The sequence below is a fragment of the Ammodytes marinus genome (assembly GCF_949987685.1).
Source record: "Ammodytes marinus genome assembly, chromosome: 14".
Classification (NCBI taxonomy): domain Eukaryota; kingdom Metazoa; phylum Chordata; class Actinopteri; order Uranoscopiformes; family Ammodytidae; genus Ammodytes; species Ammodytes marinus.
In genome coordinates this window covers 17,100,845-17,163,274 of record NC_137218.1, presented here as the reverse complement: position 1 = coordinate 17,163,274, position 62,430 = coordinate 17,100,845, and the positions used below count along the sequence as shown (strand labels likewise).

The window sequence follows — 62,430 nt, the reverse complement described above, 5'->3', positions numbered from 1 at the left end:
TGGCGGCACTAGGCCTTGGTCCAAAATATGCAGAAATATGGACATATATGAGACCCTTTCTAAGGGAAAAAATAATAATTAAAAAAAAATGTTTCAGCTATTATGCACTAAATTAAATGTACTTATGGATATTATAATTACTTTCTATAAAATCTGCTAAGAAATAAAACCCAAAATTCTACACACTGCAGGTTTAATACTATTTCAAGGTCAAATGATGGAAACATTCTCAAATGTAAATGCATTTCCAAATAAAATACTTAAAACCAAAATATTGGACCAAATTTAACTCTTTCATCAGTCAACATTTTTCCTAAACAGCAGCTTTTGTCTTATTATAGTCAGTTGTTTCGTTAAAAATGCATTGCAGAAATCATGAGTTCAAGTGCTGAATGTTATATGCTGAAACTGTAAAACTGCCAAGTACTAACCTAATGAAGATACTCTAAATACTGTATCACACATTTTACACCACAATGATTATTGATAGAAATATGTATAATATAGTATATGCATCATCATATAGGGTGATTCTCTAAAGAACTGTGTTAACTGTAAAGTAGGTTGTGGCTTTGTGACTGACTTATACTATTACTGTTTACATGATTTATCACTGATGAATCACTGAAAAAATAAAGAATTTTGTAACGTTGAATGTTTTAAACTAAAATTAAACTGACATCTTATCCATAGATTATATAGTCATAATTGTAAGAGAGACTTACCCTTTCAGCTGGAGGTTGCAGTGTGTGTGACTGTGTTTTGATGTGTCCCAGACCACACTATTTGTGAGGATAAATCCATTCACTGTGAACTCTTCACGGCTCAGCATTTTTGACACATTATGTTACATTTCAGACTGAAGTGCCATTTCTGAAAAAAGTGAGGCGCAGGATGATTTGTGTGAGGACACTTCAGACATGTCAAACAATAACGTACATTTCACAAGGTGGTTTCGTCATGTGTGTGTGTGGGTGATGGGACGGAAGACCTTCACCCCAACTTCATTCCTCATCAGAAACTGTGCTCTTGAAATCACATCTGATAGATGACTCTTGCATGAGTTTTCCAAATCAACGAATCAACAAAACATCATGCATGAGAGATGCATTTAAATATGAACCACCATGTGTGAGTGTGAAAACCTGCACCTTGTAACCTTTGCTACCTGAATGATAACCAAAAAAGTGACATGAAATACGAGATGATATTTGTGTGATTTACACTGTTCAACTTACTGAATGTAAAAAAATAAATGAATGAACTAAATTATAGTTAACTCAAAGATCAAGTTATTTTGTACATTTAAAGGTAAGTTTTAATTGTATTCTTTTCAATACTGGACATGTTGGATGTGAACCACACAGCCCATCAAACTTTTCTCAAATGAAGTGAAATCTCTAACACAAGATCCTGAAACCCGTCCAGTCTGTATGTCTTCAGTTCTTTAGTTATGCTTTCTTTGAACTCATGCCTAATGATAGACTTTTCTTATAATCTTAAAAGTGTTATGTATTTTTATTTAACTTATTTTTTGGCATTGTCTATATTTTGGGATTGCACCTTAGCCATGCAGTTTATATTCACCACACTTATCGTTTGTGTTGCAGGAACTTTTATTGTAAATTTTGTTTAATTTTAACTTGTGTTTGATCCTTGGCCTCGTCCTCCACATGAGGGCGTTGTTTTTATATTTGGACATCTTAGGATTCTGAATCTCCTGCTGCTGATCAAACAGCTCTCGCATATACAGTTTGTATCTTACATATATCTGCATGTTGCTTTTATTTACTTAAATAACTTATTTTACAACATTTAAGGATGCACATAGAGTGCATGCTTTCTATTTTAACCCGTTTGACTGACGTCACTTGAACACAGCGTTGGGCCTCAGATAAGTCAACATGTTGTAAAGTGAAATAGTTTTAACTGGAGACGTCTGCTCAGCAACAAATTGGGGACTGGTTCATCGGAGCATGAGGAGACATCATAAGTGTTTGGGGAACATGGCGGTGCAATCCTTTGCTTCTAGGGGTTCATGTGGCAGCTCTTCTGGAAAGGTGCACTGAAACACCATTCACATGCAGACACAAGAAACTGAATTTATGGTTGCCAAGAGTTTCGAGATGTTTACATTTGATTGCTTCATTGATAAAATGAAAATTTTAAAGCTCACTGTGTCGTTTTTTGACTGAAAGCTAGTGGATAACTTCTGTTGTCCCCATGAGGAATTCTGAATTATTACAACACCGTCGGCACAACTACATGAGGTGAGCCTTCGGTGATCACGCAACCTTCTGCTGAACGTCCAATGTTCTTCTTAGCACTAGAATCAACAACTGAAACATTTTGTTGCCACTTCTTGGGATTTTTCTGAGCTTCTGCATCAGTGTGCAACACCAGTTTGTAAGCACTGTCATACATAGAACCCCAGAGAGAGTTTTGTGGAGCTGATAGGCTTAATGAACTTTGTGTCAACTTGTTTGGCGATGGCTTGAATGTAACCGTCATTCATTAATATGAAAAAGTTACGCACTACAGCTTTAAAGGTGGAGTTAGCAATTGTGGAGAACACTTGTTGTCAAAATCAATGTGTGTCTTTATGTATTCCTGTAATGCTTTATTATTGGTAGATAACTACTAAATAAAGTAACGTTCCAGACTCTTTCTGTGACACTTCTAGGTTGCGATGACTTTAGTTCAGGGGGAGTGAGCTGTGAGTAGACTTCATTAGCTGAAGGAAATGGACTACCCCTCTCTCTGTTAATGATTCACCTGCAGAAAGAGGTTCAGAAGCTAACACCATTGTCCAGTGAATTCATTCAGCACCCTGGATATTTTGGGAAAAGGCCTTCAAATCTGTGTATACCTCCAAATGCAGACTTTCAAGTGTTTTTGAATCACACCCATGAGTGCAGGCGGTAAGTTCGATCCTCTGTTGTTGTTTTTTTCATGTTTGATATTTTAACAATTTATTTTTACACATGGAGTTAAAAAGTACTGGAGAACAATTTTTCTCAAATTCAGCCATCTACATGCAGCATTCTTTTTGATTAAGGCTCTGAGTAATGAAAATATTACAGTCAATTGCTTTGCTATATTTTTTTGTTATAAAACATGTTTTAATCTTTTTTTAAATCAATTTGGAATAGGAATTATGTGATTTGTAATATGGATATTTCTTCATTGTTATTTAGAAATGAATACTTGAAGGACATTGGACTAAAAAAAAACTTTGGAAACTGGATAATGCTTTTGTTGGAAACTAATATTTTAATGCAAAATACACTTTCCATCCAAAACAATGGCAATGAACATTTTAAAAATATTTGATATGTTTATATGTGTAGGACATCTCTTAACAATGGCTGACATGGCTTTTACAGCTACAGCTGTTAGTTACTTTATTGTCACAGCTCTGCCCCAGCATTTTTCCAGCTGTATTAGCCAGATGCAGTTGGCTTCTCTCCACCGTGAATGGGTTCACTGGCCACAGCATGAGACCGGGCGTTTGCAGGAAGGAGGGTCATTAGAGTGTGACTTCACTCTCAGCTCATGTAAATTCTGCATCTATTTCGGTTCAAGATGGATATTTTAGGCAGTATGACGGCAATGTTACTATAGGTGTAAAATTACCAAACATTACCAAATAAGTCAACTCATTTAAAAACAAAACAGACGTAAAAAATCCAAACTCTTCAAAAACTCGTCCTGCAAGAGTAGGTAATAGTAGCCTTAGGTCATGTTGGCCTCTAACACTGTTCTCGCCCTAGGTCCCTGCTTATATGGGAAAGTGAGCTCATTAATGGGAGGCAATGGACGGTATCTCACAGTGCTCCAGCACAATAATTATGTTGTTAACTTGTAGTTATCCTTTTTTATGTATGTTTATCTCATAATAAACAGAATCATGTTTAACATCTGATGGGATTATGGCTCATTTGACTATTCATAATATTGTCTTTCCTTTTTCTTACAGTCATATATTCTCATCAGTGCCAACATGAAATATCCAAAACAGCATGGTAGGCAGATTGATGGGATAAGATAAAATTGAGAATTCCCTTCACCCTGGAAGTAGAAAAATAATCCTACCCATTAGAAAGAAGAGAAAGATGAGACTGATTCTGTATTATCTGATTCTGCTGGGGTCCAGTTGTGTGATTTCAACATATGGGCCCCGTCAGAGAGCACAAATGACTGGGGACATTTTGCTAGGAGGTCTTTTCCCCATCCACTTTGGCGTCGCATCCAAAGATCAAGACCTCGCAGCACGTCCTGAATCCACACAGTGTGTGAGGTAAATTTTGAGATTGGTTGATATGTAGGCGAAAAAATCAATCAATGGAAGATTTGACTGGGTGTGTTTAAACAGCTCGCCTGAATGCATGCCTCGTTTGCTTTTACAGGTTCAACTTCCGTGGTTTCCGTTGGCTCCAGGCTATGATTTTTGCGATCGATGAGATAAACAACAGCAGCACTCTCCTGCCCAACATTACTCTGGGCTACAGGATCTTTGACACGTGCAACACAGTGTCAAAAGCCCTGGAAGCGACGCTTAGTTTTGTGGCCCAGAACAAGATCGACTCCCTGAATTTAGATGAATTTTGTAACTGCACCGATCACATCCCGGCAACCATTGCAGTTGTGGGAGCAGCTGGATCTGCAGTCTCCACGGCAGTTGCAAACCTACTGGGTCTTTTTTATATTCCTCAGGTGAGTAACCCAACCGTTCATACTCCACATTAGTTGTGGCCTTAAAGCTATAGTTCGTAACTTTTTCATATAAATGATGGACACAAAGTTGATTAAGCCTATCAGCTCTCCAAAACTCTCTCCGACTATGGCGGCATTTCCCAACTGGTGTCGCAACCCGACACTGGCGCAGGAGCTCAGAAAAATAAAAGGGCCCAAGACATATTTCATTTGTTGATTCTACCTCTAAAAAAACGTGGACGAACAGCAGAAGGTATAAAATCCATGTGAGATCGCTTAACTCATGTAGACTTAAGACAGTGTTTTTGTAATTATTCAGAATTCCTCATGGGGGCAACAGGAGTTTCGCACTATAGCTTTAAACATTGAGGAAATGTCACATGGCAACCCTGTATTCAGAAAATCCACACATAATTAATCTGTGGTGGATAATATATTTGACAGTCAACATAATGCCTCATGGAGGATTTTTCTATCACAAAAAATACATTACCTTAAAATCTTTCCTGTTTCAGATCAGCTATGCCTCTTCTAGTCGCTTACTGAGCAATAAGAATCAGTACAAGTCCTTTATGAGAACCATCCCTACAGACGAGTACCAGGCCACAGCCATGGCGGACATCATTGAGCACTTCCAGTGGAACTGGGTCATCGCTGTGGCCTCAGATGACGACTATGGACGCCCGGGGATCGAAAAGTTTGAGAAGGAGATGGAAGAGCGAGACATCTGCATTCACCTAAATGAACTCATTTCCCAATACTTTGAGGATCACGAAATCCAAGCTCTGGCTGACAGGATTGAGAACTCCACAGCTAAAGTAATTGTTGTGTTTGCCAGCGGCCCAGACATTGAGCCTTTAATCAAAGAGATGGTCAGGAGAAACATCACAGATCGTACCTGGTTAGCCAGTGAAGCGTGGGCAAGCTCCTCCCTTATTGCCAAACCAGAGTATCTTAATGTTGTGGGAGGGACCATTGGCTTTGCTCTGAAGGCAGGGCATATACCTGGCTTTAGAGGGTTCTTAAAACAGGTCCAACCAAAGAAAGACAGTCACAATGAATTTGTCAGGGAGTTTTGGGAAGAGACCTTCAACTGTTATATGGAGGACAGCCCGAGACTGCAAGACAGCGAGAACGGGAGCACAACTTTCAGGCCTCTTTGTACTGGGGAGGAAGACGTCACAAGTGTTGAGACACCATACCTGGACCACACACACCTTCGTATCTCCTATAATGTGTATGTTGCAGTTTATTCCATTGCACACGCCCTCCAGGACATACTATCCTGCACACCTGGACATGGACTATTTGCCAACAATTCCTGTGCAGATATAAAGAAAATGGAAGCATGGCAGGTAAATATAAGGCACAAATCAGCATTCCAGAGCATTTAAATATCTAATATTTTACTTAACCAATGAATTGTTCCAATCCTCAGGTCCTGAAACAGCTCAGACATTTGAACTACACCAACAGTATGGGGGTAAAGATGCACTTTGATGAGAACGCGGACCTGGCAGCAAACTACACCATTATGAACTGGCACAGGTCTGCTGAAGATGGCTCCGTGGTGTTTGAGGAGGTTGGATACTACAATATGCATGCCAAGAGAGGAGCCAAACTGCTGATTGACAAGACAAGGATTCTGTGGAATGGATATAGTTCTGAGGTCAGTCAGACTGTTTTGTCAAATACATTTCTATTCATTTATTCAGTCAGTGTTCCTCCAGAACATATAGTGACAATGTCTTAGGGTAATACATACCTTCTAACTTTCCAAAACTGTGATTCAGGAAAATACCACAAAACATTTCTGCATTGAGTACAATCATGTGTGGTTTGGTTGTTTTTTCTACCGTTGAATCAGTAATAAAGGCATTAAATGCTCTTTACACACCATTATAGAATGAATTGCCAAATTATGTTTAAAACCTCAGTTTTGCGATGGTCTAGTAATGGTCTAGTCCACAAAAGTTTGCTCAGGAACCTTGATTTATGCAACGTCCTGTTTCTCTACCATTTCTCATGAATATTTTTTTATTTTATTTTTTATTTTATTTATTTAGCACACATTGCCCAATGAGCTTGTACAGAGTTCCACCCCTATCAATAATCACAATGAAATCATAGTCAGGCTAACAAATAAACTTTAGAAATTAAGGAGACAAAGTACATAAATACTCAAAATAATCAAAATGAGATAACATAAAACACAAGAAGTGACTTGTGCTTCACAAGAGGTTTATAACACATCAAAACAATGTCCAGCTTGCGGCTATCTAAATTTCTGAATTTAAACACATATTCACATCCATTATAAATGTATTTTCTGCTCTTTCTCCTTGACCTTTTCTTTCTGTTTACATCCCATAGGTGCCATTCTCTAATTGCAGCGAGGACTGTGAACCCGGTACCAGAAAGGGAATAATTGACAGCATGCCCACATGCTGCTTTGAATGCACTGAATGCTCAGATGGAGAGTACAGCAATCACAAAGGTATTAAGATACCCATCATTCACAATCTTGTGTCTATTAATGTTGCACCTGGCTAATGTTGCACTTCTAACGCAGATTATGTTTTATTCATACAGATTCCAGTGTTTGCACCAAGTGTCCAAATAACTCTTGGTCCAATGAAAACCACACATTCTGCTTCCTGAAGGACATTGAGTTTCTCTCTTGGACAGAACCGTTCGGGATAGCCTTGGCCATATGTGCGGTGCTGGGTGTTGTCTTGACAGCCTTTGTGATGGGAGTCTTTGTCAGATTTCGCAACACCCCAATAGTGAAGGCCACAAACCGAGAGCTGTCCTATGTCCTCCTGTTCTCACTCATATGTTGCTTCTCCAGCTCTCTCATCTTCATTGGAGAGCCACAAGACTGGACCTGCCGTCTACGCCAACCAGCGTTTGGGATCAGCTTTGTTCTCTGTATCTCCTGCATCCTCGTGAAAACTAACAGAGTTCTCTTGGTATTTGAAGCCAAGATCCCCACAAGTCTCCATCGCAAATGGTGGGGATTAAACCTGCAGTTTCTTTTGGTGTTCCTGTGCACGTTTGTTCAAGTTATGATTTGTGTTGTCTGGCTTTACAACGCCCCTCCTTCCAGCTACAGGAATCATGACATTGATGAGATCATATTCATCACCTGCAATGAAGGCTCTGTGATGGCTCTTGGGTTTCTCATTGGCTACACATGCCTCCTGGCTGCCATATGTTTCTTCTTTGCATTTAAATCACGGAAACTTCCAGAAAACTTCACAGAGGCTAAGTTCATCACTTTCAGCATGCTTATATTCTTCATTGTTTGGATCTCTTTTATTCCTGCGTACTTTAGTACTTATGGCAAATTTGTTTCAGCTGTGGAGGTCATTGCCATACTGGCGTCCAGCTTTGGTATGTTGGCTTGCATCTTCTTCAACAAGCTCTACATCATCCTGTTCAAACCGTCCAGGAACACCATCGAGGAGGTCCGATGCAGCACCGCGGCCCATGCTTTCAAAGTGGCCGCCAAAGCTACGCTTAAACACAACACGGCTGCAAGAAAAAAGTCCGGCAGCCTCGGGGGATCTTTTGCCTCAAATAGCAGCCTAAAGACAAACGGCGAAGACTGCGACCCCACTTCAGCAAAGCAAATGCCGAGGGTGAGCTTCGGCAGTGGAACGGTTACTCTGTCTTTGAGCTTTGAGGAGTCCAGGAGGAGTTCTCTGATGTGATAGCATATATTGTGGATGTGTCAGTTTCATCAATCCAATTAATAGTGTGTATTTTTGGACTATTTTATGCAATGCATTTACACGTAGACCTGCTTAACATTTTTGTCAGAAAAATTTCACAGCAGGAAAACAATATCAGTCCAGCTAATATACAACTGTGCCTGAATCCTGGGACTGTCATTGTTTTCAGTCTAACCTTGATGTACACTAAGCATGCAAATAATAAAAATAATAAAATATTTTGTACAATTAAAAACTTTGTGTTTATAATTTTTTTTCTATCTATTTATCTATCTATCTATCTATCTATCTATCTATCTATCTATCTATCTATCTATCTATCTATCTATCTATCTATCTATCTATCTATCTATCTATCTATCTATCTATCTATCTATCTATCTATCTATAATAAAAGCATAAACAAAGCGTGATGTTCAGCACAAAGACCTAATTTGGAACAACATTTAACCAGTTTTTAACCCAGCAGGCTCTTTAACTGCGCAAGACCATGAGGATGTATGAGTCACACTGTAAATTAACAATTACAGGATGTCGACAAAACGTTCCGTACTTAGTGATTACGTTCTATTATGGTCAATCACAACAAAAGAAATGGAAGTATATTCCCTCAACATGGCATTGTCAAATCAGTGCAACTTTAACGTATCACACCAATGTTTAAAAATGTCAAATGTTTCAATAAAACCATAGAAAGTAATATGATGGAGCTTTTAAAAAACTAATGACTTGAATTACTTTGATGCATCATTACATTGTATTGACTATGATGGATGTGAACTGTCATTCTAGTAACATACTGTAATTCAAATTATCTCCGATATATAGATCTGAGTAAAAGAGAAACTCTGAAAAAATACTGTTTGAGTTGTAGATCTTTCAGAGAACTTTCTCTGCTTGCAGCTTGCTTATCACAAGTATCTGACAACTGCAAACAGTGCAGGTCTATCTCACATGATAATGTCATTCTCGCAATAGGCCAACACCACACAGTCATGTCCTAACAGTATGGACAGGGTATATAGAGGGGCAGCATGGGGAAGGCCCTGGACTGTATAAAAGTGGGAAGGCACCATGCAACTATTTCCTGTTTATAAAAGAGTCCTGGCCTATGAAGTCCTAATAGAACATTAAGTACTATACATAATATAATAACAACATTAAAGAGGCATTCTGCATACATTAAGTTAATATGTCTGATAATGTTTACTGAAAATTTAATTAACATTTTGAATGCAAGATTTTTTAAATTGTTATATCTCTACTTTTACTTTGTGTAAGAAAAATATTTGAGGACTTCTGCTTTTACATAGTTAGAAGGGGACACATGTTAAATGAAGGCAAATAACTAAAGGCTATAGCCAAGGCTGGAACATGTTCAGCTTGACGACGGCACCCTAAGAATTACCCCCATGAAATACTCCTCAGGAAAAATCTGAAGCAAAATCCACCACATGCGTGACGTGGGGGTAGTGAAGTTTTCAGCCTCATCCCTACAGTGAAACCACAAACTACGATAGAAACGCAATAAACCAAAAGGGAACTAATGTATAATTAAATGAAAAGCTCATTTTTTGTAATTGTAATTCAAGATTCTATAAACAAATGAATGGAACAAAGAGTGACATTATTGAGTTCATTACGATAGTAATTCAAGAAACCATTAAACACCTTACTCAAGAGATCATTGAAGGGTGACCCTCATTTACTATGATGTCGAGTCAAAATTAAATGATTTGAACAAAGAGTGACATGATGTCGACTGAGCAAAACAACACAAAATAACAGCAAGTCCTATTTATCCCACTGTTTCTGTTTTTAGACAAGGGCGGAAGACAAAAAAAATAAGAAAGAAGAAAAAGTAGGTAAAAAGGCGTTTGACTTCCCACATCGCTAAGCAGGGCGATGACATGCTGAGACGTTCAGTATCGTGGCTGACCTGAGGAGCAGCTGAACAACCACTTCCTCTGTGAGCAAGAGGAAGACACATTTATCCTCAGAGCCAGTGAAGCCCAGCAGAGAGAGAGAGAGACCAGTTTGTTGTTTATGTCTGTCTGATCTTCAAGAGTGGGATGAATGAGTCAGATAATAATGAATTAAATTGCAATTGGAAGCATTGCATGGTGTGGGAATGTTTGTCACAGTTCATGGCTAAGAAAGGACAAGTCTTTTTTCCAACAACCGGTCTAACAACGCCCTGCAATTATTCAAATAGCCTAACCTGAGCAAACAGACCCATGTAAACACACGAGTCACTGCTTTGAAGAAAGAAAAGACGGAGAACAACTTGACAAAATATAGGTTGCATTGTAGGCCTGTTTGTAGTTGTTTTTCAAGGACAGATCAAATTATGTGGATTTGCACCAAGACCTGTAGATCCTATGAGTCTTTTACACTGTAAATCATGCATTGGCTGATCGATCTATATAAATGACTTATTACCAAAGTTACATTTACAAGGCCTCATTAGTTCTACAAATTACTCTTTTGAAACCGTATTGCTATGCATTATATAGGATACAGTAGGCCTATATATAGCTGCTGGCACAAGAACACAAAAACCATGAGATTTGCACCGTTCTTATAATGGAAAAAAAATAGGATGTAATTAATCTCCCCAACTGCCACGTAGGCTATACGTTGTGTAAATAGTATGTAAAACAGAGTAAAGTCAACTATTATCAGGAGTGGTGAGCTTTATTTTGAAAACCACCTGCTGGAAGTATTTAAATATACCATGCACCCTGTTTGTCGGCCTCTTTTATATGGTGGGCCTTCATCAAACCCACCCAAAAAATAATGTTTTTTTTCCTCTGTTGATCTTGCCTTCAAAATAAAAGCAATTTTGAGGTTGCTGTGTGTGTGTGCATCTTATGGGTTCACTAGAATAATAGGAAAAATAGGTAGGCTACTATACTATTATGTACCGTACATAAGTCCTCAGGGAACAGTTGAAACCCCAACACATTTTTAAGAAATATTTTACATAGCCTACTATATTTATGAATAAACATATCATCAACCATCATAGCTGTCAGCTAAATAAGAATCACCTGGAAAAATGCAAAGTGGGCAATATCTGTTTTTGTCACGGATATTAAAAGCAGACAGTTGCGAGATAGGCTACCCGAGGGAAAGACATTGTTGTGACTCATTTCTTCCGCTTTTCTTTGCGAATACCTTTAATCTGAAATGCATCCGGTAGAAGTGTTGTGTATCCACGTGGACTTGACATTTTCTCCTGGATCAATAACCCAAGCACCGTTAGCTTATGTTAAGGTAAGATGCTCTTTAAAAAACAGTTAATGTTTCATTTTATTGTAAAGGACAGTATTTCGTTTCACTTACATGAGGTCGTACTTCGTTTGTGCGCCTGTTCATGCTAATATTGACCTTTTACAGCACTTTTTAAAGGAACCTAACTCAGAGAAATCCGTATTCGTCGGCTAGCTTAACATCTGGACACAGAAACAGCAAGTTTGCGGAACAGAATTGAGTTTTAAACTTTCATAAAACACGCACGTTAATCTTGGGAAGAAGTAGATGTCGGGTATGTAAAAGGTAACATCCTGCCCAGAGGAATCACACCAATACCGGGTGATATGTTGGTGTTTCTCCGAGCTAGCCAACGAGCTAACCAACCTAAAATAAATAGAAAAAGAAAACAAAAAACAGTGAAAAAATCCTTAATACATGTCACAGCTTTACTCTATAATACGTTGTCCTTAGGGAGACACCAGCAAATATTGGATAATGAACATTAAATTGATGAAGGCTAAAGTTCTACTTATGTTAATATTATTTTGAGATATCACGAAATGGGCATATTTCTGTACTGGGGGGCGTTGCTTTGTTATACGGTATTAATATATTTTGTCAAGTTGTGTTGTGAATTAAGAATACCAAAACGACTAAACTACCATTCAATTATCTCATGCCTTGCCAGTAACTTAATCCTATGCCAGTTTTTCGGGCTGATCAAATCTATCGGCAAACAATTAATATCCAATAATTAGGGCCCGAGCACCGACCGGTGCGAAGCCCTATTGAAATGCAAAGGATTCTTATTATTCCCTATTATTATTATTTTTAGTAATGTTTGGCACTTTTCACCCCCTTCCCGTCATGCATAACTTGAAAATGTGTTGCTTACCCATCAGACCTGCAACAAATTGCAACTTATCGTTGGTTTCCAAAAAAACCGGCGCCCCCAGTGGCCAAAACAGTTTTTCAGGAAATGCATGCTCAAAAATTGGGAACATTTTAGGACAACATGTAATGGCCCAAGGCGCACTTAAATGCAATTTTATGTCCAGGGCCAAAATCATGGACATATAAAGAAATGGACACCATTTGCAGCCTAGCTTAGCGCAGCCTAGCTTAGCCTAGCCTAGCTGTCCAACTTCATTGTACAACTTCCCCCGGGCAGAAATACCCACATAAACTCTGGAAAATGAAGCGTGGTGGTTTGGATTGAGCACCGGACCAGCTACACTCAACAAAAATATAAACGCAACACTTTTGTTTTTGCTCCCATTTTTCATGAGATAGACTTAAAGATCTAAAATTCATTCCAGATACACAATTGTACCATTTCTCTCAAACATTGTTCACAAATCTGTCTAAATGTGTGATAGTGAGCACTTCTGCTTTGCTGAGATAATCCATCCCACCTCACAGGTGTGCCACATCAAGATGCTGATCTGACATCATGATTAGTGCACAGGTTTGCGTTAGACTGTCCACAATAAAAGGCCACCCTGAAATGTGCAGTTTTGTCTCACAGAAAAATGCCACAGATGCCACAAGCATTGAGGGAGCGTGCAATTGGCATGCTGACAGCAGGAATGTCAACCAGATCTGTTGCTCGTGCATTGAATGTTCATTTCTCCACCATAAGCCGTCTCCAGCAACTTCGCACAGCCATTGAAGAGGAGTGGACCAACATTCCACAGGCCACAATTGACAATCTGATAAACTCTATGCAAAGAAGATGTGTTGCACTGCATGAGGCAAATGGTGGTCACACCAAATACTGACTGGTTCTGAGTCCCCAGACCCCCAATAAAGCAAAAAAATGCACATTTCAGAGTGGCCTTTTATTGTGGACAGTCTAAGGCACACCTGTGCACTAATCATGATGTCAGATCAGCATCTTGATGTGGCACACCTGTGAGGTGGGATGGATTATCTCAGCAAAGCAGAAGTGCTCACTATCACACATTTAGACAGATTTGTGAACAATGTTTGAGAGAAATGGTACAATTGTGTATCTGGAATGAATTTTAGATCTTTAAGTCCATCTCATGAAAAATGGGAGCAAAAACAAAAGTGTTGCGTTTATAATTTTGTTTAGTGTAGATTAAGATCCACCGTTCCCTTTCTTTGGTGATTTACAGGACAACGGGCCGCCGATGATAATGTTACCAGAGATAACACTGCGTGACTACGTGGCTAGTTAATTCCGGTTAAGTTATCCCGTGAGCTCCTCGGGGGCTAAAGTGTATGGTGTCACTGTCTTGACATGCTGGTTAGAAAGCAACACACTATTCCTTTTGTCTTTAATAGTTTTTTTGTGGCGTTTGCGGGTTAGATTTAGCCATTTCTCTGACAGCCTCTGGACGTGAAGATGTTCCATCAGAATAAGTTCCCCCCCGGCACTATTTTGCATCGACACCGCTGCTGTTTCCCGGGGTTAGCCCCCCCCCGAATAGACGGCTCTAAACGGTGTGCTTCCAGACCATACTACTTGCTGTAGTTTGGTCTGGCTTCGCGAGACTAATGAAAGCTGCTCATTGGCGCAGGGAAGCCACAAGGAAGTATTAATGCGGAAATACCATGCGGTCCAGAAGCATGACGTAGCGGCATTATGGACCTATCAAGAAAGAGGGCGGCAAGCGTAGCCATGACGTAGCGGACTGGTAGCGGATGTAGAATCATTCTCGTTCTTTAGCATCCGTAGCATTGTAAGCTAAAGGTTTAAGCAAGCACAGTTGTATTGCTTACCGACCATGGTCGTATAAGTCACTAACCCCCCGATGATTCGCTATATGTGATCTTTGAATTACACTCCGTTTTTGTAAAGTAATACAGTGGTGAACAAGTTCTAAACGGAGATTCCTCCAGCCATCTATACCAAACTAGTGGACTAGCGCTGTTTTGATAGCGTTTGTTACATCTTTATAGGTCCTACAAATCCCTCGGCGACAAGTGTTAAAAAGTCACCAAAATGCCTAAAAACTATCAACGTCCTTCATGTTAAGTAAAGGGAAAACCTCAGACACAAGAAGTTAATGGAGCCGTGCACTGAGCATGGACCTATAAAGAAAGAACTGAGCCCTCTCGGAGACCGGGCAGAAAACCGAAACATTGTTTCACTACGACTCTGTTCAGCTCTGCCCACGGCTGCCCACCCTCGAAAACCAACTGAAAGCCGTTAAAAGCCGTTGGGCTAATAAAACGCTTGAGGTGGCGTTTTGAAATGAAAAAACTTCAGTTTTAATAATATGGTCTAAAGAGAAGTATGAGCCTATGATTGATATTCAGAAAAATTTTGCAGAGACACAATCTTGTTCGCCGCTTGTATTGTGTGGACGGGGAAATCTGCCTACGGACCGCATGAAAATAAGCTCCACCCCACAGCCCCATTCATAGCATGCAGTACCAATGGATTGGCCACATGTCCATGCTGGCTGCTCGGTGAAGGCACAGTCCTGGGGGCCTGGCCAAAATCAACAGGAAGTCAGCCATTTTGGATTTAGTGCCTAAAATCGCCATATTACAAATTTTCACTTCTCAAATACTGAAGACGCTTGCCTGATGTTAAATTGCGGATAGATTTCCAAAATTCCATAGTACCAGGGAGCTATTGGGGGTCAAAGTTGACGTAAACATCATAAAAAAACAACCTAATGAAACTTTAATTCATCATAACTCAGGCTGTGTTATACCTAGCTGCACTAAATTTAAAACCCAAATGTATCTTTGCAGGCCCCACAAAAAAGCCTCTTGAAGCCCCGACCCAAAATCAACAGGAAGTCTTTTAATTTGAAATATGTGAATTTCTAGCTCGAAAATCATCACAATGTTAAAAAATTCACAACTCCTAGCAGGAACATATTTAGCAAAACGAATACTCTAGGGACACTCATAAGACATGGAAGATAATACCAAAAAAATATTTGCCAAAATTTACTCAAAAGTCATAACTCCACATTACTCTGCAGGATTGCAGAGTGAAGTGGACTCATAAAAACTTTTCGTGCAAAAAAAAATACGATAGGCTAAGTCCTCAGACATGGAAGATGATATACCCGAAAGCTCATCGGAACCACCGTCTTGCAGCACCGACGCGTCATTCGCCAAAAAACATCAAAAACAGACCTCATGAACCCTTTAATTGATCATAACTCAGGCTGTGTTACACCTAGATGCACAATATTTCATATAGCAATGTAAAATCCCAGGACAAACAAAAAAGCCTCTTGAAACCCCGCCCCAAAATCAACAGGAAGACTTTTAATTTGAAATATTCGCCAAAAAAGACAGGAAGATGGCCTAACTCCACCATACTCTGTCTCATCTTCTCCAAATTTGTTATGGTTAATGAAACCCAAGGCCTGAGAAAGCACAAACACTAATATTCATAGAAAGTAAAGCGCCACCTGTCAAAACACCTTCGCTGTAGCTTGGCGTCTTCGCCAGTAAACAGGAAGTTGCTGTAACTCCACTATACTCAGTCTGATCTTCTCAACATTTGATATGCTTAATGAGACCCAAGGCCTGAGTAAGTCCACACAATAATATTAAAAAAGAGTGAGAGCGCCAACTGCTGGGTCAAGTAAATATTGCATGCTAGTTAATTACCTTCAAATCCTACACACTTGATCAAATCAACCTCAAAGCAGCTCAGGGAGGTCCAGAGACAACGATAACACGGGAAGCCGGTTCTATCGGCTCCATGGCCTTCATAGTTTCTCGGCGTCATCGCCACGAAACAGGAAGTCGCTGTAATTTCGCTCTGAACTGTCCCATGTGCTCCAAACTTCACCTGCCTGGTAAGAGCCTAGGCCTGAGGACTTCCTCGCATCCGTATCAAGCGCGTCGCGGCAACTTCCACACTTCCGGTGACAGGTATCACTGTGCCGCGCGCTCCGAAGAGGAGGAGACTGCGGCGCGTTCTCTCACGCGGTCGCCCGGAGCGCCGAGGCCGGCCAGGACGGCGTCCAGCACGGAGGTGCGAGGGCCCGGTCATCACTGCTCGCAGTTTTAATTAAATTTTTTGTTTCATCATGCGAAACTCAAAATCTTGTTTGTGATCTGCTGGTCAGACAACACCACTAAATTAAAGAGGTCAGTCACAATTGTGCTGGACATGTTTCACTATTATTGTTTAAACCAATAATGAATCGATAAATCAATTAAATAATCAACACACATATTAACATAAATAATATTTAAAAATTGATAAATCGCAATAGATAAATTAAAAGGAGAAGGGTGTTAACATCTCTGTTAGTGATCCTTAGTGTGCTGGGGTAAAGAGAAAAAGACAGGTGTATAGTTACTGGGTTTGAGGTTGCCATTCATTCAGTAAGCTCTTTCACCGTACAAAGGTATCTTGATTTGTGTTCTAAGATAACATCAGGAGGTTTTTGTTTTCGTGTGAAAATCAATGGAGATATATCTGTAAAACTAGAACATGTGCCTATTCATGGTGGAGCTTTGCATGAAGAGGCGTGATAGAAGACTGACTCCGATGCAAATGTGCCCATTTTGTGGCGGTAACACTTTTTCTCTGGAAACTATTGACAGGTGCACGGAGAACTGGACTGGTGAAACTGGATTTTGAGGCTTCAGCAATGGATTTTCACCAATAACTTTTCCGTACCTTCCAGTTCAGCAGCATGTTTCATCGCCATGGGATGACTGGTTAGTGAAACTGTGGCAGTCGGAACCTTTTGCTGAGATGTCCTGCACAGAAGAAATATCTTAGATTCTAACTAGCAGCATCCACTACAGTCGCCAGTTTCACACCAGCCCAGTCACGCAGCCATGGGCTTCTGTTCACCTGTGTTCAAGTTCTTGCGTAGAGGGAAGTACTTTGTACTGCTCCTCCTCTCACTGTCAGTCCTGGCGTGGATTGCAACTTTTAAAGGCGAAATGGTGAAATCCTTTCAGGTTTCCTCCGCCCCAACACAAACTCTCGTCAAAGGGGACAGCCTGAGGGAAAAGTTCAGCTCTTTTACAGCAGCAACCATTCGCTTAAGTACTCCACCACCGAAAGCCGATTGCCCTCTGGAGTCACCGTTACTACGTAAGTATACAACAGAAAAGCAGGTTAAAGAGTTACTCAACTTACTGTTCTTTGTTAAGTGAAGTAGTAGAGTAAACTAAGCCAATCTGCTTTTGGGCTCAGCGTGCTGTTTTATATTTCTTTTTCCAGCTTTACACATGAAAGCGTAGATGAAAGGAACAGTAGAGTAGATACGTTAACGGCTATGTTATACAGGGGTTGTGCCCATCAGTAATCTGTGAACACTGTTGACCTGGGCAGATGGTTACTTCATTTAAAACCATATTGTAATGGTTTATTATACTGTGCAAGATTATAAATGGTCAGAAACAACATTTCAATGGTTAAACAGTAATATGATTTATAAATGGTAAACCAAAACTATTGTATTGTATGTTTAGGATTTTCCAATTTTTTTTTCTCCAAAAATCTTCTATGTTAGCATTGAATTGAGAAAACAATTACTTATCAGCATTGTAACCTTAACATATTTGTAACTTGCAACGTTAGGTGTGACAGTATATGTTGTCTGTCCTCTAACAGAAATAGTTTGAAATGTAGGAGAACAGTAGGTAAACATTTTTAAATAGTTTATTCAGTGAACCCTAATTAAAATGACATAATCTGGCTATGGTGTCATGTCACATGTAACGGAATGATCAAGACTCGGGTTATTTGGGTGACTGTGTCCGTTTCCACAGAGGGAGCTTTGCAGCTGACCTTTGAGTCCTCTCTGAAACTGAAGGACGTGGAAAGTGAAAACAAAGGAGTGAGTGAAGGCGAGTACGAGCCGTCTGACTGCACAGCCAGGCAGAACGTAGCCATCCTGATCCCTCACCGCAGCCGGGAGAGACACCTCCTCTACCTCCTTCACCACCTGCATCCCTTTCTGCAGAGGCAGCAGATACACTACGCCATTTATGTCATCCAGCAGGTATGCTCTTTTTTAAATCCCTTACATTTATTAATATTAAGAAATGATTGTAATAGAAGCAGTTGCCATTTAGGGTGGTTTCACACCTGATAGTCTGCTTATAATTTGCTTCCTTGGTTAGCACCAGAATGGACCAATTGGAACAATACAGGTAGTACTACACACCTGTGACCATTTTTTAAATTCCGACCAGGTTTACAACCAAAAAGTAAAAATTCTAAAATCAGCAAATTCTTTACTCAAAACTTTGATAAACTGCCCCTACATTAGAAATGTGTTGACACAGACATTTAAGTTTTGGACTGTACAACTTAACATATTAATTATGTTTTGTTTCTTTTAAAGGCTGGTGATGCAACTTTTAACCGTGCTAAGTTACTGAATGTCGGGTATATGGAGGCACTGAAGGACTACAGCTGGGACTGCTTCATCTTCCATGATGTGGACCTGGTTCCTGAAAATGATCACAACTTATACATCTGTGACAAGCAGCCCAAACACTTGGTGGTTGGCCGGAATGCCACAGGATACAAGTAAGTATGTGACTAGGAGTAATGAGTAAGCAGTTTAACTGTATGGGATTAAAGCATGCATATTTGCATATTTTCAGGCTCCATTACAAAGGCTACTTTGGAGGAGTCTCCGCAATGACCAGAGAGCAATTCCTTCAGGTAAACGGATTCTCAAACACTTACTGGGGCTGGGGCGGAGAAGATGACGACCTTCGCAAACGGTGAGACCAAAACAAGTGAAAACAGTATTTAAGGTTATCAGTGTGAGCATGTTCTGGTATATATTATTTTATTTGGTCACTGATATATGCCTGTCTTCTGTCTCGCGCAGGATTGAGCTGCAGAAAATGAAAATTATGCGGCCGCCAGCGGATATAGCTCGCTACACCATGGTGTTTCACAAAAGGGACAGTGGCAATGAGATCAACAAAGACAGGTGAGTGAATGTACAGGTGGGGATAATGTGCTTTTCTTTGTTTATTTTTGGTCCATTAAATGTATGCATCCTGATTTGTGCTTTGAGCTTCATCACTTTTTATTAACCTTTTTCTATTTATTTTTTTACCCCCTAGGATGAAGTTGTTAGGGCGAACGCAGCAGGTTTGGAGAAAGGATGGACTCAACAGCTGCTCATATAAGACTTTGTCGCTAGAGAGGATGCCTCTTTATGTGAATGTGACTGTGGACATTGGTAAGCCACAGAGTTGAGATTTCAAAAAGGAAGCTTTGCTGTGACCCAAAAATGATTTCTGCTATATTTTATACAGTGTGTTTAGGCCACTGGGCCCAGTGAAGCTACTGCATGTGGAATCAAGCACACAAAATGCACATTGTTTTGATTTGTTTACTAAAACAAATTTCAGCTGGCAACTACTTATTTGCGCGTCAGTATATTATACTGCCTTCGTTTCCTTATGTTGTTACCAGCCAGCATAAAAAACAAAAACAAAAACTTTTACTTTCTTTATACTGATTGGCTTTGGTCAAAAATAAGTTAATATTGCTGATATTTAAAATGTTTTTGCTAAAACATCCAAGTGTCAGACTTTAATTTATTAATGCATGTGCCTTATTCATTTCCTGGATAATTTAAGATATTGCTGTATACCTGGCAACACATGGACAATGTGTATTTTGTGTGCTTAATTTTATGGACAGAAGTGTTGTCACTTAATTTACCAATTTAGACCATGTCAATATTGACGTTGTCATATTAATCACAATCTGAGGACCTTGTGTGATCCTTGATACATGACTGACTGAACATATTGATGAAATCCTAGTTATCTTAATGATGTTAAATATCTGAGCTCTTCCGTTTCTGAAACTGACAGGTAATGTTACTGCTCTGTATTTTGAAGTAAGGGATTACAAATATACATAAGCTAGAGTATAGTGTGGCGATGTAGTTTTGCGTCAACTCTACAGCAGATAAACTATGTGTGCAGAAGAAGAAAGACCACTGCAAAGCAATAATAATATATGGAGGACCAATCGTATCAAGTAATATTCAATTGAAATATGTGATTTTGAAAAGTGTGTGTAATTATGTTGTTGATTTTATGGCTTCTTTCACTGCAGAAAATGGAACTGTTTGGTAATGATGATGCTGCATCCTTGACCAACATTTGATGAAGAATGTGTTTTGTCTTGAAAATAAGTTTTGTGAGCCATTGTGACGATTATTTGATTTCTTATACTTCTTTTTAAAACTAAGGCCTTACAGACTTGATTTTTAAGCAGGAATTAATGGGTGGTGGAATTTTATTTATTACTTTAATATTTTATAAATTATATTTATAGTGTTTCGAGACCAATCTATACTATTTCTTAAATAGTGAAGTGAAAAAATTCAGTCTTTATGCATTCTTGTGCTTTGATCATCGCATGCTCAGCAATGTGTCTGTTACTCATATCAGATTAGATCAATTATGTTGATTTATGTTAAGAAGGCGCTGTAGCTGCTGCTAAGTCACATCTACAATAAGTCTTGCCTTTTTTTATCTGACAAAGATAAAATCCTACTTCTTTCAAGACTGACCAATTTTACTGTATAACAGTCCATTTACACATTCAGAAGCTCTCAGAAATTACTTCATAGTTACTGTTCTGGATTAAATTAAGAGACCATTCTCAATTTTTTCTTAAATCAGTATATCGACATTATGGGTTTTTTTTAATAGTAATTCTTCAGGGGGAGGTAGTTTGGAGAATCAAATAAAAAAGTAGATTCTTTCGGTGGTTGGTGGCCTGGTCATCATTTCATGGTTTCATCTCCACTTTCTGAATGAATGTTTTGCCTTTTTTTTTGTACTGGGAGTGGAAAACTTTGACATGTAAAACAAAAAAAAGATCGTAACTACTGCTTAGACTTTGTGAAAAGATCATCATTAAGAAAAGTTGTGGTTATTTTATACCATTCAACACTTGACTGTAATTTTTTTTATTTTTTTTTATTTATATGAAAATGTATGAATGAAGATGTTGTTTTAAGGTGATTTGTCATGGTTTGTTTGTGTTGACAGAGAAAGGGATTACACATTTCACTTCAAATAGGGTTACTCTCTCTAAACATGTATGACAGTATTTTTCTGAGCTGTCCTATGGTTTTCTGTGTTCCAAGAGTCTATTTGGGAAATATTGGTGGTACATGATGGTACAATAAAATATTAGTTTTTATTATTTAATATCTCCAGGTGCTTGTTGTTTGTTGTAACATTCACGTCTTATACTGATTAGTAGTACTTTATAGAAAGTATGTTGGTTTTAGGCACATTCCCACTAAGACGGCACTGGCCTGCAGTACATGGATCTGACCAGAGGGGGGTCCTTAAGAGCACAGCATCCACTGTTGGAAAACATCTGGAGTAAGGTCTGTCGCACTTGTACATTACTGAAACATTGCTTTTATTTAAGCATTATTGCATCACAATAAAAACCTCAAAGTGTTGTTTTGCTGAAAGGTGGGAAGATGTGGACCATATAAAGGAAAAAGAAGAACATGTAAGCTAAAGAAATCAGATGAAAAAACACATGATAAAACAGACAAAGGCTGTTTTCCTGATGTCATTGCTTATTGACCTCAGGATAAACAAGAACAAAAGTCTATGTGATATTGCCAGTTTCAGAGATGGTGCATTTGGATTAGGTTGAACTGTATATTACTTGGTCGATCGAATCAGCTCTTAGCATCCTCTTTAAAAGCAGGTAACTCCCTCCATGAGGACATGTTTGCATCCTTAACAGGAACTGGCCAGTCACAAAGTAGCTAGATTATGTTTAGTGTCACAAAGACAACCCACAAATTTTTTCCCAAGATTACAGCTGACTGTTGTTTGGTTTCCTGAACATATAAAACAGTTAGCCAAAAGTTGTTTGTGAAGGTCATTTTGGCAACTTGAAATAGGAAGTCATGACAAATCTGTGTGTATGAGTACTACCAGATACGGTTTAAGCCAGGAAAATAACACCAGCGCCTGTGCTTATTGACGGGGGCAAAATGATAAATTCCGTCTGATTTCCATCTTTGGGTTACATTGTTCATGTTCACAAATATTGATCAGACAGACCTGCTCTATCACAGTGAATAACACAAACTTAATAATTATATTATCTTCATCTTCAAATCATAAAAACATGTTAAATGTAAGAAATATGTTGCCAGTTTCCCTTATTGCATCATTTCCTCTTTCTGGCATTTAGCAGGAGCTAAATTATGCTGCAGATCTACTGAGAAGTTGCATCACTCCAGGGGCATGAAGGACATGTACTAAAAGTAAGGACAAGAATAACCCCTTATTATTCTGATACAATGACATGTCTTCTCAACACACCAGTGCAAAGAAAGAGCGGGATGTCTGAGACTTTGTATGGGCAGAATGATGTCATCTCCTCTTCCTATGGTGCAGAAAGAAAGCTTTGTCCTGTTGAGGCCTAGCCTGGTCATGTAGCTCACATGTGACATTCACAAAACACTTGGCACAAAAAGATCAACACTGCAAGTCAGAACACTATGATCTGCTCTACAAACTAGTCTATGTATTGCTTGTAAGCGTGGTTATATTTGTATGAGTGTAGGGAGAATTCTCCAGAGGGATGTTCATGTCTTTATTTACAACAGTGGAGAACAATAACTTATGGAAAAGAAATTACCTTGGCTTGAAGTGCTTTTAGCTATTTTTACTGTAATTGATTACAATTAGACCCTGACAATGTCAAATTATTTCACTGCAGAATGTCAGCGGCTCAGTGGTGCCTCTGTGCAGCAAGGAGGTCCAGGCTCCTTTCCTCTGGGTGCTGCAGTTTTCTCACACAGTACAAAGTCATGCAGGGCAGACGAACTGAAAAGTCTACAGAGCCTACATATGTGTGAGTGTGAATAGTTGTGTGTTATTAGTTGTGTTTCCTTTGAGCCATTGCATGCTGGGATAGGCTCCCCCATTCTCTTCAATAGGAATAATTAGATAGATACAGTATAACTGGTTTACTTATGCTACCATACTTGAAGAGACTTGAAGGAACTTCACCATTTTTCCTCTGATGATTATAAATGACCTGTAACAACAAACGAGACCAGCAAAAACTGCACTATTTTGCTTTTGCTCTGGTCAGATTTCCCGGAAACTCAGACAAAACGATTTACGGCAAGCAGACCGGAAAAGCCTTTCTTTATAGGCCCAAAGCCTGTGTTTCCTGAACGGTACTTTCTAAAAGTTTACTTTGCTTCACAATCGTCATATTACCATTGTTAATCTTACATAGTCACATATGTATAAATACATATAGGCCTATATAGGCCTACCTCATTGTGATACATCCTACAGTCTCCCTTTCACTCGCTTCCTAAACAAATGCACGCACCGTCAAAAACTGAAAATTCCTCGTAGTCACTCACTTTAAAGCCACTACGAGTAACATTTAAATATCTTTAAAACAGCCTCATGTTTCCTCTGATAGTCATAAATTACCTTTAACAGCAAACGAGACCATCAGTGCAAAGAAAGACGTTTTCATGTAGTTTTTATTACTGCATTTGGTCTGGTCGCACACCCAGTCAGATTTTTGGTTTGCGCATGCAGGCTCTATGGTCACATATTCGCGTTGTTCGCAGATTTCAGTGTAGCGCAGCAACGCGATTTGAGAAGCTTATCACTCCAGGTGAGGGAAGGGGAGCGGGAGCTTTGTTTGAGACAGTTATTTGTCATCAAAATGACTGATAACGGGGCTGAACCATAAAAAAAAATGCAATGAAGAAAAGCTAAAAGGGAGAGTGATAGACAGACGGGCGGGAGGAGGTTGTTGCCAAGCAACGTGTACACAATTTCACGGGAGTCAACTAGACTGCAGTGTTTACTCCTAAATGAATGAGTACTAAAACAAAGTTTACTTTGCTTCACCATTATCAGATGACCATTATTCATCTGAAATAGTAATTATTTACAACAACATAAACAAATTACCTCATTGTGATCCATACTAACTGCCGTCTCTTGCTTTCTGTGAGGACACGGAATCTTTCAGCTCAGTGAGATTAGTTAGGTGACACTGCATCAACTCATTGCAATCAGGTGTGTGTGGCACTGACTGGCATTAGTTGATGCAGTGTCACTAACCACTCTCACGGAGCCGAAAAGAGTCCGTGCCCTCACACTTTCAACACACGGACATGCACTATATTGCGTCCTAATCATTTGACACTCGCACGGCCGGCACGCGCTAGAAAACAGCTTTACGACACCTGGCGTCGTAAAAATACTACAGCTTTTGTCCAAAGGGGCCACCAACTGACAAAGTTACTTTACTTGCTTTAAAGCTGATATATTTAAAATGTTCATACGAACAGAGGATCACATAAATACTTCTATAAAAAAGTGATAGCTTGTAGTAAAGGATCCACAATAAAACCTAATCAACTCTAGATTTTATTGGACGTTTTAGTCATTGTTTTGGTTTTCCCAAAACTTTGCTGTTTTGGTTCACTCATAACCACTCTACTATGTGCCATTTTTGTCAGTAACAAGCAGCTGTTTTAGCAAACAATCTCTGATGAACCCAATGTTCACCTGCAAAGTACTTAACATCGGACAGACAAACTAGAAACAAGCTAATCATAATGGAGCATGTAAAGAGCCATGTATTTCCTTCAGGAGTTGGTGAGACCAATTAGCTAAAAGGGAGACTGAATATTGGACACCAAACAAACAATAATGTCCCTCCATATCTTCTTATTGTGTAAATGGGCAAAAGTATCAAGTCAAAAGGTGAAAATGTGTCTCTGATTAATTTTGCTTAGTGTCCTTTAGGCAGAAATATTACTTACAAACCCTAATTTCTTCATCATTGAAGTCTTCTTATCTGCACATATTTTATGATGCATTGGAGGTATGAGATCAGATTCTTTTCACAACGTCTGTGGTCATGAGCCTAGAAAGACCAGACTGTGTTTATGTACACTACACTAATATATCGCGGTAGCCGAATAACCAACCTGGTTTAGTAATATGTAATCTTTGGTTTCTGTGGTTCATGTTTGATGCCCGCTTAGAGTAGGTCTTCTGCTTTCAGTTCTTATATACATTTTTTTTTAATAAGTGTCTCCAATGAAGTAAAACATTGCGGCCAGCTGTGGTTTGATAGTGGGCCAATATGTGTAGACACATTGCAAGTAGTGATTAGGTGTTAAAGGTCCCATATTATGCTAAATGCACTTTTTAAATGTGTTCCAACATATCCATGCGTCCACGGTGTGCCTAGAGACTGCCAAAATATCAAAAAAAATAACAATCTCTCCTTTTCTCACTCTCCCCTTTTCTGAAACCCCCACCCCTCCCCCCAAAAACACTCCAGTCAGAATTATCCCCTTTTCTGACCTCACAAACCGTAAAGCCAGAAGCTTCCACTGTGCAGCCCACACCCCTATTTCTTATTGGTCCACGGCCCTGACAGACAGAGGGCGAGGCGTATCTGGCTTCGCTTCCGGACAGGGGGCGGGGGGAGCTCAAAGATTGTGTATTTACGAGGGGACCTGCAACTCTTTTTTAAAAAATAGGCCATTGTGAGATTAGCTGAACATCAGCATAGTACAATAAATTATCTGAAAGTTTTTTTCAGCAAACAATTAAAGAAAAACGTATTAGGGACCACTAAGACCATATAATATGGTGTATAATAGAACCGAAAAGTGTATAATATGGGAGCTTTAAAATATCTCCCTAGGGAAAGTTCAGTATTTCACAGCTATCACATTTCAAACATCAATTTATGGAATTTGGGTTTTAGGTTCTTTTCAATATGGAAGTGTAAAAAGGCTGCAAATATGAGAAATACGTAGATGATCACTACCCAGGGAGTTTCAATTATCTTTCTCAGGGGATTTCTGGGATTTAATTGGATTACATTTACTCAAGACAGGAAGTAGCTAAGAAACTTGGAGCACCAGATGAAAATGCAATTTACTTTACAAGCACAACACCAACTTTATACACTTCATGCGTTCATTGATTATGTCTTTGCCACGTGGTCTCAGAGTACACGCTTGAAAAAAGAGAAAACATGAAATGCATAACAGTTGCTAACGTGAACCATGTGTGTAGTCCATCTCCTCACCCCAACCCCCCAAGCCCATGCTCACCCCCCTCCCCCCATTTCCCATCTGTGCCCTTCAGGCCCTCACTTTAGTCACCTCCCACTTCCTTCTTCCTCCAGAACCCGTCTGTTTTTGTTTTCGAGCCCGGGCTCTTTTGCACAGGAAATTGTATACATTGAAGGCATTCAGGAAGGCAGAGAGCAGCTTTCCCGTTAGCTCTGAGTTTGGGCACATGAAAAAAAGAAATTGATAAAAGGGGGTCAGTGATTCCTAAACCAGGGTAGAGACAGAAGTCAGCTGTTCTCCTCCCCTCACTCCACCTACCTCCCCCTTTACAGAGTCTCAAGATTTCAAAAATCCCAGCCACACCACTGCCACGAGTCCATACCTAAACATAAAACGTTTGTAAAATGTCAAAGTGGGAATCAGACTAAAAATAAAAACGAATGTTCCTGAGGGGGGATTTGCCTCTCTTGATCCATGTATGCTTCCTCAGCTACAGAGAAGCCAGTGAAGAGGGGAGACTGTGAGGAATGAAGGAAAAGAGGAGGAGATAAAGAAGGAGCACATAGAGCGACTGGCTGGGGGGAAAAAACAACAGGAAACCAAGCAATTCTAATGCTGTTTCTGCTAAATCCTTCAGTGATAAAGCAGCGGTCTGCCACGTCCCGGCTGAGCGACAGCCACACCGTGTCTTTTCTTGAATCATCACTTGAAGTAATGACAATCTAAAGGACTTTAAAGTTCACAATGTGACGTCACTTCTGCTCTCAGCCTCCAGCCGTGTGGTTAGTCAGAATGTGAGCGGATGCAGACGTTTGGGAGCTGATTGCTGGGATTTTTCTATGTGGCTGCTTTTTGTTGACCTACAATCTCAACCTTTTTCTCTGGGTCATATGGATCGACCGCTGCGCTTCCAAGGATCCGTTTGTTTTAGTCACCTGGACCACTAACTGGAGCCACATGAAGAATAAAAGCACTAAGCAGAAGTCCAAGAAGAAAGGAAGTGACAATGCGTTCGGCTGTGACCTGACAGAACATCTCCAAAACTCAGGACAAGATGGTAAACTGTTCTTATTTTGCCTTCTTTGAAATATAACACTCCTTTTAAAGCAGCTATCAACAAACTTTACACTTATTCTTTCACTGACTACTAGGCTCATAAGTAGAGGAAAACATTTATACAGATATATAGTATATGCATTTTGAAGATTAATATAGCCATTACAACCTTTAAATACACATTATATGGGGGAAATGAAAACATACAAGATGAAAGAGGTGTCTTCATGTAACAAATAAAGGCTTTGTTCGTAGTTTGTTATGTATCGGAAATTTAATTTATACATGTGTTTCAAATTGAGTCAAGCCATTAATTCACCCATTGGCTGTATTAAATGGTCATTTGTGACTTTGGGTGTGGCTCCTACATTTCTTGTGCCAATTTCCTACGGTGACTATAGCTCCTATGACTAGTTTTGTGTCTGACAAAAGACTGGGCGGTGCTGCTGCTGCTGCTGCCTATGAATGAGAGGCAATAACGAGGCAATAGAAAAAGGACTACAAAACCAAATGTTTCATCAAAAATTCAAATATAAAGTGGTGCTTGTTTGAGAGAATTATTATTTCTTATCCGGCTTCTTTCTTCTGAACATTTGCCTCTTTTCTTCTCTCCCCACCATCTGATTTGTTCGGGAGCACCATGATATGTCAATAAAAGATTATGAACCCCCCAACACACACACACACGTGCCGAGGCATATGAGGAGTCGTGTTAAGGATAACTTTAAGTAAGACCTGTTAAAGCGGACGCACTGTAAGGCGGGGAATTTGGTGCAGGAAGTGAAGGAGGAGGTTTGGGTCTCCCCCCTCCATCATGGATGCCCAGCAGACATATTGTATTTATAGATTGTTAAAGCATTACTACTGCTTTTAAATGAACTGAATACTCATGGGAGCAACTCAGAGAGACAAACAGTAGATGTTAAATTTAAATACAGAGACCTTCACAATGACCTCCCCTGATATGAAACGTTATGTGTTGGGTTGGATAGCACATAGTATAGCATCACAACAGTACAAAATACCCAAAACAACCTTGAGTTCCTTTGTTTTACCCAACTTGCCCAAATGGCAACAATGCAAAGTGACATACTCTTATACACTGACAACCTCTTGGTTGTCAGTGTATAAGAGTATGTATATTCGTAAAAGGGATATCTTTAAAGGGATAAAATACTCTTGATCCTTCTCTTCAGTGGAGCGCGATCAATGAACAATTCACAAAGGACATCAAAAGGGTATGAAACTTACACCAAATTCTCACACAGACAAATCGCGATGATGTAGTTCACAGCAAAGTAATTTATACAAGTCTCAGAATCAGCAAACACCCAAACATGTGTTCTCTGGAGAAGAGAACGGATGGTAACACACAAACTTTATCTTTTTACTTATATCCTTAACCTATAAGTCCACATGCAATAGCAACTTTCTTTCGTAGCACATCATCCTCAAGCCAATTCAGTGTGCTTCACAAATATAAAACACAGAAAGGAACATTCATATAAAGTAAAGTACAGGATACATAAAATAGTAATAACAAAGAGTGATAAGATAATCTAAAGAGTACATACAAAATACATGAAATAGAATAAAAACCATTTACTGAAGGTCTACATCCAGAATTAAAGTTGCAGGTTGTATCAATCAATCGTGGGCACATGAGAGAGTTTGAAACCTGGATTTAAAAATGGCTTCTTTTGGGCCAGATTTTAGAAACAATGTTACCATGAGGTACATTTACAACTCTAACCCGTTACAATAACAGAAAGACTGCAGGGCTTTTAAGGGTTTTTATTAAGCCCACCACTGAGCAGCAGCTGCAGTTTCAGCGTTTATTGGAACGTTTAACGCTATTGTTGGAACAAACAACTTGCGTCTGTTGACTCTTTAAGTCAAACTGTAACTTTTCCTTGCTAGACATCATGCACTGATTTAATTTAATTTGTTATCATGAAGTAGCTTTAAAAATCTATCCTAAAAATAGAAATCGAGCTGTATTTTGTTGCCTAGAGATCTTCCCTCAGTACAGAGGCTGGGAGGCACAAATGAAAGGTTTTTCATCATCCAAGCTTCGACCACAGGCATGTCACAGAAAGTCCAATTGAGTCAAATAGATGAGAATGTAAATGGAAGACTGTTGGCGTCTGCTGCAATTTCTGAGTAATTAACCATTGTAGAGGATTAATTTTGTCCCCAAAATAGTCAGATTCTTTTCTTGAAAACCTTGAGACATGGAAAAGAAGGTGTAGTTAAAATTGAGAAGTATAGAATAACTAATTACCGAGGCATAGTGGAATTAAATAATGTTCATTCATGCAGCCGATTGGTGCAGAAATGTAAGGGGAAATATGGAAATGAAATTCTCATTATCTGGGAAAGATAACTATGTCATCTTATCTACTGAATGTAATATATATCGAGTATCATCTTTAAACTTTAAATATTTTTTTTTAAATAATCATTTATATCACCCACTGCTAAGGTATGAAGTCAATTTATAGATACGTGTGAACATCTAATAACGTGAGATGCTATTTTTTTTACATTAGAGAAATCTAGCATTATTGAAAACTACTAAAAGCTAACAAATCTTAAACTCCTACGATACAAAAATAATTCCCAATGCGATCAAAAACTTCCACACATTGAACTTTTTCCAAGTCTATTAGCCTTCTATCAATGCTTGGTTTCAGTATTAGCTAAAGGGAAGTGGTGGTCAGGCTGAATCAGAGCATGTGATTTAGCTCAAAAGTCACAGGTTAAAATCTGTTTTTTATCAAACACTGTTGTGTACAGAAAATGATGTGCAGTAGCTCAGAAAGCTGTGTAGATCAGTGGTAACATTTCAAAAGCCGTTTTCTATTAGAGGAAATGTCGTAAGTAATACCAGCTACAAGGACTGGGTGTGTCAACCTTCCTCTGAAACAAACAAACCATTTTTAACTTCCTGTCAAAGTCCACCTACAATCAGCGGCCCTAAGGAATAGAAAACAGACATGGTGGAACAAACCCTATACCATGAAGTCAACCTTACAGTATGTGCATTGTTACTGCTGACATGCTGCATTGAGAGTTGTTTCCTTCTCCTGCTTACAGTATATTTAACATCTAAAGTGGCCGTCAAGTACAGTGTGCATGTGTATAAGAAAAAAACAGACGTGTTCATTTTTCTGTCGAACGGTATATGACTAATATGACTTCTTGACTTCAGTTCCTCAGGTTCTGATTACATGTGCAGAGTTCATTGAGGAACATGGGATCGTGGACGGGATCTACAGGCTGTCGGGGGTCACCTCAAACATACAGCGCCTCAGGTACTCCTGCAACAGGTTTCATGTAGAGAAAATATCAAACGTCAGATGATACAAAGTATAACTTGAATACGAGACACAAGTGTGCTGGGTATGTAATACTATATGTATCTCCTGTATACACATTATCTATGATTACTGGAGAATACATCCTGTTTGGAGCAGCTCCAATAAAATAGTATGCTTCTAAAAATATCATTATCTCAAATCATGGCCATAAAAAAAAAAATTTAAGTCCAGCTAATAAAAAATAAAAAAATTGTAATCCATGCAGGCCGATTAAAAAGCTATGGTTTATTTGATTTGAAATATTGTTGTTTCATTGGATTGAACTTGTTTGGTGCAGTTTATTTTGCCCTAAAAACATTCGTCAGCTGGATAGAATTCACTCTACTGCTTACTGCAGTAGATAGCATGGGTGTTCAACAATCAAAGCATTCAACTAACTTTGTGTGTGTGTGTGTGTGTGTGTGTGTGTGTGTGTGTGTGTGTGTGTGTGTGTGTGTGTGTGTGTGTGTGTGTGTGTGTGTGTGTGTGCGTGTGTGTGTGTGCGCGTGCGTGTGTTTGTGTGCGTGTGTTTGTGCGCGCAGGCAGGAATTCTGCTCCGAGGCGTGCCCTGACCTTACAAAGGAAGTGTACCTCCAGGACATCCACTGTGTGGGTTCCTTATGTAAGCTGTACTTCAGGGAGCTACCCAATCCTCTGCTCACATTTGAGCTATACAGCAAATTCACTGTGAGTACATATTTAAACCTTTGCTTTCTGTGGTTCTACATGGCCTAGAAGTGGTTTGAGAACAGATTTATGATCAATCCAAGCTTTTAACAATCAGACAGAATGGCGACCCCAACACCAGATGTCAATAAGCAGCATCTACTCCACATGGTCCCTCAGTGAATTTGTGCCAGCACTATACAGATCTTATTAATTATCATGTTTAATGAGTTTAACTCATCCCTCACTATTGATCAGCTGTTTTCATCTCTACCATGGTGAATATATCAGCATTAGCAGATGTCAGCTGAACTGTAAGCAAAGAACATACAGTGTGACATTCATTTGACCCCAGTATGATATTACCATTTTCATCTTCGTTAATAAATGCAATAGGTTTAGTTCCTTATAACCAGTAAAAAAACATTGTAAGAGACAATGTGAATGTTTATGATCTGTTTTATGTGTGTATTCATGTTTGTTTTTCTTGTGAGTCACCCTGTTGCCAGGCAGGTCTGGAAAATAGCAATTGGTTCTGCGCTTGATTTAGTAGAAGGAAACAATTGTTTCTTTCCATTTCTGATCACAGCAGGCATCCAAGGTTTCGAAATAAAGCAAGTGTAAAAACGTTAAAAGCACAAATACAAATGTGTGGGGACACAATCTCGATGTTATATACCAGAGAGACATTTTGTGGCTACATTTTCTGGATGAAGAAAAACGGAGGGCAAAAAAGGTGAAAGAGTCTTTAGAGACGAGGAGGAGGGAGGAGGAATATTGCACTGTAAGGCCTGGTTCATGCTTTATGTGTAGCTTTTCTGTGCACCTCGACGGGCCATTTGCATACCTTGGCTTTCAAACACCTCTGGATGTTTCAAAAACTCAGGCATGTGAGGAAAAGTTGGGTCCTCACATTGCATACTATGGAATAGAAAACACAGTTTCAGTGTCGAGAACTTTCTGGACAAAAGGTCTAGTAAGGAATAAACTCAGTCAACTAACACCATGAGCGCGGACATTAGATGGATTGTTCGATGCTGTGTGTATTTCTGATTACAACACATTTGATTTGATTGTAGATTGCAGTAAAGCTTTTTTGCAGTAGAGCCGTCCGTAACAGATGTCACGCCATGTTAAGGTTAATCTTTGTGCTTTAGCCATTTTTAGACACAATGTCACAGGCATGTTTTAACAACGACTTACTTTGACGACCTCACACATGACTAATGAATACAGCTGACATGCTCTGCTGTACGGGCCTCAATCAAATGAGTTTGACTGCACGCACCCCAGCGTGTCTGTTTACATTTGTTCAGCGGATATTCCTGGGTTTGGAGGCTAAGTGGAAGCCTGCAGGATCATAGCTTTACTCTACAGTTTCATCAACACATGGATCTTTTTCACAGCTGTTAGATGAAAGTTAGTTTAAGGGTGTGTGTGCAGACAAATTAGAGATCATTATCAGACAGAGTTTCAAGAGAGCTGTGGAGACCACAAGCATATTCACATTTGGTGTTAAGAAGCTAGAAAACACTAGAAATATTACTGTTCTCTAAACCCTTAAGATGAAAATAAATAATTAACACAATGCTGGTGAGGCATAGGGACCAAGCATCTCAACCTTTTATTTTTCCCAGATTACATGTGAATTCTTTTGACATGGACTGTTTTTACATGCAGGAAGCAGCCTCGATCCAGGGGGATCATGAGAGAATTTTACATGTCCAGAGGGTCGTCAAAGAACTGCCAACGCCTCACTTTAGGTGAACATCTGCCCTTTACACTTGGAATATTGTGGAACTGACCGTCATGTCTGCCAGATGTTTATGAATAATGTTGTAATATACTGTATATGACCGGAAGTTTCTCGTCGACTCTCCTCAGGACTCTGGAGTACCTAACCAAGCACTTGAGCCAGCTCGCCACCTTAAGCACCAAGACCAACATGCACACACGTAACCTGGCCCTGGTTTGGGCTCCCAATCTATTAAGGTGAGTTTAGCATCACATATGTTGTTGTTGAAAAAATATTGTTTTCTTTGGTAAAACATGAATTTCTGTAGCTGAATTTTGGAAAATATTCCCAAATACAAAATTTGTTTTTTATCAGATCTAAAGACATTGAGGCTTCGTCTGCTTATGGAGACATGGCTTTCCAGGAGGTGCGGATCCAACAGTCAGTTGTTGAGTTTATTCTTAACCACACAGAGGAGATCTTCAGCAGTGATTCTGCGCAAATCAAACCAAAAGAAGGTATGACGTTAAAACAAACTACAAACAGATCCTTTGGGCTAAAGGATTTGTTTATTTACTTTCGAACCAGCTGATTTCTTATACTTCTCCAGGGCCAGGTTTGATGTGTGGGGAGAAGTATGCCACACTCCCAATCAGTGGCCAGGGTGGGCCGATGAAACTGATGAGCCTGGAAGAAGCCCAGGCCCGCTCCTTAAGTCCAAACCATCCAGTGCACAGAGAACGTCAGCGGGAGAACAGCCTGCCTGATACCAGCACTGCCACACTCTACCACACCGTCATAGACATATCAGATAACAAGTATGACAGATTTTGGTTCAGTCCATTGAGCCACTTTGAGCATAATTTATGTTTGATGCATGTATGATCATTGTGCTTCACTTCGAGCTTTGGGGTAGCTCTGCTCATAATAATCAGTGTTTTTTATCTGTCAGGAGAAGGTTTTCTGGGAAATCAAAGAAGTGGAAGTCCATCTTCAACCTGGGACGGTCTGTGGACTCCAAGGGAAAACTGAGCCGGAATGGCAGTGTGTTCATAAGAGCCCAGGGGAACACAGGTAGCGAGTCCAACAGGAAGCTTAACAATGATCAACCGTACACATTTGAAGGAAAGGTCACTCACTGTATGTGCTGTTCCTGCAGTCTTAAGATAGTCCAATGTGAACAGAAACAACTCACTTCCCAAGTGAGACAAACAACAGACAGACAGACTTGTCAAGGTATCATGTATGGAGAGAGATTATCAACTACATACAACTAAGAGTATCACAAGAACACATGGTGTTGCAAAGTTAATCTTAGGAGAAGATTTCTGGAGTACAAAAGCGGTTGAATTTAGGCTTACAGCTATAGTTTTCTCTGATGTTTGTTTGTTTGCTTCTTGTTATTGTGAAATACTTGAGCTTTACTTTTTTTTGCATTTGAGCTGTAATTGCAAATTAAAATTTCAATGTGTTTTTATAAATGTCTACAGCCTCTGGATACATGTGTTGTCAAAGTGTGATTACATTTATATTTTGTCTACAGAAAAGGCAGCTCTCCGTCCATCCAGGAGCATGGAGTCCTTGTGCTCCTTACCAACAGGTGGGGCTAAAACACTAAATATATTCAATTAAATACAGAGCAGCATGATAGTGATTGTGATATTTGACTAACTTTTTAGGCCCCATTAGAAAATGGAGTTGTTTTATCCGTTACATTGAACTAATATTTTCCCCTTTAATGTACGTTATGATTACTGCACAGATGATGACAGAACAGGGAGCAACAGTCTAGCTGGTGGATCCGGCAGCATTTTTGCTCCAGATGTGAAATCCAGAACGCTGGGATCCGACTCACTTTTTGACCTGCAGGAACACGACCAAAACTGGGAGTTTAAAGGGATCAAGGACGGTGGGGCGACGGGTGGTTGGAGCTCTAGCTTGAGCCAAAAGGGGTCACCAGGTGCCGATGCACCCCCTCAAAAAACACTGCCAGAGCAGCTGAAGGTGTTCAAAGGTGATGACCTCAGCGGCTACAAGCCCACCTCTCCCAAAAACCGGAGGATGTTGTACTCTGGCTCCTCCCACAACAGCTCCTCCCGGCCCTCCTTCCCGGGAAGCTTCTTCCCGCTGGAGTCCTCGCCGAGGCACCAGCGCAGAGCCGTCAACATATCCGAGCCTTTCGCTGTGTCTGTACCCCTTCGTGTGTCGGCTGTTATCAGCTCCAACAGCACGCCGTGCAGGGGGCCTGCCAAAGACAAAGCTGCTGCTCTGAAACCCTGCAAGGAACGCTCCGAACCGAGCAGCAACATCGGAAAGAGCAACACTTTCCCCCTCCTGGAACCCAAGAGGCAGGAAGGAACAGGAAAGAAAAACACAGAGGAGCCAAGCTTTAGAGCCCCACCAGAGGGTGAGGACATCATCCTTTATCAAAGTTTAAAATGGGTTGCTATATTACATATTAAAGTCAGAGATGTCTAATAGAATGTCATTTAACAATACTTTTATTTACTTTTATTTAGATACACGCAAAGTGGTGGAAGAAGGGCAAAGAGGGACGAATACTTTGAAACTGGAACCACCATCCCCTGAAAATGCAAAGGAAGGCAAAGATGCAGCGCCATCTCCTGGGAAAGAACAGCACACTCAGCCCAGAGGAACACAACTGGTAAATCATGGAGTTATTTGTGTTTCCACTGGAACATAAGTACAGACTTATCTTTGGTTGGGGAACGTTAAGTTTGTTGATATAAAAAGCTACAGTTTTAAAAAAGTCATCATTTGGTTCAGTACTACAAGTGGGTACTTGTTTATTTTCCCCCAGATTTATCAGTTGATTACTGAGATTTACTGGTGAAAATAGAAGCATTGGATCATGAATCACAATCTTTCTTCTTTAAAGTAGCAGAGGAAACGTTTGTTTTCACTTTTTGAGTGTAATCCAATAGTTTTCTTTTACCAAATCCCCAATTATTCTTCAAATGTGTAGATAGGTAATGTACTCACACATACCCACACATATTTGGCTTGAATTAGCACATAGAATGATTTGTTTTAGAAATGAATAGATGGTGGAATAATTTTGGTTAAATTCAAATCCTTTCTGTTCGTGTTTGTTTATCGTTTGTACTCTTTCAGGACAAGATACCATGTGCTGGGAAAGAGCTAGGGCCTGAGCACAAGGAGCTGAAGATAACCGAACCTGAGATTGACCAGCTGGATGAAACTTTCAAACCTGTTTTCGGCCCTGTGAGCACCTCCGACGGCACGAGGTTGACGATGGACGTGAAGTCGAAGCGAAGCCGCAGCTCTCCGTCTCTGTCTTTGTTATTCAGGGAGCAGACTTCCAGTACCGCCCTGTTTGATCGTGCAATTTCCACTGGATCTGGCTCTGCAAAGAAACAACCCTCGGAGTCGGACCTCCTATTCTCTCCGCACAAACGCACAGAAAATGCCCGCCCGGCTGACATTGCGTTGGATGAAAGAGAGAAGAAGCGGCAAGAGAAAATCACACCTGTAAACAAAGAGGACGCATCTCACACCAAACAGTGCCAACCTCCTTCAAAGGGAACCCAATTAGATGAAGTTACGAATCCTCGCACGATAGAGGATACCCCAACAGTTCAAGGCCCCTTGACAGAAATTCCCCAAGGAGATAAAAAACAGGTCTCATGTGAGGCAGCGAAGAAGAGTGTTGTGATTCCTGAGTTGGAAGCTATTCAGAGGCTGTCAATGTGTTTGGAGGAAAGACGTAAAACTTTGGAGCTGCCCAATCTCCACAATCTCGACGAAGGATGCGGAGCAACCTCAGAGGAGCTGGACTTGGTGGAGCCCTGGGAGGATTTCAGCTCCAACAAGCAGTGGGTCACCAGTCCACTCCACTCGCCGGACGTGGAGGAGCTGTTTAACCAGCTGTCACCCTTCGGCTCTCGTGTGGAAACTCTCAGCTCAGTTGATGGAAAGATTTCTGATGATAACAAACAATCTTCTCTCATTAGGAGCACTGAACACATCTCAGGTAACATTCCTCAGAGCGCCGGAGGCAAACCAGAAACTAAATTGATGTATTTTCCGTCAATACCTACACGGGTTGGCGTGCACGGCGGTAACTCATTGCATCCTCAAGTGGGAAAATGCAGCACAGGGAAACAAAAGAACACAGCATCATCTCAGAGGTTTTACAGGCAGACGTCTTATGAGTCAGCTGCTTCGGAGAAAAGAGAGGAAAACTGCTTTCCTAAACACAGGCCATATTCGCTTAACTTAGACCTGGGGCACAGATGCATCAGAGACATTTCAAATCAGCAAAATCGTCATTTACCAGAGTTCTCCTCGTGTCAGAGAGGGTCACTGACCTCGGGTGAATCCGTATCCAACGGGCTACCCTCCCACGAGCTGGAGTTGTTTCTGAGCGATCGCCAGGCACCTCTACGACGAAATTCAGCCCCGGTCAGTGTGTCATCGGTTCGAACAGCCTTCATGATTAAAACGTGTCAGGCCAAAGCTGTGCCCGTAGTCCCTCCCAAGGTGCAGTACAGTCAGATACCTCCTTCCAGACAAGACGATGACGTCAACGCAGCAAAGGAACAAGAAAAAGAACATCCTCAAACTAGCACAGAGAAGAGCAATGCCGCCCCTCCACCAATCATGTCCGATCTAAAGGAGGAGCTTGAGAATAAAGAGCCTGCGCCCAAACACCAAAAACACCCAAGTATTGAGAAAGTTGCTGAGTCTGTGAAGACCACATCCAATCCCGAACTGCCTGTCATAAGAAGGAGACACGCGCCCAGTCTGGAAGTATTTGTGGATTGTCCCAGGCCCAACAGAGGGAACGTCTTACAAAGGCCGTCCTTCAGGAACAGGCAGAGGCCTCAGAGTCTCATCCTGCTCAGCCCTCCTTTCCCCATCATGGACTACCCGCCGTCAGGAGAAGATGGCAAGCTCCTTTCATCCATGAAGAGCCTGAACGATGCAGCAGCAGTGAACTTCCGGATGCCGGAGGGGATCCCTCTTCAGAACAAAATGACTATTCCCAAAAGCGGACAGAGACTGGAAACGTCCACAAGCTGCTTCTACCAGCCACAGAGGAGGTCTATGATATTCGACAGTAGGAGCCAAAGACAGATCGAGTGACTGGAGGTGCAGTCTCAGTGACTATGAGACTGGGTGTGTGTAAATAACTATAGTATAAAAGGAAACTTATTTTTTTTAAAAGGAAGATGACATGATAACCTTACACCTAACAGCATATTATTTGCAGTGATTCAAGAATTTCTTGAGGGATGAAGGATTTGGTAAAACATGAAGTATTTGAGGTAGAGCTGAAGAAGCCATGGTGTATGTGAAAGCCATTTAAGCTTGATTGACATCTAGGGCTGCAGCTAATAAGCCATTACTATCCAATATCAGAAAATAGTAAAACATTTCCAAGTGCCCAAACTGATGTCTTCAAATGAGTCTAAAAAACCTAAGATCTTGAATTTATCATTGTAAGAACAAAAAAGGAGCCAGTGGTGCGACTCTTTCATTGCTTGAAATGTGTTAAAAAACTGTTGATTTTTCAAATTGTTGCCAATTATTTTGCTGTCAATCATCTAATATATTCATCGGCCAATCGTTTCAGCTGTTTTTAAAATTGACCTCAGAATAAACGTTTAGTAGTATGTGTGGTTAGAGCATACCCTCTGCAGCAGAGCTCCTAAAAAAGCATTGGTTAACAAACAAATGAGCTGCTGTGAAACATTCACAGGAAACAGTCGTAAACTTAACCGAGGTCTTTTTAATTTCTTTTTTCCCAGAGCTTTCAACCATATCTCAGTCTCTTTCGGAGGTTAGCGTTAATGTAGTTGTCATGAAGGGTCATCTACTGAGAAAGACAGTCAGATGGAGCTGAAATCCCTACAAAAAGCCAGTTAGTAGGCCTTGATTTAAGCTTTTCCTTATGTTATCCATAGCTCTTTACATTGGGTTCGTCCTTATCCTCAATCTCTCCAATTACTTTTTCTACGGTTCCACTGAATCCAGATCTTAAGTCAACCAGTTTCTAGCAAGTCACTGGACATTTGGACCAGAAAATAGGCAGCGTCAAACTGCTTAAAACAATGAAACACATCCCATGTGTGTCACTGATGTGATGACATTAAAAGTTCATGCTGCATCAGATCACAACCTCTTCAAATACATATTCATATCTGAAATGTAGTGATGCTTCACGTCAATGGCTCGGAATACAGGAAGTGTACAATGGTAAGAATTTAAACAGTAAACACTTAAGTGAGACAAATTAACCGTTTAATGGCCATGGATTTGATCATGCAAATGAAGATGTGTTTATTTATTCCTTTATTAACATTCACATGATATGAAGTAAACTCCATACTTAGTAAATATACTGTATGTAGCCATTGGCTCCATCATAAGCTGATGTCAATGATTTTATTTTTTTCATTTTAACTACTATTTCAAAAGAAATTCCTTTTACTGATTTAAGATGTATCACAAATTGAATTAAAAGCATTTAATAAATTAATGTATATGTAATTGTTTTGTGTTTTATGTTTTTTATTTGGTTTGGTTTTTGAAGATAATGAAAACCAGCATTGTAGACAAAAAGTGTATCTGATGAAATGAAAATTTAACTGGAGGTTGAGTGGGTGCATGCTGACTGTATTCACTGTGTTTGGGCTTTGATGGTGCTCTGAGTCAAAGTGAGATGACGGTATCTCCAAATTCTTTGCCTCTTTTCCTTACATTTTACAAACCGGGGATCTGATGTATTTAAATTGTATGCCATCTTTGGGCCCATGAACATAACATAGTTTTGATGTTAAAGGAGGTTACAGCGCATTTGTTTCTCTTAAAGATGCATATGTTATTGAGGTCACAGTGATTTTCCATGCTGTAGTTTGGATGTACTGGATGAATGATTATTGTGTTTTATTCATAAATGAGATATAAGTGTTCTTTATTTGTTTTGTAACTTTTGTATACTTGTTGATACTGAAAATGATTGTGAAGTGTCTGTATTCATAGGAATAAAAAACTGAACTGAGAATTTGGAGATGAAAGTGTGGCCTTATTGTGCATCATACAGTTAACGAGTTGTGTTGCAACAGGAAGTTATTGGGATAAAGTAATGAAACTTGCATAAGTCGAAGGTTCTGCTAACATTTGGCTTTCATTAAAACGTACAGTACAAAGTCGAGCAGTGAAATTTTAACTCGTTAAAAATCAATATATTTTGTTGAATGTTTGAGCAAATGAATGGCACTTTTTGCTTGGACTTTGCTGTGTATTTGTTATGCCAGGGAATGAACATCATCTGAGAGGACAAGCGAGTAGGAAATGATCATCCCAACATCAGGTATTATTTGACATCTCCAAATGACCTGGTATTTAAAGTACTCACAGTGACACAGTTCTTCACCAGCTGTCCCATCAATGAGCTTTGTTATTGACTGCAGTGTTTTTGCAACTTTTGGCAACTTGTCTTCAATTGTAAAGGACTTCACTTTTCTCTGAACATTTTTATGTTCCTCCCCTTTATTCAAATACTTGCTTTGCACTTCTTTGGGGTACTTCACATCTCTCTACCTTTGTATTTCAGTAATCGCATGTGGACACAGCGTCACAAATTCATATATAAAGATTTTGTCTAAATAGTGCCTAAGTGAATGTCCTGTTAGTTGGTCGGTCGTACTAGAAATGCCTCTTTTCTACCTTTTCCAAGTCCTGTGTATTTCATAACGTCCATACAGTCCTTTCCAGGAAGCAGCTTACAGAGAGAAGCAATATAAAAGAGCCTGTGCTGTGTTGCTGCTGTGTGAATGAGGTTCATTCAAGGGGCCCGAGACTGATGGGGCCCTCTGGAGATCAGATGTGTGATTCTGCACCCAGTTACATGTGGTGCGGTTGGGACCTTTTAAAAGCATGCCTACTATTTGTTATTATATGGGATATTTTACTAAACATAAATAACTCTATACTAGTGATTTTTTTTAAATAGCCTATTTATAGAATAACAGGTTTTTGTAGAATGGTCTTGGAGTTCACTGTTAAAGGTGCAGTGTGTAATATGACATCATCAAGAAAGTTCTAGAACATTCTAGAAAGTTCTAGAATGCAACGCTCCCTGGCTAACCCCACCCCTTTTGATTAATAACAGAAGCTACAGTGGCCTTCAAGGACAAGAACAATTCTAAATTCTAAATTCTAAACAATGCACCTGATGACATTCCAACCATGATGCTTCCAACATGGCGGCTCCCATGCCTTGGTCCATGGTCTGGAGAAATAAGGACATATATGAGACCCTTTCTAAAGGGGGAAAAAAATGTTTCAGCTATTATGCACTAGATTAAACATACTTATGGATATTATAATTATTTTCTACAAAGTCTGCTAGGAAATAAAACCCAAAATTCTACACACTGAAGGTTTAAGTCAACTAGCGCTGGTTTTTGCCACCAGATGACGCTACTGCTTCACACTGCACATCCAAGCGATTAGCTATTCTGCGGCAGACAGCGCAGGTACATAGCTAGACAGTTATCCTGGCTGTCTTTGTTTGCATATGGAAAAGTCCACTGCTCTGGGAACCGATGCTCCAACATGTTCGCCGCTCAGGTGTGTGTCTACCACGCATACGTGCATGTTATGTGCCTGAAATGTCATCCTTAAATAAAATAATAATCTAATCTAAAATCACAATCAAATCCAAACAGCCACACACTACTGAGTCACTCAAATAGCATTTCCGCTGTTTCCTAAAATGCACACTCATACAATGCATCATGCCTGATGAAGTTTTGGTATTTTTAATAGGAAATATACCCCTGTTACAGAGAGGAAGCCATGGTGCCAGAAATGACTTTGTGTATTTTTATTTTATTTATTACATATCCTTATTTTAAAATAATAGTCCTTGAGAAATAAAGTTTTCATTTGTTACCTCGGTGACCATGTATAGGCCTCTCGGCTGAACCTTACTTTCATGAGGACTGACTGAAGGTGACAGGTGTCAAGCGATGGTAGAAACATCCCACTGGAAACGTATCCAAATCCAAATGTCACAAATAGTCTAATATTTTGACAGGAATCTCAAAAGCATTCATTTTGGGAGCCGCGCTGGCGCTTGCAGAGGTCACTTCCATGTCCAAGCAGTTCATTATTTCCCGACCTTTGACACTGCTTGTGTATGGGCCGAGAATTAAAAAGGCGTATTCCCAGCACACTGAAAAAGGCAAGCAGGGAACGGTGCGCGCGTTGAATATTCAATTAGAGAGAGCGAGTGAGATAAAAAGAAGGGGGGTTGCTGAGTAAAAGTGAAGCTGCGTGCCAGTCCTTCATCTTAAATTTCTGATTAGCTGTTAAACAGATTATCTGCCGCTGAATGGGTTGAAATGTTGCACCAAACAGTCGGAGTTCAAGGCGATGGCGAGCAGTTTCCTTCCCAGCAACAACTTCAGCCGCATCAAAACACTTTGTCACCACTAACAGCTCCGAAATGAAACATGCTGCTTCTCCATTTTTCCTCTAAAGCAACATTTACTTTAGGAAAAAAACACCGAGAGCAACTGTAAAGTGTTCCAGTCCATCGGAGCAGGTGGAATTGTTTGGATGAAGCTGTGCCAAAATGTGCATGTAAATAGCCTGTTATACAGAGTATAAAGAGCGTTAATTGTGTACTTACCTCCTGATGTTAATGCAAAAGAAAAACTTTTGGCATTTTGAATTTACAGCAACAGGCTATTTTTATAGGCTACTAATAATTTTTCTTCCAATATACTTTTTTTTGGGGGAAAAACTGCTTTACGCAAAAAATATATTATAAAAAAACGTCATAAAGTAATGAAATGTTTGGATAATAGTGCATTACACGTTTAGAAGCTTGATAAAGAAAAAGCAATCCTCTTGAAAATAGTCCCCCCTCTTACAACAATAACTCTGTACTATGCATTCACATGCAAGGTTGGCAGCCTGGAGCAGTGGGAATTTGTACTTTAAAAACGTAAACAAACATTTTATAAATGTGCTTTTGTGTTAAAAAGTTTATTAACTACTTTGTTAAAGTTGGTAGGTTAACATTTCTGGGTTTAATACACGCATTTACTAAGCTTGAGAAGTTTTAAGTAGTTGAATGTGCAGTGCCATAGCAGGCCACGCGGGTCCAAAAGAGCTCTCATTGAGAAGCCACGTGTCCGTTTCCAAAGCCTCTCCAACTTAACCACCTCTTTTGTACGACTAACCCACATCGGCAGCGTCCCTCCACATAAAGGGATTTGCAATTTCAAGATATTTCAGCTTAAATGTTTTTGACAGTTCCCCCGCTTTTACCTCGGCTTGGTTATTTTAACTGTGCCAAATGGGTCACCTTGGGTTGCTGTCTGCGCGCAAAGGGCTTTTGCGCGCATTCAGTCTGAATTTTTTCCAACTTTCCTTGACGGGGAAACCAGCTGCTGGTCGTGAAAAGACGGCTTATTAATTGTCCTTTGTCATGCAGAATTGCTTGATTTCTAAAGAAACGTACAAAGGCTCTTTTTCAGGATTCAAGTATTTTGTTTCGTGCGTATTTTCAAACCATCGAATCAGCTGCAGCGCCGCGCCGTCTACCAGACTCTCAGGTACTGACTGCCTGCTCCCTTTGTCCCCTTTTAATGCTGTTGTAAATCGTGCAGACTGATTTGTTACAAGCTGTTCTTTTAATCTGATAGATAAGAGACATGTCAAAGAAAGGCCGTAAATAAAAAATTAGCCGGAATAAAGACAAGGGCGAGTCTGCTAGATGGGCGCCTGTTGACTCAAGCGGCTCTCCAGCGTCAGGGGAGCCCTCTCCTCAGCTCCGTCAAGGTTACGTCCACAATTCCCTTTTCTTCCTTTTAAAAAGACACCGTAGTCCTTTTTGCTTCAATGAATTGATCGGCACAAAATTAAGAATAAATAAATTGAGCATTTGGAGCACCGAGCGCATAAGCTCCCCCAGGGCGCATACCCTCGGGCTATTGAATGGATAAAGGGCGCTTTGCAGAGGACGTTGTGAGGAAAATGGGGCTCTATGGTGCAATTAACAAAATGGTCTAATCCCATATCTTAACAAATGCAAATATTAGAGTTTTGTTAAAATGGTTAAGTGAACAATTTAATGGAAGTTTAAAAGTGAAACTGCACATCCAAAAAAAGGCACACTGATGCAGATAATGTGCTGTATGCAATTTAAGAACAGTTTTACTCCCTTTAAAAAAGTTTTGAGGTACTTGTCTAAGTATGCAAGTGTAATGTAAATCCAATTAAACATATTAACTTACATTTTTAGACCCAAATCTTCAGACAGAGAGCAGCTGTAGCGGTGCGTAATGTAGGAGCACAAACATGGAACTTTACGCTAAGCTCGTGGTTGGGTCGTTCTAAGATGTTTTAGTAATCAGATGAGTTCAAAATTCATGATAAATTCATACCAATACTTTATTAGATTAATTTAAACCAAAAAGCCTACATAAGTAGTCTGCCCAAAAAAAGAATTTGAGTTTGCAGATGCTGCGTATTATTTGAGTTGTCATACTATTTTATTGTTTGGTATTTAATGATTTTCTGATGAGAATTACATTATAAATGCAAAATTATAGTCATGTTTTTTAAATTGTATTTAAATGTAAATAACACTGGCTGAGGTGAAGAGGCTCGTATTAGGTCTAATACACACCTGCACCTCATAAAACTGAGAATAAACTTGACCTCACTGGTGCGTTTACAATAAGAACAATATGGGTCGTGGACACCAAACTGTGTCTTTTCCTCATTTATGTTCATGTTAGATCGATATCTTAAGTTATGCACACTCCTGATGCACCATTATACTCCCACAGTGATTATTAACTCAGAGACACGAGACGGATCATTTCAGCGGATGAAACTTGAAAAGAGCTCGAAAGGACCAGGCAGTGATATCTGGGTTGAGTGTCCCCGAGGGAAAGCGCATAAAGGGGCCCCATAACAACGTCTCTAAAGCCTCTGCGTGAGTAATAAAGATTATTGAGGGTTTGATTTACTCGGATGGAGTTCAGCTCAAGTGACCTAATGGGCTCTTCTAAATACACAAGCACATTCATTTTTGTCTGTATATCAGTAAAAAGAAAAAAAAACTTTTGTCCATCCCAATTTGCTTTGGCTCTTTGAACAAAACATATGAACCTTGTCAATAACTTTTTTAGTCTCTTTCTCACAACATAACCACCACACATCCTATTGCGCACAGCATTACATTTATACCAGAATGTTCAATTTTTTAAATTGCGACTGCAATAACGCACAGCAAATATCGCCACATAGAGCGAGTTCAAAATGTGTGGAGATTTAAGTCATGATACCATATTGACCAAAAACTATCGCCTAGTAATTGGAATTATCTTGTTGTCTTCTCTCAGCTTCTTAATTTTGAATACAATTCAATGTCCAAACTGTTACCCGAGGTTACCCTGCGCCACTGTGCGCACTCGGTGGTGCGTAAAGACCAACATATTCAACTCACGGGACAATGCAGTACTTCGCTCAGAAATATTTTTATTTAAGTATCAACATTTTTAAATAAATAAATATTCTTCAATTACACTGAACATATAATTTCAGAGTGAGCAATGTGTGATTGAGGGAAATTCTCTCCAGCTTTCCATATCTGAAGTCACAGTTCCTTCCACATAGTATGGATCTAACCATGTATACAAAATACTGTCTTCCCCAAAATACTAATAAACAATGTTTTTTGTTGTTTGTAATTTGGGTTTGTACAAATGTGCCTACCATACTCATCGGACTGGCAACAACAAGTGGATCGTTTTCAGAAAAAAACTACATACAAAACGTACAACAAGTATACAGCTATACAATAACTCAGGGAAATTCCCTAATTAAATATTCTCTTTTTCTTTGTACAGACGACTGAACACAATGGATCAGTCTTTTGTTTTTTGGCTGTATTCAAAATCATGAGGACCAAAATCTTTCAGAAGGGGGGGAAGGCATGGGGGAGAATGTTCAGGGGGAGACGGACAGGTCCACGTCCTCCTTTTCGGACGAGGAGGGAGATATGGGCATGTCATCGTCCTCTTCTTCCGAGCATCTCGCCGTGGACAGCGACGAGCATTTGCAGTTATGTGATCCAGACCTTTGGCCGCTGCCCTTGCCCTCCTTTTTGTGCTTCACTCTGCGGTTCTGGAACCAGATTTTCACTTGTTTCTCGGACAAGTTCAGATATGTGGCGATCTCGATGCGCCTCAGTCTGGAGAGGTACATGTTTGAGGTAAACTCTCGCTCCAGCTCCAAAAGTTGAGTGCTGGTGAAGGCTGTGCGCATGCGCTTGCTGCTCTGAAGTTTGCTGTTGCTGTTTTCTGCGAGAGTAAATAAAGAGAACTTGTTAGCCACTGTGGTATGATTAAAAACAAGTCAAATGTGTATTTATCAAAACGATCAAACAAAGTTAATCAGCGTCAACTCACCGATGGAGATGCAGTGGAACTGTCGCGGGTCTGGGACTGAGTACGCAGCCTGGTATATGCCCGGTGCGTGGCTGAGGTTGAGGCTGTTGGATGAAGAGTGATGCCTGGACAGAGCCGAGTGACAGTATTGCGTGCCGAAGGGAGGGAAAGACGCTTTGAGGAGCGGCAGTGTAGGCGGTGAAGGATGTAGATGGGACATGCACAGCGGACAGAAGCACAGCAGCCCGGCTTTCCTGGAGTGGCAGGAGCCCTGCAGTCCGTGTGGGTGGTGCGGAGCGTGCACGGCGTACGGGAATAAAGGTGGGTGGTTCTCGCTCCCCTTGTCGCTGGCCTCCCTTAAAATCAAGGAATCCACGAGAAAAGACCTCGGCATGTTTGCAAACAAGCGTGTTGTTCGGGGTTGGTTGAAGTAGAAGCCGCGGCGCGTCGCTGTGTCAGCCTGCTCTCGTCAGGACGGTGGACAGCGAAGTGGTGCTGAAGGCGCACCACCGCTCTCTTAAATAGTCCGCCGTGGACTCGGTTCGGCCATGTGACGGTTACGCTGCAAGCGGCCAAGAGCTCTCAATAGGGTTTTGTGCCTTTCTCTCGGCATTCCCACTGCACGCTTCCCCATTATTTCACTTGTTAACTAAATGAACTGCATAATGTAGTCTATTCTTGTCAGCCCCACCCACGCCGCAAGAGGCGGCACTGCCCATTCTCCCTTTTATCATCACTCTCATTTTATCATTGAGCAGAGCTTAAAGTTGCGAGAGAAAACGTTCCTGTCACTTGTGGACAGCCATGCATTCAAGTTTTATCTTAGACATTGAGCAGCCTATTAGGTATAGCCTACCTATATGTGCAAGACTTTTAATTGTGTCAATGTGAATGGAGAAAAGAGAAAATACTTAATGTAACTTACTTGTATTACGCGTGTGATTAACAACAGCAGGTAAATTACAGAACCATTTACGGACATTTCCTTTCAAATTAAAGGGCCATAATGCCTGTATTCTAATGAAATTGAGCAAAGTGAAGCCATTCAAATGTAGGCTATCATCAGCTGCATGCGCACATGTATTTATGTTTTTGAATAAATGCCAACAATTCTTATATCATGTCTTGTGTGCGTCTGAACCTGTGTTTAATTATGTGTGACAGGTCACTTGTATACCTCACTGACAGTGTTGGGGGCCAACATAACCAGCAACAGCTGAATATAGCCTAAAGTTTATGCATATCCATTTTAAGGTTAATGTGTCATTTCTGGGCACAAAAAAGGGACAAGTCATCGCCTGGAGGCAGTGCTGTTAAAGAGCAGTGATTAATTCCTTTGCTCGGGCCCCTGCCGAGTCGGGGGAAAGAATATGTAAAAATAACCAGGTTTTCACTCTGCGGCCCTTATTGAATGTCATTGTGGAGGGGTTTCAATGAGAGAGAAAGAGAGTCGAATTAAAGTGTGTGACAGCGGCGGATAGACGCAACAAAGGCGACTCTGTCATGAGGAGCCCAATGCGCGGCGCGTGAAGCCCCCGCCTCGCGCTCTGATTGAATTAAGTAATAGGAAAACATTTTCTTTCACTTTAACGCTCTCCGAACAAGACCTTCAAAGGGGACGGGAGCCGTAATGTGTGAGTAAATAGTGGAATGTGAATTCTATTCCTTTCAGCTTCAATCTTCTATTTCCCGAACACAAAAAGCAGTCCGTTTATGTCTGAAAATTAGGGACAAATATGAGGACATAAACCTATCTATCCACACGAAGTTATGGCAACTTCCTATGGGGTTGTTCTTGTCTTTCTGTGTTGTTTTTGGGGGTAAAGCCAGGCTATTTCAGTACAGACAAGAACATAGTATCCAGCTCCCTTGTCTAAAACACACGACCGCACATGACTGTGTGATGCTCTCTGCTTTCTCCTCATATAAGAGGCCTAATGTGCTCAGACTTTTACACCGCTAATCTTCCGTAAAAGGCCAGACCTGTAATTAGGCTGCGCCATTAAAGTAACTACACATTAGCAGCAGTTAAACCCTTTAACGCCACCAAATATCCATATTTCCATTGCTGCATTTTAGTTTTTCCTTTAATTTCCTGCAAGGAACCATTAACTGTAGTCTGTCAATATTGCTCCACTCTCTGAAAAAACCGTAAATTCAAATGTTCTCTTATCGCCTTTTTATTATGATTAGGGAATCGTTCAATAACACGTTTTCGTCGCACGTTAAAAATTACTTTAATTCTCAGGGGTTGCCAGATCATATGCTTAAGCCTAGAAGAAAAAAATGGAAGAATGTGTAATTCCTGCTTGCCCTGAACGCAACATATTTCTAAAAGAGACTTGAGTCTCAAAACTATATGTTTTACAGCGGCATGAGCGCCTGGGTGCTGCTGGCAGCTTGATGCATTGCTTTACATAACGATGTTATCAAAGGCCCTAATTTTCGAATTATGTACAGCAGTCACCCCGTGGATAGGAATAGAGGTTTCATGGGTCGTCACGCAGGGAGGCTCGTCCTCATTTGCAATCCCAACTGGAGACTGACAAATAGTTTTGACCTCCCTCTGGAGGCGCGGGCCAGAAGTGCAAAGAATCTCATTCTCCATAATCACTTGTTACTGAGATAAATAATAGAGCGAAATAGCCCACTCACATAATAACAACTCTATTACTTTTTTTGTGTGCATTTTTTTTGTTCACCAGAGTCCCACGCGAAAATATAGATATGCATTTATAGCCACTTATGATAAGGTTCATGCATCATCACATCCATATCTGTGTTTTTCGCCCACGGACCAATGAGACAGACTCATTCAGCTTCATGTGTTCAGTAACTAGCATACAGCTGTGGGCTGGTAAATCTTCTTAACGTTCCATGTTTGATACAGGAGGGGAAAGCAATGCCCCCTGAAATAGTAAATTATTTATAAGATATTAAGTTGGAACAATTGCCATCACTCAAGTTCATCCCTGATGATAACGCTGACCAGTGCCTGCTGTGCCGTTTTGCAGAAGCACATTTTCAGGGGGCTTTTACGCAATTATACCCAAAGATCTCGTGCCTGATGACATAAAGAGAGCAGTCTGTTTATGGAGATGTAGTCAATATCTCCTTTTCTTTTTAGTATGAATAATTCATAGTTTTAAGACACTATCCCCCCCCTCGCTTAATATGTACACACACTTAAACACCCACACATCTCTAATACAAATGATGGTTTTAGCTGACAGTGTAACAGGATTTAAGGTCCCAGTGGGGTTTGGCCCAGCCGCGGATGGGCGCTGTGACTGTCGACGTGACACAGAGGGCCGGCTGCCCCTCCTAATCTCCCCCTGAGGCAACATCACAGGCCGCAGATCCTGCTGCACCTTCTATGGACACACAAAGGCCTGATTATCATTCATATGCTCACCATAAACACCAGTCCAATAGATAACAGATGACACATAAGTACCAGCTGAATGGTGCAATATGTTGAGGCTGCTGGAGTCTATGGGGACTAATGAATCCTTAAGAGAGGGGGAGAGTGACAAAGAGATGCAGTCACTTGAGGGACCATAATGTGACAGATATAAGGCTCCACAGGTGAAAGTGGACTTGGGAGAAACCAGTGGTATCTAAATGCTAAATATGGGTTTTCTTTATATAAAAAGGCTTGTTTTTATAGCTTGTATGTGTATGTATCTGTTTTATCGTGGTGATTAGTGACTGATTACATCTAGAAAGTGGAGGCATATTTAAGTGACCGTTTCAAGATGATAATTATGTAAAAGCGCTGCTTAACTCAGCAAGGCCTGACAATTTATAGGATCAAATAGAGCTTTTACGTCAATGAAAGTTACAAGAAATACGTGGCATCAGGCAAATCCAAAGAAAACAGAATTTTTGTTTTCCATTTTATTCTAGATTTGTTTAGGGGAGTAAGGCTCTTACCAACCTACAAAACCCAGGATAAGTCTGTGACTGACTATTGGACCCACTCTTTCTTTTTGTATTCCTGACACCCAAACATAACTTGTTGTCACCTAAGTTTAGATGAAATGTTATTATAATTTTCAGACATTACAAAAGTCTAAAATACTGTTTTTTGATGCCATTTTAGATTATTTCTCTTAGACTCAATGTGTTTATTTCAGTCCAGTCCAGTACGGTGATGATTGAGACCACCAATAAAAAGAGAGGGCGAGCAAACTAGAACAATGACATCAGCTAATACAATTGGTGAAAATAAGTGTGTAGGTGGTTGCTAAATCTTTTTTTTTCTTGTTTTTAAATTTCAGGAAACTCAATGGAGTCTCCTCCAATTCTTCCACAAGTGTTCAAAGTAGAGTAAGTGAAAAGGGTATTATAGAGGTATTATACAGTATTATTCAAATGTACATTTATTTGTGTGATTTATTCTGCCAAGAAAGAATGTTAAATTACATACACACTCACCACACACACACACACACCATGCTGCACACTGACACATTCTGCGTGTGAGAATAGGACAAATGACGGATCAAACCTCATCCTGAAACAAGTCAGACCTGCAGTCCAAAGAGGTGCTTCGTAAAACAATCTCCTAGCAACCTCCATCATGGAGGTCCACTAGAACGTCCCACAGTGTAAAAGGATCAATATAATTCTCTACTTATTGATTTTAAATTTAGTTTTTCAGATGAATTTTTATTTTTTTAAACTACCTAAGATGAATTTTTCACATTTTTATGCAAATGGCCATGCAGCAAACCTCTACACAGCCGGCCGCAGTGACCGTCTCAGTGAGGCTTTCAACCGAACAAAGTTAATGAATAACTAATTATCAGAGTAAAACATCTGTCTGACGAAGAGCTATGTTTTGGATGTACAACCCACTTAACAATTGATACAAATGAACAGAGGAAAGTTTGGGTTTTTGTTTTCAAAATGCTGGCAAACCTTTTCTCATAAGTGGGCCAGAAAGTAGATGTAGCGTAAAAAATAAAATAAAATATATGTTGGTAGCTACTTTGTCGATCTGATGCATCACTGATTAGAATAATTTCACCTTCTGCTTATAGTTTTCTGGCCTGTGCTCCTAAACTCCCAGTCTCCATGTCAAACCTCCAAACCATAAAGTTTAACTTCTCAACAAAGGTAACTGCCATAAGCATATGAAACATATTTATATATATTTAATATATCACTACAGGTTAAACAAACGTATACTGTAACTACCTTTGTGTAATTGTTTTGGCTTTGCTGAACATTAGTCTTCCAGAAATTTGAATTTTCAATTTAAACAAATAATATAAAGACACAAATAGTATACACAAGAACTATTAACAGAAATGTGTATATGAAGTGGAATCATATATGTAGGAACGGTCTTTGGGTTGCCTTCAATTGGTTATCTTTGTGTCAAATCAGTTATCTTTGTGTCAAATCAGTCACAAAACCTGTAAGACTAAGACAATAATATTCTTGTCTGTGTCTATTCACTGTAGTTAGAAATGGAGAACACATTTAATGCAGCCTCAAATGTATTTAACACTTTTTTAAATACAAGTAGAGGTTTTTAAGGAGCTTTTGAAAAATGTAGTTATATATTTGGTGTATGGTTTTCAGATATTTTTGCACTTTCTTTTCTACTAAAAGCCTCTTTGCCTAGCTGTTACCCTAACACCTATTTACCTCCTGAATTACCCACTTACTTCTCTGATTATTGGTCGGAAATTTCATACAGTTGACTCCATAAATCACTGCTCTAGTAATATTGGCATTCCCTTTTTAGCATTTATGATTCATTTAACATAATTGCAGTGTAAATTCAAGTGAGCTAATTGGAAGTTATAAAAGTGTTCTCATTCAGATCTTCGGCAGAAAGATGCCTGCTGTGGGCCTGGCCTGTGTGTGACAAGAATAAATGAGAAATAGATGCAAACCTGACAGTCTGGCCTTTCTAATGAGCTCATTTACATCTAAATGTGACAATCTTATGGGAACTCAAATGGCAAAGAATCTCTGCCATGAACTTTTTTCAATTGAGGAACAAGACAAAACAGTACAAAGCAACATCCAACGTCCTGCAGTCTAATACACAAAGCATTTGTGAATGAATGAATTTCCCAAATGTGTCTTCTTACAAGTTTCATCTATCAATTCTCACATTTTCCCCGACAGTGCAAAATGATTAGAAGTTGGGTTTTGCTCAAAATGTCGTTAGAAAGCTCCACAGAGCCATTAAAGGTCTAAATATATTTGGATGATTTCAAATTCCCTTTTGATGTGAATCCATTGGTTCTGGTATAGATATGTCTCAAACTTCCCCTTTGACCCTTTTCATATAAAAGCCTTGAAATGCTCTTGAGAAGGGTTTGTTACCCCGCGGAGGTCAGTAGGCGATTACGTATGGCTGACTCACATTTTTCCAAATCAGCCGACTCTTGGCCTAGAAATAACAGGTCAAACCAATGAATTTAATGAACCCTTCCAGACACAATGAATGCCTCTTGCCGTTTGAACCCCAATAAAGGGATATGGGCAGGTCAGCAAGCCCTTTCAAGGGGGTTTGTACACAAATGTGACAGAATGCAGTTGCTTCAGTGTCCGCGCTGACAAGTTGTTCAAAGTGCTGGGGATGTCAGTGATAGTGCCTTCATCCACACTGCTGCCTTTGTTCTCCATTTTGTGTCTGTTGCTCTTTCACGATCAGTCCCACAAGTACAAAAGCGAGAGAATGCAAAGCGTCTTTTGCGATGTTCCGTTTGCCTCATTTCTCTACAACCAATGTTATGCTGTAGGCCAAACAAGTGGGAGACTCCATTGTCGCGGAAACAAAGCAGAATTACGGCGCAGAACTTCTGATGGCGACTCGCTACTCCTCCCTCCTTTTCATCGCTTTACTTTTCTGATCCTCCCCTCGTTCACTTTACCCTTTGTCTGTTGTCACTTTTTTAATTTTTAAATGCTTTGATGTTTCCAGTAGTTCTCAAAATGGTGAGGGAACGGAGGAATCAAAGCCAGAGGGACCAAACATCCGACTATTTTGAGTTTTATCTTGAACTTTTGAACAAGTATCGGCATCAAGTGTGCACTGTGCAGCTGGCAAGTGTTTTGTGCTCGGTCGAGAAAAAAACATCTTTAAGCATATGGTATTTGTGTGTTCGCTTAATTGAATCAATTGGAGGCCCATGGGAAACCACAGAGGGGGGTATGGGTTAGGGAGGACGGAGGTCAGAGAGTTAGAGCAGGAGGGTGGGAGGGATAAACACTCCACAAACTCATGTAACCATTACTTACTCTTTTTCAGCTCAGCAGTTCATTACTACCTCCTTCTCAGTGTGTTTCTCTAAACAGCAGGGTGAAAAAAGAGTCTTATAGGAAGCAGACTCTAAAAACAACTGTGATTCCTTAAAGTTTATGGTTTTCTCATTAAAGACCTCCTGCGGTTCGGCCCATTTCCTCTCCATTCATCTCACATTACCCTCACCTCAGAAGTCTCTATTGTTTCGGGATTGTTGTCATTTTCTCAGGGAAACCAATGTTTCGAGTGTCAACACAAACCCCTTAACACTTTGGCATTTTTAAAATAAAACCGATGACGGTCATTCTGTCCACTTTTAAAGGGATAGTTCAGTATTTTTGAAGTGGTGTTGTATGGGGTACTTATGCATAGTTTTTAGTGTTACCTTATGGAGATGGCAGTCAGTGCAGTCATTTGAAGGAGTTTGGGGGAAACATCGCTCTCAGTCTTGTTCTGTTGCAAAACGTTTTTTTTCCACATATATAAATGCTAATCTAAAACCTAAATGTACGTTCAATTTTATGCTAAACTGAGAATTTTTCAACAGCTTTAGTTTGCCGCTAGAAAGCAGTTTATTTTTAGCCTGGAAATCCAGACCCTATTATCTTGAACGATAGAGGGTCTGGCCATGATCAATAGTAATTCCCAACTCAAGGGGCGGCTCCTACTCATGCATTTCAAATGCAACTGCTCGCAATTGGATAGCACTACAACCAATCAGAGCAATGAACAAGGTAACGTATTAAGCCCCGTTCGACACAGCGGGATTAACTGTCTAATTAAACTTTTGGCGTGGTCGGTCGGCAAAACAGAAAGTTCCTCTTACTTGCTAATGAAAGATTTGAGTGCCGTCTTCCAAATCGTAAAGGGTCGAGGCCAAAGCGTCTCAAACTCAAACAACATATCCGCAGCCATTTCTGATGTTTACTATCACGTCTTTGACGAGGCATGCACAGACCAACATGCGCAGCAAATTTAATTTGCCAGCGCTTAGTGGCAGGTCTGGAAATGCCAGGCTAGTTAATTTTTTTATCACTCCGCCAATCAGATGCTCGACTCAGAGCTACTGCGGATTACTCAAGAGACATAGGAAAACAAAAATAAACGGCTGTCTGGTGGCAAACTTAAGCTGTGAAAGAAATCTCAATTTAGTGTACAATTGAACGGATATTTAGGTTCAGGTTACATTTATATATGTGGAGGACCACGTTTTTCTTCTGGCTCCCTCTGCAACAGTACAATGCTGACTTCTGCTGCGGCGACATCTCCCCTAAACTCCTTGTAGTGACTGCACTGATTGCCATAAGGTAACAAAATATGCCTAAGTAACCCATACTTCAAAAAGACTGAACTATCCCTTTACCCAAGTGATGTAGAGAGAGGATGGAGTTGAGACCGTTTCCTGAGTGAGAGCCACACATTTTAAAGGCAATGAATGAGAAATGTAGGGCCATTTGCATAAGTATACGAGAAGACCCTCTGTATGATTTTCATAACCCAATATCCCCTTTTCTTCCCAAATTTCTATTGCAGGCATTGTGATTTGGAGTCAGCTTTTGTTGGATTCCCACCCCCCCACTTTTGTTGTTGTTGCAGTTTACTTCCCCCACTCCATCCTAATGACCTCTGCGACGGCTTTTTACTCCGTCTCACACGCTGCTTTTGACTAAAGTGGGAATATATGGCTCGGTCTCAACTTTCCCTCAAGAGCAGTGTGAAAAAAAAGGTTTAGGCTAATTCAGTGTCTATATGACCATACATGTTTAGAGGCAGTGTGATGACGGGTCACTGCCCATCTCACAGGGTCCTTCAGTTTTCTGCAGATGCGCTCTATTCAGGAGGCGACACGCGGCGGGACGCTGCTGAGAGGCAGTTACTATTTCCCCATTACCATAGAAACTAACACACTGGCTTTCAGCTGGTCTAGGCCAGGGTCCACTGACACCAACTTTCACACTACTCCAAGTGCTGACAAAAACCCCAAATGGATCTCAACTCTCTGAATAATGCCCATTTGTTTGCTATTACAAGTAATAATAAAGAGGCCTCCCTTTTTGGGACACTTTTTATAATCAACACGAGATGCATTCTGAAGTAAACACTTAGGAAAAACTACAGCAGTTTACATGTTATAAGGGAAAAGTCAAACAACGAGTTATCAGTTTCTACATTCATGTTTATCTTGTCCATGAGCTGTATATGTTGTAGCTGTCTCTCTGACTCTTTGCAAATATGTTATACAATGCCTGAGAAAATTGAAATATTGTGGCAAACTTCAACTGAACAAATTTGAATTTAAGAAAAAACATTTATTAACTTGCTGAGAGTTTCACGAATACTGATACTGTACCACTCTCACATCTGTACTATAAATATAAAGCTACAGCCAGTAGCTGGTAAGCTTAGAATAAAGACTGGAAATGGGAGCACAGCTAGCATGGCTCCATCCAATCAAAGATAACTAAATCCACTTACTAAATTACATATATTTTTATCTTGTTTGTTTAATCTGTAAAATAAGTGTAAATACAACACAATGTGGTTTTACAGGAGGTTAGTCTCAACAACTACCTACTTGGTAAAGTTGTGCTAGCTTGCTTTCCCCCTTGTTTTCAAGCTAAGCTAACTGGCTGTTGGAGCTTTGTTCTTATTTACCATAGGCCTATCTAGATTAATGTTTGTCTTAACAATGAGGAAAATGTGTGTTTAGGTCAGTTGAATTTATTTTTCTGCTAGTCTTTGTACATGTTTACATCCTTACTCTCTACTTACAACGTAGCCTATGCTATGGGTCATTATTGGGCAACCAATGTGCAAGGTACAAGTTACAGGTCCAAGGGAAAAACTGACGGTGTGAAGCAGTGAATCTAAAGATTTGGCATCATGAAATGTAACATGATGCCAAATACCAGCAAGATCTTAATCAAAGTTTAACTTATCCAATGGATAAAACATTGTAGGTTAGTTTTATATACATTTTATTTATGTCCATGTTTACATCCTATTTTCTCTTAAGTGTTTTGCAGCTGCACAACCATAAGTTTTATTCCCAGAAATGTATTATTTTAATTTTATCCACCCTGAGTGTATGATGTATATATTACATGGTATATGTAATAATTGGGCATTGTAGAAAGTACAAGGTCAGAGTTCACAATTGATCCTCTCACCCCTGGCAGGTGCAGCTCACAGGAGTGAGAGGAGGCGGCCCCTCATCTCTCCCACCTCTTCACGCTGCTCAGCGAGAGAAAGGGAGGAGTGTAAATGAGTGCACTCCAGAAAGCCATCACCTGCTCCCTCCACCCTAAATTCCCCACTAACTCTGGCAGACAGAGATATACTACAACCCGACTCAAATGTATCCAACTCCCATTAATGAGAGAGGGAAAGAGGGGACGGACTGAGGGAGGGAAGAAGAGAAGGGGTATTAAGAATTGCAACCATTAGCATCCGTGCCTTGATTTAGTTTTTTCTTCTGTTTTGTTGTTTAGAGTATGAACGCATTCATCGGCAGCAAAATGTACATTTGTCATGCTTATAGAGGGAACTGAATTGGACTGGAATGGGGCATTGAGTTTGTGCGCACAGAGAGCCCAAGGGTGAGGTTGTGTATTGATGGATGCCCCTCCCAGCTTCTCCCAGATTCCCCCTCTATTGTGACTTTGAGTGAATGTATCCTCTTGCTAAGGGCACTGGAATGTGTCTTCTCAACTCATGTGATGGATGGGGCCTTGTTTTGCACTCCTCCGCCCCTCCCTCTGAATCCTCCTTTCTTTCCCCCAGCCTTTGACTCTTTCATCGCATCCTTTTATTCGGCACCAATAAAAGTCAGTGATTCTTCATCAGCCGTTGTGCAGATCTGAGGGCCGCTGTTATTTTTTATCAGGAGTGTGTCACACATCACCATTCAGCCCCTCCGTCACACAATTTTCAGACACTGGCATAGAGGCCGAAGCAGGTGGAGATACACCATCAATGAATTAGTCAAATGAGACACTGGGCATATCCTTTAAATTAAATTTAAATACTTGGTTAATGTTGTGCACGGGGTCTCTCTTGCCATTTCTGCACAAGGGTGATATACTGTTTAGCTTGAAGTAGTTACCAGAGCATTAAATACTCCTAAAAACATCCTAATACATACGTAAGTAGAGATAAAACATATTCGAAAGAAAAATATTTTTAAAGGCTTAAATTCCACTTTAAAATCTAATCACAACTTTATTTGTTTGATATTACATTTTTACAACATTTTTGTAAATGAAAGTAAATTAAAATATAAAACAAATCGACTACTTAATATACATATATTTAAAGTGAGTGAAAAATACACATATCGTGAAAACACAGATCACATCCCATTCACTGGCCCACCGTGAATTTACTCTGTACGATAAACAAACAAAAACCAACAGGAGCTAGCAGTGCAGCACACTATGATGCCATAATCTGCTGTTTTTCTGAGTTCTTAATTCCATATGCCTGAAATCCTCGTCGCAATATTTTAGTTTATTTGGCTGATGTTTCACATAATGGGAAATGTCCTTAAAATCTAAAATAATCTAATTGTGAACTAAAGAACTGTACATCACTTTTAAGTATTACAAGACAACAGACCTTTTATATGTGTAAAATAAAATATTGTTGTTTGTCGCACTTCATCTCTCTCTACACTCTTTACGTGCCTGTTGTCGACTCTCCACGGAAGGCACACAATTACTAAATAAAATGTAATATGATCAGATCATCAAGATTTGATTCAACTGAAAATCAATCCCAGTGCAGCCCTTCGGATTTCTTCATACCATATACTGTATATTTCATGCAATTCACCTTGAACATTGAAGGTGCCCTTATTCCCATTTTCTTCCTCGTTTGCAAACCGAGATTCCTCACACTTAGACATAATTTCCCATCGGTGGCCTTGTGGAAAGTCCGAGTGCCTCTATTTAAAAAGTATTATTCAACAGAGTGTTACATAAGAAGCTAAGAACAGATGTCAGGCTTCGCAAATGAATCATCGGCTCAGTCATCATGCCAAACAACGGCCCTATGGCACTCAAAGCACTCCATGACATTTTATACAATCTAAAAAGACCCATACACACCTGAATACAGGCAGGAGTATCACTTAGATGAGTATTAACACTTTTCAATTTCAGCTTTACGTACAGAGACAGAGACATATCATTGCTAATAGCAGTAAGGCTGTAAATGTAAGCAATGGTTATTTTAAAAGAACCATAGTCAGGTTTATGCTCAGTTATGGGACCTTGCTCTTGATCTTGATTGAGGTGGACAAATAATAGAACTATATATACTATACAAGAGGTCAGACCAATTAATCCTGTAACGGAAATTGAAATATTTTGTAGATAATATGATTATTTTGGAATCTCCATTCATTAGTTGGAAATGACACATGGCATTATTGGATTTATAATTTTTTTTATCTAACCAATTAGGTTTCTAATAACAGGATTTGAGACTCATATTTCAATGAAATAAAATATATCTTCACTCCAGAAGATGCAATAAAAAGTATTGTTACAATTTAACAGCACACCATAGGGGCAGATTATTACAAACACATCTCATGCAGTGAGATGACAATATAACAAAGTCTTCAAGTCACGTCCAGCTGAGCAGAGGTCAAAGCTCAATCTGTCATTGGAATTTGCACAAAACAAAAGTGAATATAATTGGATGATTGGAGCTGGAGCATAAGCACTAAGGTCTGTCTAAGGTCCGTCTGAACTCTGTGAAATATCTCAAGGCCTACAACTCAATAATAAAAGAGAGACCTGAAAGTCTCTCAGGTAAGAAAAATGTAGGTTTATAAAAGCTACAGTCATGCAGGCATGATTAAATGTCAAATATGTGTCTGCTTCTGTGACATGTTTCAAAATAGTGTTTGCTGGGATGAAACAGAGCAGCCACACATCCAGTTTGAAGCAAAAGTGGGCCTTGGCTGAGAGAGCTGGCATACAAACAGGTAAGGTAATGTGGCTAACTGGCCTTTATTCAATTATATTGATACACAACTGTAAACAGTTGAGGAGCAAAGTGTACACATGCTGAGCAAGGAATATTCGAAAATGCCATTTTGTATGAGGGTTGATGGGTAGATCAACTGAATATTAATTGATTGCCTGCACTGGCAAGAGAGGATCATGATGGAGAAGCCCTACATGTCCATAAACCACACCGACATGAGTTGCAGAGAAGTGACACTGCCGGTCAAACACAGAAGTATCACCTTAATGGTTCTGTAAAAAATAAATCAAGAACCAAAAATGAAACATCACTGATTTGGGTCCTGTTATGAGGAGAGTTGAAAACAATGTCCATCAGGGTCCGGATTGACGTCATAGGGAAATATGTAGGTCCACCGACAACTTAACCAACTATTCATTATGTGGAAACTTCCCACATAAATCAATTATTAAAAGCCTTGACAGTCAATTTCCTCATTTTACAACAACTTTTTCTTGCCCGATAAGGTAAGTCTGTCAATTCCAAATCAAAACATTCACATATATCTGGGCCTGTGTTCTGATAAAACAGAATGACATGCTCTACACTGAACTCATTATACAATAGAACAATACTTTAAATATAACCTATCAAACTAGTATATCTATATATGTGAGTTCCTCACTACTTAACGACAAAGTATTAAGATTTTTTTTTGTAAAATAAAATTTTTTTATTTCAGTCCATAAATTAATAAAAGCATGTAAAATCATCACGATTTTAGAGGATTGTGGCCACAATAAAATGTATTTAAATCCTCAGTTTGGGTAATAATTCAGGGGATATCAAACATTTTGTATCAGGCAGTTGAAATGTTTTATTCTCAGTTTTTACTACATTCTCAGACTTATGAAATTAATTTCATTAAAAGTGGCCACAGTCATTTCTTAAAATTAATTTTCACAGAATAAAGTTGTTACATGTTATTACATGTACTGGTGTCAACAGGAGCTCAATTACAGTTCCCCTCTAGGTATGGGCATTTGAGATTAGCAGTAGCTATAAAAGATATGATAATGTACATTAGAGATTTTTTGTTCAAGTGTCTATGTGTTAGCATCTGTCCCACTCCCCATCAAATAAATATGAAATAAAAATTACATTTTTAACTTTTTCTGCCACATCTTCTCCATCACAGGTGCTGAAAGCAGCCTGCAGCATTCAAGTATACCTCCACAATGGACTTGTATCAGTTTAGTTTGTATTGTGCTATCGTCCTCCTCTTGCTCCCACTTCACAACACTTTGCTGACTGACAGAGGTACAATGGTGGAAAGGGGTGAGAAATGGCTGATCTTGCCGTCTTTCTCAGGCACACTAGACATTAATGGTGCGCACGAGTTGAGGATATTTGTTTTTGTTTTGTCACAGTGATGTGGGAGGGTCACATAGAGCCATCAACAGAGGCAGATTTAGTGTCGCCTCCCAGCAGCTGCCTTTATCGCCTCCAGCTGTAACCGTCTCTCTCCTCAAACTTTCAACATTTTTTTAAAATCTTTTATTTGGCAGCCTTTTCATTATTTTGTGGAACAGCCAGGGAAAAAGTCATCAGCGATGAACATTTCCTATTTTTCTTATTTAAGTCTAAGTTAAGAAACAAAATGGAAAAGACAAATTAAACTGATTTTTTCTAAGTTTCTTCCTTCAACAGTTTTGTATTTTTTGTTTAATAATTTCTGAAATTATTGTGACCCTTTTATGTTCATGAATTTGATTAATTTGCAGTACACTGCAGTTTCTTGAATGTCTCACCTTAAAATAGATTTTCTCTCTGTTAGTTATTTTGATCAGTTTTAAAGGAAGATGAATAAGAACATACATGAAATATAAAGATGAAATCATTAATAATCATTAGTCTGCTATTTAAAATAGCAGACTAATTATTATTTAGTATGTCCAGTGATGGAGCCTTTTAATGTTCCACAAATTGAATACAAAAACAAATCAAACTGTTTTGGACATTTATTAAAATACTCCACAATTTGTATTCAATTTTAATTTATAATAACTATTTTTGAATAAATGTATTGTCTTAAAAAAATAATGTTCATCATG

At 39.8% G+C, this 62,430-nt stretch overlaps 4 protein-coding genes across 4 annotated transcripts; 3 read left to right on the top strand and 1 right to left on the bottom strand.

The window, feature by feature from the left end:
• Positions 1 to 4,115: 4,115 nt before the first annotated feature.
• casr (calcium-sensing receptor) lies at positions 4,116 to 8,432 on the top strand (the record flags this gene model as incomplete). Its single annotated transcript, XM_080040745.1, has 6 exons — positions 4,116 to 4,300; positions 4,410 to 4,716; positions 5,232 to 6,071; positions 6,155 to 6,385; positions 7,090 to 7,213; positions 7,309 to 8,432. The coding sequence occupies 6 exons, from the start codon at positions 4,116 to 4,118 to the stop codon at positions 8,430 to 8,432; spliced, it is 2,811 nt and encodes a 936-aa protein (XP_079896871.1).
• Positions 8,433 to 11,675: 3,243 nt separating this feature from the next.
• b4galt4 (UDP-Gal:betaGlcNAc beta 1,4- galactosyltransferase, polypeptide 4) lies at positions 11,676 to 21,834 on the top strand. Its single transcript, XM_080040534.1, has 7 exons — positions 11,676 to 11,732; positions 17,268 to 17,769; positions 18,450 to 18,682; positions 19,028 to 19,215; positions 19,293 to 19,415; positions 19,526 to 19,630; positions 19,767 to 21,834. The coding sequence occupies exons 2-7, from the start codon at positions 17,508 to 17,510 to the stop codon at positions 19,900 to 19,902; spliced, it is 1,047 nt and encodes a 348-aa protein (XP_079896660.1). The 5' UTR covers positions 11,676 to 11,732; positions 17,268 to 17,507; the 3' UTR covers positions 19,903 to 21,834.
• A 5,602-nt stretch (positions 21,835 to 27,436) lies between these two features.
• arhgap31 (Rho GTPase activating protein 31) lies at positions 27,437 to 40,646 on the top strand. Its single transcript, XM_080041388.1, has 12 exons — positions 27,437 to 27,842; positions 31,056 to 31,158; positions 31,746 to 31,890; positions 33,550 to 33,632; positions 33,754 to 33,861; positions 33,980 to 34,122; positions 34,215 to 34,422; positions 34,557 to 34,678; positions 35,148 to 35,204; positions 35,367 to 36,011; positions 36,124 to 36,269; positions 36,740 to 40,646. The coding sequence occupies exons 1-12, from the start codon at positions 27,743 to 27,745 to the stop codon at positions 38,732 to 38,734; spliced, it is 3,855 nt and encodes a 1,284-aa protein (XP_079897514.1). The 5' UTR covers positions 27,437 to 27,742; the 3' UTR covers positions 38,735 to 40,646.
• A 5,981-nt stretch (positions 40,647 to 46,627) lies between these two features.
• On the bottom strand, positions 46,628 to 47,617 carry gsx1 (GS homeobox 1; the record flags this gene model as incomplete). Its single annotated transcript, XM_080040592.1, is given in 4 exon segments — positions 46,628 to 46,980; positions 47,089 to 47,524; positions 47,526 to 47,591; positions 47,594 to 47,617. Coding segments are annotated over 4 exon segments (879 nt in total).
• Between the last annotated feature and the right edge of the window lie 14,813 nt (positions 47,618 to 62,430).

What these genes read in the sequence shown, in the direction of transcription:
- b4galt4 (XM_080040534.1), top strand. Translation starts at nt 17,508, where the DNA reads ATGGGCTTCTGTTCACCTGTGTTCAAGTTCTTGCGTAGAGGGAAGTAC. An exon ending in TCTGGAGTCACCGTTACTAC is followed by an intron (nt 17,770 to 18,449) that starts GTAAGTATACAA and finishes CCGTTTCCACAG; the next exon opens with AGGGAGCTTTGCAGCTGACC. An exon ending in CGGAATGCCACAGGATACAA is followed by an intron (nt 19,216 to 19,292) that starts GTAAGTATGTGA and finishes GCATATTTTCAG; the next exon opens with GCTCCATTACAAAGGCTACT.
- arhgap31 (XM_080041388.1), top strand. Translation starts at nt 27,743, where the DNA reads ATGAAGAATAAAAGCACTAAGCAGAAGTCCAAGAAGAAAGGAAGTGAC. An exon ending in CCAAAACTCAGGACAAGATG is followed by an intron (nt 27,843 to 31,055) that starts GTAAACTGTTCT and finishes TCTTGACTTCAG; the next exon opens with TTCCTCAGGTTCTGATTACA. An exon ending in ATAGACATATCAGATAACAA is followed by an intron (nt 34,423 to 34,556) that starts GTATGACAGATT and finishes TTTATCTGTCAG; the next exon opens with GAGAAGGTTTTCTGGGAAAT.